We start from the raw sequence: 69017 nt of genomic DNA, 5'->3' as shown, positions 1-69017 counted from the left end.
AAACTGCACTTTGGCCACGCCTCCTTTTTTTTTCTTGTGCTGCAGGTTGTTGTAATTAGGACCTCAAAATACAGATGAAGATATTTTGTTGATTTCTACATTTAAAGTAAATCTACGAGGAGTGACGAGGTCAAACTCAAACTGTTTCAAACAGGCAAACGTGAGTCATGTGACTGAGATGGCCTCGTGGTTATGTTGTCCTCCATGTGGTCCTCAAAGTTAGTGACCCGGGTTCAAGTCTGACCAGTGGCTCAATTCCCCCCCCCCCCCCCCCTCTCCTGGTCTCATGCTCTATCCACTCTAAACAAAGGCAGAAATAAAACAAACCAAGAGAGACACAAATAAAACCGTCTTTAGGTTTTTAATCCCGTCTGAGTAAACGTTGCAGAGAAAACAGAAACAGGTGCAGTAGCAGCTTCCTGCTGAGACTTTCTGGACTTCAGTATTTCAGATAAACTGAGGTCTGATGGAAGAGGAAAGTCTTTGTTCTGCTGCAGATTCTGGTGAAACACCCACAGAGAGGAGGGGGGGGGACACACACCACATCTCCTAATGAGCGAACTCGCAGCAGCTCCTACGTCAGGCAGCGTCTCTGTGAATGGAGCGATGGTCATGTGGTCATGTGGTGTGACGAGGTTTCTGCACGGTTGGTCTGCAGCGACGCAGAATGACAGCGAGGAGGAGGAGTGAAGGCTTCTGGGGTCACGGGTTCATTCTGGTTCAGTCTCTGCAGATATTAAAGCTTCGTCCACTAGAGGCTGGCTGCAGTACCTGGAGTGTCCACTAGAGGCTGGCTGCAGTATCTGGAGTGTCCACTAGAGGCTGGCTGCAGCAGCACAGGAAGTCACATACACACCCATTCAAACAGCCTGTTTTTACAGCAGACATGAACATGTTTACAGCCTGCTTCAAAAAACCAAATAGGTGTGATTAGCTCATGTCTCCATCCACACACACTGTACGGGGGAATGTTTTGATGACTCAGCAGTTTAGATTGGATGAAGGCTACATGTGAGAAACTTTGAACACAGCATGCAAAACAAACTGACTCATTTCTTGATTTGGGTGAAAACAAAACAGAAATGTTTTTGGATGATTCAGAGTGTGATGACAGGAAGCGCTGGCAGCTGGTCAGGAAACACGTGAGCGCAGACACAACGGTCAGCTCACGTTTGATTGGACGACGCTGGCCGAGCGTCTTTCATTCTTCTGATCGTCCGTGAAATGTGAGCACGCTTCAGATGTTCTGCATGAGATGTGGCTGCACATTCATCTTCATCTTCTACAGAAACCTTTCAAGGACATTTGAAGGTTAAATACATGAATGCTTGTAAACTTTAAAACATAAATGTAAACTTTGAGCTCATTTACAGTGCCTTGCGAAAGTATTCGGCCCCCTTGAACTTTTCGACCTTTTGCCACATTTCAGGCATCAAACATAAAGATATAAAACTGTAATTTTTTGTGAAGAATCAACAACAAGTGGGACACAATCATGAAGTGGAACAAAATTTATTGGATACTTCAAACTGTATTAACAAATAAAGAACTGAAAATTGGGCGTGCAAAATTATTCAGCCCCTTTACTTTCAGTGCAGCAAACTCTCTCCAAAAGTTCAGTGAGGATCTCTGAATGATCCAATGTTGACCTAAAGGACTAATGATGATAAATAGAATCCACCTGTGTGTAATCAAGTCTCCGTATAAATGCACCTGCTCTGTGATAGTCTCAGAGGTCAGTTTGAAGCGCAGAGAGCATCATGAAGAACAAGGACCAGGCAGGTCTGAGATACTGTTGTGGAGAAGCTGAAAGCTGGATTTGGATACAAAAAGATTTCCCAAGCTTTAAACATCCCAAGGAGCAAGCGATAATATTGAAACGGAAGGAGCGTCACACCACTGCAAATCTACAAAGACCCGGCCGTCCCTCTAAACTTTCAGCTCATACAAGGAGAAAACTGATCAGAGATGCTGCCAAGAGGCCCATGATCACTCTGGATGAACTGCAGAAATGTACAGCTGCGGTGGGAGACTCTGTCCACAGGACAATAATCAGTCGTATACTGCACAACTCTGGCCTTTATGGAAGAGTGGCAAGAAGAAAGCCATTCCTTAAAGATATCCATAAAAAGTGTTGTTTAAAGTTTGCCACAAGCCACCTGGGACACAAACCAAACATGTGGAAGAAGGTGCTCTGGTCAGACGAAACCAAAAATGAACTTTTTGGCAACAATACAAAATGTTATGTTTGGCGTAAACGCAACACAGCTCATCACTATGAACACACCATCCCCACTGTCAAACATGGTGGTGGCAGCATCATGGTTTGGGCCTGCTTGTCTTCAGCAGGGTCAGGGAAACTGGTTAAAATTGATGGGAAGATGGATGGAGCCAAATACAGGACCATTCTGGAAGAAAACCTGATGGAGTCTGCAAAAGACCTGAGACGGGGACGGAGATTTGTCTTCCAACAAGACAATGATCCAAAACATAAAGCAAAATCTACAATGGAGTGGTTCACAAATAAACATATCCAGGTGTTAGAATGGCCAAGTCAAAGTCCAGACCTGAATCCTATCGAGAATCTGTGGAAACAACTGAAAACTGCTGTTCACAAACGCTGTCCATCCAACGTCACTGAGCTCGAGCTGTTTTGCGAGGAGGAATGGGCAAATATTCTCTCAATGTGCAAAACTGATAGAGACACCCCAAGCAACTTACAGCAGTAATCGCAGCTAAAGGTGGCGCTACAACGTATTAACTTAAGGGGGCTAAATAATTTTGCACGCCCAATTTTTCAGTTTTTTATTTGTTAAAAATGTTTGAAATATCCAATAAGTTTCGTTCCACTTCATGATTGTGTCCCACTTGTTGTTGATTCTTCACAAAAACAGAAAAAAAATTACAGTTTTAAATCTTTATGTTTGATGCCTGAAATGTCGCAAAAGGTCGAAAAGTTCAAGGGGGCCGAATACTTTTGCAAGGCACTGTAACTCAACACTTGATGCTGGTTATTTTTATTCATGGTGTTTCTGGTGTTGAAATCAGAATCCGGTTCCTTTAGTTGTGAAGCTGATAAAAGAACAATGAACAGTCCCACATCCTGATCGCACGCCGTCACGTCTCTATAAATACAGATGCTGAAGCGAAGGGTCAAAACGGCGTCTCTTTCAAATCCTGTTTTATTGGTCGCTCTTCCTCTCGCTGTAAACTCCCCCCTCTTCTTCCTCTTCCCCTTTTTCCTCGCCTCGTTGGTTCAGGACCCGAGGAGGGGGGGGGGAGGGGGGGGGGGGGGTCGACCTGCTCGGGTGTTTTCCCCTTCAAACGTCTCTTTCGAGTCTGGTGCAGAAAAACAGAAAACACCTGCTCACTTTCACTTTCAGTGCGTCTCCTTCATCCCACAGTGCGCAGCGTTTGGTAGCTCCTCCTCTTCTTCTGCGCCCTCAGCAGCGGCGTCTGCGTGTCCACGTCTCGAGACGAAACCCTCCGGCGGGCTCTGCAGAGCCGAGCTCGGGTCCAGCCGTACACCAGACTGTTAAAGAAACCCTGAGAGGCCGAGGTCATGGCCTGAGAGACACAACGAGATCGTTTGACATCCTGCAGTCTGAGTCAAAGAGAGGACATGTGTCTTCGTCTTCTAATATATCTGCTTGTAAAGTATGTAGGACAATCAAAGCCCCGTCTAAAGTGACCACAGAGCTCTTTAATCAAACAGAGAGATGAAGACTGTGAGAAGGACACAATGAACAACAGAGACGACAACAAGGTGCAACAACCACAGAGACAAACTCCACCCAAAGACAAAACAGGAAACTACAATGATACAAAATGAAACCTCGAGACAACTTTCAAAAACGAATCAGAACGGTGAGAAATGCAAAACAACCAGAGAGGAGCCAACCTGCTTCACACACATGAAGAACATCAAGACTTAAAGAGAGCAACGAAAAGTTCAGCAACAAGACAGACGAACAGATCCAAACACGAGAACGACAGAAAACAGATCCAAACACGAGAACGACAGAAAACAGATCCAAACACGAGAACGACAGAAAACAGATCCAAACACAAGAACAACAGAAAACAGATCCAAACACAAGAACGACAGAAAACAGATCCAAACACGAGAACGACAGAAAACAGATCCAAACACGAGAACGACAGAAAACAGATCCAAACACGAGAACGACAGAAAACAGATCCAAACACGAGAACGACAGAAAACAGATCCAAACACGAGAACGACAGAAAACAGATCCAAACACGAGAACGACAGAAAACAGATCCAAACACGAGAACGACAGAAAACAGATCCAAAGGAACAAAAGAACCCTGAGACGCAGAACAACGACGACAACAACGACGACAACGACATGCAACAGCACTGAGGAGACGCAGCGCCCACACAAAGGCAACAAGAGCTCTTGTGTTGTTGCTCACAACCGGAGAGCGAGCAACAACACGAGAGACGAGCAACAACACAGGAGACGAGCAACAACACAGGAGAGCGTGCAACAACACGAGAGCGAGCAACAACACAGGAGAGCGTGCAACAACACGAGAGACGAGCAACAACACGAGAGACGAGCAACAACACGAGAGACGAGCAACAACACGAGAGAAGAGCAACAACACGAGAGACGAGCAACAACACGAGAGACGAGCAACAACACGAGAGAAGAGCAACAACACGAGAGACGAGCAACAACACGAGAGACGAGCAACAACACGAGACGAGCAACAACACAGGAGACGAGCAACAACACGAGACGAGCAACAACACGAGACGAGCAACAACACAGGAGACGAGCAACAACACAGGAGACGAGCAACAACACGAGAGCGAGCAACAACACGAGAGCGAGCAACAACACAGGAGAGCGTGCAACAACACGAGAGACGAGCAACAACACGAGAGACGAGCAACAACACGAGAGACGAGCAACAACACGAGAGAAGAGCAACAACACGAGAGACGAGCAACAACACGAGAGACGAGCAACAACACGAGAGAAGAGCAACAACACGAGAGACGAGCAACAACACGAGAGACGAGCAACAACACGAGACGAGCAACAACACAGGAGACGAGCAACAACACGAGACGAGCAACAACACGAGACGAGCAACAACACAGGAGACGAGCAACAACACAGGAGACGAGCAACAACACGAGAGCGAGCAACAACACGAGAGCGAGCAACAACACGAGACGAGCAACAACACGAGACGAGCAACAACACAGGAGACGAGCAACAACACAGGAGACGAGCAACAACACGAGACGAGCAACAACACAGGAGACGAGCAACAACACGAGACGAGCAACAACACGAGAGACGAGCAACAACACGAGACGAGCAACAACACGAGACGAGCAACAACACAGGAGACGAGCAACAACACGAGAGCGTGCAACAACACGAGAGCGAGCAACAACACGAGAGACGAGCAACAACACGAGAGCGAGCAACAACACGAGAGACGAGCAACAACACGAGAGACGAGCAACAACACGAGAGACGAGCAACAACACGAGAGCGAGCAACAACACGAGAGACGAGCAACAACACGAGAGACGAGCAACAACACGAGAGACGAGCAACAACACGAGAGCGAGCAACAACACGAGAGACGAGCAACAACACGAGACGAGCAACACCACGCGGTGTTTCTCCAGGTGTATAAAGAACAGTCGGACTCACCTGGGAGATGTAGAAGACGACGCCCACCTCGCCCTGACCCGCTGACGGCCTCGCCAGCTGTAGAACTGCCAGAGTGACCGCTGAGAAAACACGACCCAGAAGGTTACCGCCAACGTGACGTCACGCCACAAACATCTGATCCGCTCACACCCGTCTGTAACCACGGCAACATGATGGGGAAAAAAAGCTACCTGGACCCCAACAGAAGACGAAGATCAGCGGGTACAGGATCACACGCCCGTCCATCACACGGAATGACGCCCGCTGCTGGTTGCCTAGGTAACCGCTTGATGTCACAACCCGCCTGTAAACATGGCGGGCTTTCACCAAGAGCACCTGACGCAGGAGAGGAGAGAGAGCAAACGGAAACAGCTTAACCCGGAGGACGCTGCAGACGTGCGTCCGAGTCGTGTGTTTTCTCAACGCGTCCACTCACGATGATGCCGAGGAGCGTGAGCAGGAAAGTGGCGAGGAAGATGGAGATGCGGTAAGTGTGCAGCAGCCGGCAGACTCTGATTGGCTGATACTCCTCTGGGGTGTAATACAGCGCTCCAGTGTGCAGCAGCAGACACCTAACAAACCAAAAGTAACCATGGAGATCAGCCAACATGGCGTCAGTGACCTCTGACCTTCAGGAGCCTCTTAAAAACACAAAGAGAATCATGTACTCACCTGTAGGGCTGGCTGAAGTTGGTCTGACATTGGCTGATGTTCTCCAGGATAGAGACGGGCATCATCAGCATCACGGGGATGACTCTTTAAAGGCAGGAGGAGCAGACGAGGTCGCACACATTAAAATCACCTCGACCTTCAAATCCTCTGTCAGAGCGCCGTCATCAAGAGTTTAACAGGAAACAAACATCTCACTCACCCTGAGAGCAGCGCGGTGATTTTGTTGGCGGTGCTCACTCTGTTGGAAAACTGCACAAAACATAAAAAAAGAGTTAAAGGTCATAAATTTATATATTTATATAAATATAAAATAAACTCTTCTCCTCCATGTTCCTCTAACATGTCTATAAACCCTCCAATGATGAGACAAGTCCATCCTCTCTGTCTTCTGCCTGCTCCACTGTTCAGAAAATGTGTGCTTTCCCTTCATGACATCACAAAGGGCAGTAGCCCCTCCCCTTCATGACATCACAAAGGGCAGTAGCCCCTCCCCCAGGTGGGTGACACTCCCACAGCTAGGTGTTTGTTCTGCCCTCTGAGTCTGCCTTCTCACCGTAAACAATAGGACATGGAGTCAGAAAGCAGCGAGTACACCCGAGCCCTTCCAGAGAGGGGGCGTGGCCAGACACAGCTCATTTACATATTTAAAGCTACAGACACAGCTCACACTCATAGACTCCCTGGTAAGTCCAGGCTGAAAACCGGAGGTGGTCCAGTCTTTTCTGCAGAGAGCCAATCCACATGAGTCAAACCTGAGACCCCCCCCCCTCTTTAAGCGGACTCGGGCATGGGGCCTGAGTACAGTACCAAAACCAGAACAGTACATTTGTGTTCACACATTTGGGGTCAGACATACTTGGAACCGGGTCCAGGTCCCGAGTCTAAAACCACCCTGGTTACTTGAGGGCAGCAGAGTTCATTGTTGCCATGGAAACAGCTCTCCACTCTTTTTTTGTAAGCGGGGATGAAACGAGAGCTCCCCACCCTGAGCGTGACATCATCGTGACATCATCAGGAGGAGGATGGCGGGCCGTGTGACTGATGGAGGCGTGCGGTGATTTACCTGCTGGGAGTATCCAGTGAGGCAGCTGGAGAGCTTCTCTCGGAGCGCCGTGAACAGGTTCCACATGAAGTTCAGCGTGTAGAAGAAGGAGGCCATGTAGAGGACCTGCACACACAACACACAGCCTTTAGCATGACTGGGACCTGGGAGCAGGACCGGGACCTGGGAGCAGGACCGGGACCTGGGAGCAGGACCGGGACCTGGGAGCAGGACCGGGACCTGGGAGCAGGACCGGGACCTGGGAGCAGGACCGGGACCTGGGAGCAGGACCAGGACCTGCAGCTGGTTCACGCTCGCAGGTCTTTGGCGTGAACATTCCTCGGTGCAGAGAGAAACAAACAAACAGCAGCGTGAGCGAGGCCCGATGGATCCCAACAAAGGATGTAGGTCAGGAATGTTGTTGTTCTTCTTCTGGTTTTCCATCTTCACGTCCAGTCTGTGGTCGGTCCTGCTGCTGCTGCTCTGACCCAGATCAGGATCCGTTCTGGACCGGGTCATCTGGGAACACCTAATGACTTTGTGTTTCTTAAAATGTTTATTTTTGCAGTTGACCTTCAGGGAGCAACAACATGACAGGTTGAGCACCATAGTTCCTCTGTGCGCCCACAGAGAGAGGAGGAGAGGACATCTACAAACATCCCTGATTAGATTTGTCTGAGAGAGGTGGAGTTTGTTTGCTCGTGTCGTGTTTGGGACACACTGCTGAATAAACGACATGTGTGTTTAAGTGTGTGTATTTGAAAAAGTGTTATTGATAAACTCAGTACAAACGTGGTGACGTTCTGATGATGATCATGTGATCTGTCCCTTTCACAGAAGCTCTAATTTTCACTTTTGTCATTTGTTGAATATATAATATTTGTATACAACCATCCGTTTGATAAACTCGATATGTTCAAGTGATGAATAAATCCAGCTGTGCTTAGTTCGACCTCAGGAACAACTGTTAGAGGCCCACGTTCCTCTGCTAACAAATATAAATGTTCTTATAATCCTTCTTGATTTCATTTTTCTTTCTTACATATTAAAAAACAAAGAAACGAGATGAACCTGCACGGCTCAGTGAAATATTAAATCTTTATTCTTTTATTCTACCTAATTTTGTCTTTTATTTTTACTAAGTTTTAGCAAAGTGAATGTTTTCTATGCTAATAAAGCTAACCTCTGAGCCACCAGCTTCCTCACACTTCAGTCCGTGTTTCACTTCACGTCACTCGGACTTTTATTTCACTGCTGTGGAATAAAAGAAACACTTTCTATTTCAGCCGCGTGTCTCAGGAGGAAGTCGTGATTTTCCAGCTGGAAGTGAAGCGCGAGCGTCAGGACGGTCCCGAGCAGCTTCCTGCTTCATTTTCAAACAAACATTTATTTATTTATTTATTTAGAGGGGAAGTAAAAATGTAAAAACACACGGGTGGAAAAGTCCCGGTGAGAGAAGATGGATGACCTGCAGGCTGACCTCGTGAGTGTTCACATCCATCATCTACTGTGTACGCTCAGCATGCACTGTGTGTGTGTGTGTGTGTGTGTGTGTGTGTGTGTGTGTGTGTGTGTGTATTACCTGCTCCACAGTGTGCAGGTGGAAACAGTGTCTGTTCAGGCGGCTGCAGCGTTGAGAGAAGAGAGCGGCTCCGATCAGCCAGCAGAGAGCGAGCAGCAGGTCAGCGACACTGAGCAGGAAGAGGGGCTGCAGCTACACACACACACACACACACACACACACACACACACACACACACACACACACACACACACACACACACACACACACACACACACACACACACACACACACACACACACACACACAAAAATGAGTTTTTAGAAATTAAAATGTGGCTTTTGTTCCGAGCTCAAGTTTAAAAGCTGGTTGGTCATTTTGTTTGAAATTGTCTTTAAGTCCTGACTGAAGTTAATAACTTCTGCTGTAAACACCATGCACACATTTTATTAACTAATCTGAAATCAGCTCCTGGACCAATGGCGCTAGTGCATGGAACTGAGGGGGCGTGGCCTTGGAGGGAGCATGGGGGGCGTGGCCTTAGAGGCAGCATGGGGCGTGGCCTTAGAGGGAGCATGGGGCGTGGCCTTAGAGGGAGCATGGGGGGCGTGGCCTTAGAGGGAGCATGGGGCGTGGCCTTAGAGGGAGCATGGGGGCGTGGGCTTAGAGGGAGTATGGGGCGTGGCCTTAGAGGGAGCATGGGAGGCGTGGCCTTAGAGGGAGCATGGGGCGTGGCCTTAGAGGGAGCATGGGGGGGCGTGGCCTTAGAGGGAGCATGGGACGTGGCCTTAGAGGGAGCATGGGGGGGCGTGGCCTTAGAGGGAGCATGGGGGGACGTGGCCTTAGAGGGAGCATGGGGCGTGGCCTTAGAGGGAGCATGGGGCGTGGCCTTAGAGGGAACATGGGGCGTGGCCTTAGAGGGAACACGGGGGGGCGTGGCCTAGAGGGAGCACGGAGAAAACTGCTAACCCTGCCTTTCAGTCGACTTTATTGAACAGCAGGTTTGAAAAGGTCGTCAGCTGAGCGAAGAGCTGAACAGACGAGGTCGAACACAGCGGATCAGAAACGAACGAGCTCACGGAGAAACAGCTCTGAACACAGTGACGCCATTGTTATTAAAGTGTGGTCACATGTTTACGATCAGACTGACCTCAGGGTTACGTCGGAGTCTCTGCAACAGGACAGACACGATGATGGAGCCTGACCCTGCCGCGCTGAACACACACACACACACACACACACACACACATATATAAATCTGTGTTAAACATAGTCGCTGTCATGGAAACGTTAACAACAGTGAAAGTGGAAATGTTTTTATTTTAGACTGCAGTACCCGTTTTAAACACCAGGGGTCAGACTGCTCCTTTAATCTTAATCTCTATTGTTGTTACAGAAAGCTGAATGTGATCTTAAGTTTCCTCGTGTGTGTGTGTGTGTGTGTGTGTGTGTGTGTGTGTGTGTGTGTGTGTGTGTGTGTGCACACATGCTGGGTCACTTCACTCACCTGAGCAGAGCCATGAGCAGCTGGATCCACCTGACGGCCTCGTACACCTGCAGACACACAGCAGAGCTCTGACGTCACACAGTCAGGCTCTCATTGACCGGAGAGCTGGACAGGCAGGTGACAAACACCTGAGGTGAGCTCGTGCTAGTGTAGCTTATCCACATCCTCATCCTCATTCTGAATACATTTACAACTGAAATGGGACCGACATGCTGAATGATTTCCTGTCCACAAAGTCACTTCATAAAACAAGTCCGACGCTCAGGGACTATTTTCAGCAGCGGATGAATACACATTTGATACGATAGAAGCACCTTACAGACCGCGGGATCTTCACGGACCTTTAGAGGAACTACGTGCACAGAGCCTGCAGGCTGCAGGACTTTCTAAAGGTCCAGTAAGGTTTGAGGGTGGGGGGGGGGGGGGGGGGGGGGGGAACCTGCGGTGCTGAACGTCGCTGATTGGTCAGATCTCCCAGCACGTGAAGCTCATCTCTGCTCGAGGTGCAGATGTTGGAGAGTGAAAGTTCAAAAAATAGAGAAGAAGGTAAAAGAGTCTGAGAGGAGAGACTGAAACCTGCAGCAGGTGAACCCCCCTCTGAACCCCCCCCCCACCTGACCTGTCTGTTCACACAACAGGAGACCGGAAGAGTTCTGAATCAATGAAAAATCAATCAAACTGAGAAAACCAATCAAATCATCGACTCTGATCTCCTGTTGTTTTGTATGATTTCAAATCTGGATTCATTTAGAACTCAACGCTGGAATAAATAACCTATAAAAACAGATGTTTACATATTTATATTATTATATCTGAACAGATTCAGTAACAGCTCATCATCCACATGTATTATTCATCATACTTTCCACTGTTTGTAATTATGTGTGTGTGTGTTATGTTTTAATGTTCAGACTAAACCAATCAAATCATGACGTGTCTGTCACTTCATCACAACAACAACAAATAAAAACAACAACTAAAAACAACAAACACCTGGAAGCCAACGTTTTCTCAAAGTTTATAAAAAGGATGAAATGTAATATCTTTGTAAAATACCACGTAGTCCATAATAACACGTGACACAGTAACCATGACAACGGACACACCTAAGGACCAGACAGCTCCGAGTCCAGGTCCAGAGCAGCAGCAGGATTTCCTATAAAGAGCCGGTGTGACAGTAAACGCTGCAGCTGCCACGCGCACCTCTCACGTGCACCTCTCACTTTGACTCAAGCGTCTGATCCAGATCCTGTCACAGCTCGGACTGATCCAGAACCCCCCCCACTCACCTGAGTCCAGTCCTGAGGGGACGTGGTGTTGCTCTCCGTGCCGTTGGTGAACACAGACATCTTCAGAGCCGAGGAGGATCAGGACTTCAGTCTGAACCTGAGACCGTCTGTGAGGACGATTTATCTGCAGACCTCACACAGGGGGCGGGGCCAACAAGACTAAGCCCCGCCCCCTGTGTGAGGTCTGCAGATAAACCAGGAGGAACTTCTCTAGCACCATCTTCAGGACTATAAAACCACTAAAGCCTCTAACTCCAGACTATGAACCGGGTCTCCCCCCCCCCCTCACAGAACTCCTACAGTCCTACCCCCCCAGCAGGACTCGGGACCCTGCTGAAGCACAGACCAGAGCACTCACACAAGTCTGAAGATCTGGACCGCTCAGGCCTGGTACAGACTGTGCGAGTGCTCCCTTAGGTCCTCTGATCCAGGTCTTCTGGTGGTTCCAGACTCCAGACTCCAGACCAAGAGAGACTCCCACACCTTGGACCTCCTTTGGGTCCAAGACCTGCAGCCGTGTAGATCAGTCTGGACTCTTCATGATTCGTCTTCTTTGCTTCAAACTGCGTCAGTGCGATGGCGCCCTCTGCTGGCGTTCAGGAGAACGTAACACAGCAAAAGACTCGATGAGCACGTCGCCCTCGAGCCAGGCAGCAGACCGCCGCCTTCATACGAACAGGAAGTGATGTCAGCACACTCACTGACCTTTGAGTCAAACCTTTATTCTTATCTTGTGTTTAAGCACCAATAACTTCACAGATTTGTTACTTTTCACGTACATGACTAAAATCTACTCCTGTGACATCACAGGTTACCTAGCAACGAGTGTGGCACGCCTGATTGGCTGCAGGGAAGCTCAAGGTGTCAGAGTCTGAGCTGCTCCGTCACGTGATGCGTTCAGGGACTCGTGTTTCTGCACGCCGTACGGCCAAACTCTGGACTCCGCAGACACAGTTGGACGCCACGTGAAATGAAACATAATCATGAACAAGGGTCCGAGCATCCAGGAAGCAGGCGCCGGGGCCTCGTGGTTCATCGCTGCGTCCTCCTCCCCCGACTTCCTGTCTGATCTCTGACTCCTTCCTGTCTCCACAATAAAGGCACAAAAATATATATATATACTGTAAATCTATATATATAAGAAATAAAAAAGAAAGATGTTCTAAATCACACGCTGGAGGGGAACGCCCGACTCGCTCGCTCGCACGCCGCCCGCACACAGTGACGTCATGACAACAACCACGACATGCAGCTTAACGGACGATGATGTCATAACTCTGTGTGTGAGTCCTGCTGGCGGTTGTTTACATGTTTACAGTTTTGTCCGCCGCTCGTCCTTCATGCTGCGTTCGCCAAAAGGAGGCGTGTCTCTGTGGGAGGGCGGAGGCTTCAGTAGGGAGGAGGCGTGGCCTGTTTTGGTTTCATGCTGGAGCTCGGGGGGGGTGGGGGGGGGGGGGGCATGATTATGATGATGTCGTTACTGTTCATGATAAGAAAGATAAAGTGTCTTCAGAGCAGCCAGGAACATGAATAAATAAATACAAGGAAGTGGGTGGAACAGATTCTGGTTGGTTTGTTCTTCCAGGCGAGCGTCCATCATCAGAGCGTCAAACGCCACCGACCGAAGGCTTTGAGCTGCAAAGCATGATGGGACAGACTGCTTGCACAGCAGCCATCAGCAGCGGTGCATTGTGGGATACAATGAGTGAGCTCTATATGAGGCGTGAACATGTGGACACCTTCAGGATCACGTGTCCGTGTCCTCACACGCCTAGTTGCAGATGTTGGGGAAGTACAGCTGGGTGTTGGCGTGCGTGTCCACGTGGTACGTGAGCTCCAGGGCGTCGCTGAAGCTCCGGGTGCACATGGGGCACTGGAAGCGGAGGCCGGCGTGCGTCAGCTGGTGGCTCCTGAGCGAGCTGAGGCGCCTGAAGGTTTTGGGGCAGACGGGGCAGCTGAAGGGCCGGGCGTCGGTGTGCAGCCGCTGGTGTCGGCGCAGGGCGCTGGAGAAGGTGAAGCTCTTGTTGCACTCGCTGCAGGTGTACGGCCGCTCGCCCGTGTGCGTCCTCTGGTGCTCCGTCATGTGCACCTGCTGCGTGAAGCTCTTCCTGCAGGTGGGGCACTGATAGGGACGCTCGCCCGAGTGGATCCTCAGGTGCTTCTGCAGCGCCGACGCCTTGTAGCAGTTTCGCCCGCACACGGGACAGCAGTGGTTCTTCCTCCCGTCGCCGCTGTCGTCTGGCGCCCGCGTCACCGAGCGGCCATCTTGTTCTGTGAATGTCATGAAGCAGATTAAAGGTGAGACAGAGTGTTTTTGTTCTCGACAGGCTCAGGTGGCTATTTGCACGGACAATTTCTAAATCGTCTGTGCACGCCGCCGCCGCCGCGCCCGTGAGCGCTGCAGCACGCTCCCACCCCCGCCCGGTGAAGGTCGACCACCTGCTCCTTGTCAGCTAATAAGAGACGTACCGATGAGCACCGGCCTCGGATCCTCCTGCTCTCCATCAGAGTTGATCAACCCGCCCACGCCGCCCTCCTCGTTTGCTCCTTCCTCCACCTTCAGCGGTAAGATGCCCCTGTCACCATGGTTACCAGGGAGAGGGGCGGGTTTAGTGAGGGGGGGCTTGGTCCTGGTAGAAAGGTCCTCTGGGACCTGCAGACCAAGCGGAGGAGGAAAACAGGGTCAGCGTTCAGGGTCCACCTCGGAGCTTTCATCAGGATTTATCTGAGCTGAATGTTTTACCTGCTGGTTCACACCTGACTCCTCCTCCTGCTGCTGCACCTCCTGCTGCTGCACCTCCTCCTCCTCCTCCGTCTTTACGTTCAGCCAGAACTCCTGAGATAGTAAACGTCACCTGTTTAGTTTACACACTGAAAAGAAGCTGATCGTCACCACGAGGACTCAAAAACAAACCATGAAACCATGGCAACAGAGACCTCCGTCCAGTCTACTGCCCCCTACAGGTGCAGTGAACCTCCGTGTGGTCTCACCTGGTCTGCGGGCTCCTGGATCAGTCCGTCCCTGACGTGGGTCCTCATGTGTTTCCGGAGGTGGCAGGGCTTCAGGAAGCTGCGCGCGCAGATGCTGCAGGGGTGGCGTTTCCTGTGGATCTTCTCGTGCGCCCTCAGGTCGACCACGCTGCCGAAGGTCTCCGTGCACTTGGAGCAGCGGTGCAGCGTCTGCTCCGAGGGCACCGCGTGGTTCTTAAAGTGCTCTTTGAGTCTGGACGGCCTGGAGAAGGTCTTCCCACACATGCAGCAGCTGTAGGGTTTCTTTGGTCCGTCAGGAAGGATTTCTGCACAACACAGGGTCAAAGTTCAGCGGGCTCACACTCGCTCACAGAATCAGACGTACGCTCTGCGATCTCACCGCTGTGGGAGGGCGCCACTTCCTCTTCCTCCTCTCCGTCACTCAGGATCTCCACTTTGATGTCGTGCAGCCCGTTCACGCTGCAGCCGAGCTCCGAGCCTGCCGCCGTGCTGCCTTCACTGACCCGCCCGTCCGCTTTCTGTTCCAAACATGAGCAGTGAGAGGAGGTTCTGACCTTTAACGATCTGCAGCAGCGTTTTTATAACTCTTACGCCTCACCTCCTCGTCTTCCTCCGACTGTGCCGATCCGTTCTCAGTCGTCATGGCGACGCCGTCTCCCCTCTTGTTGTGGATCTCCCGGTGCCTCCTCAGCGCTCTCTGCGCGGAGAACTGCTTCTCGCAGACCTCGCACTGGAAGGGTTTCTCCCCGCTGTGAGTCCTGGCGTGCTCCCTCAGCCGAGACTCTCTGCTGAAGCTGCGGCCGCACGCGTCGCACACAAACTGCAGCGCCATCTGGTGGAGCTCTTCGTGCTGCTGCAGCTTCTCGGGCGTGGGGAAGTCGCTGTGGCACTTGAGGCAGCGGTGAAGCGTTCCCTCCTGACGTTGGAGACAAAGAAGGAAAAGGCATAAAGTGAAGGTTAAAGGTCGGGTTTGAAAAGGAGCGCCTCTCGGACTCACGTTGTTTTGAGATCCTCGAGCTTTGGCCAGCTCCTGCTCGGCGGCGTGCCTCTGCAGGTGTTTCCTCAGCAGCCCCGGGCGGTTGAAGCTCTTGCTGCACAGCGAGCAGGGGTGGAGCTTCTCCCCCGTGTGGTTCCTCACGTGGTCTCTGAGGGACGACGGCGTGGAGAACGCCTTCCCGCAGAGCGAGCACAGGAGGTTTCTCTGCGTGTGGCTCTTCTGGTGTTCGCTGAAGCCGGCGTTGGAGGCGAAGCGTTTGGGGCACAGCGGGCAGGCGAAGGGTTTCTCTCCCGTGTGCGTCCGCTCGTGTTGCACCAGATGCCGCCGCTGGACGAAGCCCCGGCCGCAGAAGGTGCAGACGTGGGGTTTCTCCGCGGCGTGTCTGGGCAGGTGTCGCCGCAGGCAGCTCATCTGGGCGTAGCTGACGCCGCAGTGCGGACACGAGTACGGCTTCTCCCCCGTGTGGACCCGCAGGTGCGACGTCAGGTTGATCTTCTTTGCGAAGCGTTTCCCGCACACGGAGCAGCTGTGGCGTTTCTCTCCGGCGTGCGAGGCCAAGTGGTCGGCCAGCCGAGACGGACGGGAGAAGACTCGGCCGCACACGGTGCAGGGGTGCGTGGGGCGGCATTTCTTTAACGGCAGCCTCGCTGACGTCTGGATGGTCGGGACGGTTTCCTCTCCTGAAACGACGCAGAAGAAAATCTTTAGAGAATCTGAATCTCACATCAACACGAAGAGTTTAAATCTGATCCCGACCTTCAGAGGGAAACTGCTGAGAGTCGTCTGCTTCTTCTGTCACTCCGGTCATCTCGTCATGCTGTGCACGTCACCACACGTCAGCTGGCTCCTCCTCCTCCTCCGAGCGTCTGAGACAGAGACAGAGAGACTGAGCGTCCAGAACTCAACGCAGCGCTGATACAAACACACAGATTCTCATCATAGAGACGTATGGAGGACTCTGCTGCTGCGTCACGTGTCAACAAACAGACTGTGTGCAGCTTTATTTGATTTGCATGGTGAAGCTGTCAGAGTGCATGATATCCAGTTTGGGACACTTCCCAGTCTGCTATTTCATGAATCAGGCCACGCCCCCCCCCCCGAACATTAAAGGGGACATATTATGAAAAATCCATTTCTTCAGTGTTTTTGAACATTTGGGTAACCTGGGTGTCTACTGACCCACAGAATGTGAAATAAATCCATCCAGTCCTTTGTTTGAGGTCTGTGTGTGAGTCTGCGTTTTAAATCTGCTCCCCTTGTGATGTCACAGTGGGATTCTAGTTTCAAATAAACCCCTCCCCTGGTATCTTCCCCCCCCCCCATGAACTCCGCCTCCAGACTTGAGATAAACTTTTGTGCGGGGTTTATCGCTTGCAACGGAGTGATGTCTACGGGGGAAACTCAGGGGGCGGGGCTTATTGAATTTAAAGAGACACACACACCAAAACAGAGCGTTCAGAGAGAGCTGGTTTCTACAGGGTCACAAACCTCCTCTGCTGCTTGATTCATGTTATATTTGGACCAAAGCACAGACACACAGATGTTTCATTTAGAGCACAGAGGGGACTGTTTGAAAAGAGGGATAATATGTCCCCTTTAAAGGGGGCGTGGCCTAAAAACCGTGCAGTGTGTAGCCAGTATTAATGACTATCTTTGTCTTTAAATCATCCTCTTTTTCTCTGTATATATTCTCACAAAGAGAGGTCAAAGATAACATTTCAAACCTCTTAATTTCTATTCTTTTTCCCACGGCGTCTCGTGACCCCCCTCTCAGCGTCTCGCGACCCCCCAGGGTGACCCGACCCTGTACTGGTGTAACAGCGTTATAAAGGCTCACAGACGATGAGAGGGGACAGTTTTATAGAATCATCTCTTCTCTCAGGAGTCGATGATCAGACTTCACCGAGCGTTTCCGTCCGAACCGGATCCGTTAACGGAAACAGCCGAGCGCGAGCCGTCCGTGAAGAGTCAAGATCCAAATGAAAACATCTCAAAACCAAAGAAACCCGACAGAGAACCGTGGACTGACTCTGTCTGTTATCACAGCGTTAGCTTAGATGCTGCCTCGGGGGGTAAATTCTTCTTCTATTAAATATGGTGAACAAATACGTCGTTTCCGGGTTCAATCAGTCACGTGACGCACGTGACGCCTCAGCCGGCACGTCAGCAGAAGTACTGTCGATGTCAGGAGTCGATAAAGTAACTAAAACACACTTACTCCGAGGAAACACAAGAAGATAACAGCGAAGATGAAGCGCACGTCTTCTTCTGCGCTCAGCAGCTGATGAACAGCTCAGTGCTGCCGCCGCCGGCCGGAACATGAACTGCAGCAATAATCTCATAAGCATAAACACTTTATTAATACCCAGGGGGCAATATTACCAGAATTATAGCAGTAGAAATAGAAGAAATAGAGACATTACCAAAGATTGATTAAAAAAGGAATCAAATCAAGAGATAAATTACAAGTACGAGAAAGAGTGAAGAAATACAGCTAAAACAAAGAAAAGAAAAGCAACATATTTACAGAAGGGGTTGAAGTTTCTTCTGTCCAGTGTTTAAAATGAGTACTGCAGTCTAAACTCTAATCATCACAGAGAGCTGGCTCCGCCCCTCCTCTCACACAGCTCTGCATGTGGTGGGCACTGTAGCTTCAGTGTTTAGCCAGCTCTGCATGTGGTGGACACTGTAGCTTCAGTGTTTAGCCAGCTCTGCATGTGGTGGACTCTGTAGCTTCAGTGTTTAGCCAGCTCTGCATGTGGTGGACACTGTAGCTTCAATGTTTAGCCAGCTCTGCATGTGGTGGACACTGTAGCTTCAGTGTTTAGCCAGCTCTGCATGTGGTGGACACTGTAGCTTCAGTGTTTAGCCAGCTCTGCATGTGGTGGACACTGTAGCTTCAGTGTTTAGCCAGCTCTGCATGTGGTGGACACTATAGCTTCAGTGTTTAGCCAGCTCTGCATGTAGAGACACTGTAGCTTCAGTGTTTAGCCAGCTCTGCATGTGGTGGACACTGTAGCTTCAGTGTTTAGCCAGCTCTGCATGTGGTGGACACTGTAGCTTCAGTGTTTAGCCAGCTCTGCGTGTGGTGGACACTGTAGCTTCATTGTTTAGCCAGCTCAGCATGTGGTGGACACTGTAGCTTCAGTGTTTAGCCAGCTCTGCATGTGGTGGACACTGTAGCTTCAGTGTTTAGCCAGCTCTGCATGGGTCTGTAAAGCTTTCTGCGTTCTAACCTCTCTCCATGTTTCATCTCCAACATTGATCCTAGTTTGAGCAGCTTTCTGCTGCTGGAGCTTATTAGAAACATGCAGAGGCTTTTTAGCTCGGGTACAATCACTTCTATCTGAAGCAGTTCCACTGCCCGCTTCCATCGCTGCAACACCTGTTCACCTGATAACTGCTCTCATATCTGGCAAACCCAGGGGCGTTCAAAACATCATGTATCCAGAGTTTGATGGCACTAAAAAAAATCTAAAAAAAACTAGTTTTCACCACATGACCTCAGTTTGAAATAATGTTGACACAGAAGTAAGAATAACACACACATTTATTAAACACACACATCGTCGTCCTCTCAGTCTACTGCTTCTTCTTCACCACGTGGGCACAGTCATATTTCCCTCGCACCACTTTGAGTTTTACTCCGGGTAGATCCTGCGTCCTCCCGCCCTCCACCAGCACCACGTTGTGCTCCTGCAGGTTGTGTCCCTCGCCGGGGATGAACGCCACTGCCTCCTTCCCGTTAGACAGACGAACTCGAGCGCACTTCCTGTTCGCAGAGTTGGGCTTCTTGGGTTTCCGGATCATGGTCTTCAGGACAACCGCCTTCAGCTGGGGGCGTCCGAACGTGGCGCCGAGGGATTGAGGGGGCTGTTTGGGCTTCCCCTGCCGGTGCATCTGGTTCAGGGTGGCCATCGTCCGGGAGAGGAGCGGGGCCGACCAGGCTGATGCATGCTGGGAGGCTGCAGAGAGGAAAACATTGTTGTTTATTTAAATAAATGGAACATCTCGATCACTACAGATTAAAGAATCGCCATAAATACTACATTACCCATCAGCCCCAGCTGCTGCTGGCTGGAGACGAGTTTAGCAAGAGATATTAAACGAGAATCAAAATGTAAAATTCTGGTATCACGACGACCCTCGAGCACATACGACACAACGACCTCAACCCGACCGCTCTGCACATGCTCAGTGACGTGTGACCATGAGGCGGGCGTTCAAACTGACCTTGGAAGAGAGACGTCAGCGCCGGTCTCAGGATCCACAAAGAAGACATTTCTAAAACACAACACAGGAGAAACAGTGAACAACACTCAAAAGGAAATCTGAGGTTCAACTTTTGTTTGATAAGACACCAAAATACAACAATATAAAGATGAAATATGACATTATTGATTCCCATGGTGGAAATTCAGGTATTGCAACAAGAACACAGAAATCAAAACCCAAATAAAATATTAATATAAATACACAATGAAGAAGTGATGTGCAGTGAATGGCAGGTTAAAGTGACCTGTGTGTGTTCAGAGACAGCGAGTCATGTAAACAGCAGGTTGACAGTTATAAAGAATAATATAATATAGTGCAACAGACACAATATTCAGTTATATACTGAAGTGCAATATACAGAATATAAATATAACATAATAAATGTATAACTAACAACTACTGGAGATTAAAAACTACAGAAATGAAACAGACAAATGCTTGATGAAGTTAACTTTCAGTGTCTAGATAATGATGGTTAAAACAGATAATGTTATATATATATATATATATATATATATATATATATATATATATATATATATATATCATATATTTATATATAGTTATGATGGTTAAAACAGACGTAATGTTGTCAGGATTTAAAAGACTACCTCAAGAACAGTATAACAATCATAAAGTCTTAAAGTCCTCTTGTCCTTCTGATGAGACAAAATCACTAACTTTTAGATTTGGTGACTGGAGTTTTGTTTGTTATTGATTCAAATCGTTCCGATGGGATTAAATCTACACAGTGATCTTAGTGTTGTTACACATGACGAATTAAAAAGAGATCCCCAAAGTTTATTTTAAATTATTTTAGTTTCTTTAATTGGTCACAGAAAATGTTCCTTTGAGACATGAACTCTAAATGACAGATTCTGCTCTTTCGTTGGTTCAGATAATATAAAATACTAAACAAATAATGTAGCTGTTATTAAAGTTATTATAATTAAACATTGAGTTTAAATATCCTCTAGTCAAAGTCAACATGGCTAAGCTAACGTTAGCTTCCTGACGGTGTACTGGTGTAAAACGTGACCGTGTTAAGTGGTGACAATTACCGGAAAGAGTCAGAGGTTGTCGTAGATACAACACATGTTAAAGACCAAAGGGTAATAACATCTCTCTTATGGTAATGTCATTAAAAGCAGCAACATTCATTCAGAACACAGACTGCAAATATTAACTCTCCGTCTTTAATAGTCACGACAACCACATAAATTCACCACTTAACACGGTCACGGTTTAGTCGGTAACACCGGTGTAAGAAACACAGAGGTTATCAGGTGTTGTCGTTTCTCTACGTACCGGATCAAAGAGCCGCGGTCAGATTAACTCTCCGTGTAGATACAGAACGATCTGTAAATTAGATATTAGAATCTGTTTTTATCGCATACTGATTAATAAAAACCACCCAAGGTCTCCACAGGGCAGCGCGAGCGACGTAAAGGCGTGTGCCTTCTTCTTCGTTGGTATGGAAGCAGTTAGCAACCAGCTCGGAGGCATTTTACCGCCACCTACTGGACTGGCAGAAAAAGACACCACAGCCAGTGAGATTATTTTACAGTTGATCAAAAATGTTTAAATGGTAGATAATTTAAGATTTAATTGTTCTTTTTAATTTCTGATTAATCAAAGCTGTTTTACACCGCAGGTCACACCTACACATTCACACACTGATGGTAGAGGCTGCTGCAGAGTCCATCAGTATTAACTCATCCATTCATACACATTCACACACTGATGGTAGAGGCTGCTGCAGAGTAAAGAGTCCATCAGTATGAACTCATCCATTCATACACATTCACACACTGATGGTAGAGGCTGCAGCAGAGTGAAGAGTCCATCAGTATTAACTCATCCATTCATACACATTCACACACTGATGGTAGAGGCTGCAGCAGAGTGAAGAGTCCATCAGTATTAACTCATCCATTCATACACATTCACACACTGATGGTAGAGGCTGCAGCAGAGTGAAGAGTCCATCAGTATTAACTCATCCATTCATACACATTCACACATTGGTCGTAAATTTTCTGATTGGCTGCTCGCAAAAATGCTTCCTGATGCGATCTGATAGTAATAACACAATGGAGGACTTTAGTGCGTCCGTCTTTGAGACTTTGTAAACCATCATCGGCGCGTCCACAACATTCACACAGACTATAACAAGCTTAAACTCTCTGTGGCTTCTGTTCGCCTCCATAGACACGTCGCATGATAACAGATCTGCTGAAACAGGTTTTCATAGTTACTTAGCTCTGGTGATTCTCTCCTTATCTTTAGCTCCATGTTGGAACATTTGGTCTCAATCATGCATTCGGTTTTATTAGCGTCATTATGTTACAGTCAGATTAACTGGCAGCTCTGCAATCAAACCTTAAAATAAGAAGACAGATAAACACAGGAAAGAGTTAGAAGCTTGTTTCCATCTGTAGTCAAAGGCCAGGCCATAGTCAACCTACCACAGTATATTACGTGCACCAAACAGACAGGACAACAACCACAGCCTGAGTGATGTCCCCCGTTCCTGCAGGGGGTGCTGGAGTCCCCCGTGTGTCCCTGCAGGGGGGCGCTGGAGTCCCTGTGTGTTCCTGCAGGGGGCGCTGGAGTCCCCTGTGTGTTCCAGCAGGGGGCGCTAGAGTCCCCCTCAGGCTAACTTTGAGTCAAGCTAACGACAGGCTGAGAGCTGAGGCGGGTTTTAAGCCTCCTGACAAACCGTTACACGGCGCCCACCTGTCAATCAGCTCAGCTACACGCCTTATTGTGAATAACTCTGATCCTTCATCCAATCAAAACTGCTGAGTCATCAAAACATTCCCCCCGTACAGTGTGTGTGGATGGAGACATGAGCTAATCACACCTGTTTGGTTTTTTGAAGCAGGCTGTAAACATGTTCATGTCTGCTGTAAAAACAGGCTGTTTGAATGGGTGTGTATGTGACTTCCTGTGCTGCTGCAGCCAGCCTCTAGTGGACACTCCAGGTACTGCAGCCAGCCTCTAGTGGACACTCCAGGTACTGCAGCCAGCCTCTAGTGGACACTCCAGGTACTGCAGCCAGCCTCTAGTGGACACTCCAGGTACTGCAGCCAGCCTCTAGTGGACACTCCAGGAACTGCAGCCAGCCTCTAGTGGACACTCCAGGAACTGCAGCCAGCCTCTAGTGGACACTCCAGGAACTGCAGCCAGCCTCTAGTGGACACTCCAGGTACTGCAGCCAGCCTCTAGTGGACACTCCAGGAACTGCAGCCAGCCTCTAGTGGACACTCCAGGTACTGCAGCCAGCCTCTAGTGGACACTCCAGGTACTGCAGCCAGCCTCTAGTGGACACTCCAGGTACTGCAGGAGTTTACACTTCAGCATCAGCTTCATTTTTCAACTGAGGTTGCCGCTTTTGTGAGGCAACGTATGAAACAGATACACACCCCAATAGACAACTAAAGCAAGCAACAGCAACAACTAGCATAGGACAAATTCACAGACAGCCACAAGGGGGCAGCAGCAGCAAGGGGGAGCAGGTTTTAGTGCTGATAGATTTGGTTACTAATGAGCTACTGATCCAAATGAGAACTAAACGAGTGTGTGTTCAGCTCTCTGAGTGTTTGGATGTTGAAATACTGTTGGAACATCTGCGATGTTGATATGTTTGGATAAGAGCACGTGATTCTTTAGGGTCAAGTCACGACAGCAGACGTGTTTTATAAGGATGAGGGGATGTGACGGATCTGTCAAAATGATGTATTGAAAGCTCTCTGTGGACTTCAAACTAAGCTCAGTCTGTGAAGTGACGTGTGAAAAACATGCAGCAGATGTATTTATTGACTGTCAGCTTTATTATCGTGACTTCAGAACCACTATCAGTTGGTCCGCTGATAATCGATGCTGATCAGTGAAATCCCCTCTGATAAGGACGCATCAGAGTCGAAGGTTTCGTCCTTCACCCGCACGCAGCTGATCTCAATCAGAGAAACAAAGTTACACATTAAACCGGAAAGCAGCCGCAGGTGTGCAGACAGGTGAGCTGCAGCCAGTCCGTCAGTCTGAGGCGAAGATGAAGATGAAGCCGGAGCTGCTCCTGGTCGTCACTGCGGTGATCAGCGCCGCCGCCATGCCTCTAAACGAGACGTCAACGAGGAACAAACTGCTGCTCATCTCCTTCGACGGCTTCAGGTGGGACTATGACCAGGACGTGGACACGCCGCACCTGGACCAGCTGGCACTGGATGGAGTCAAGGCCAAGTACATAACCCCGCCGATGCTGACCATGACCTCCCCGTCCCACTTCACCACCATCACAGGTACTGTTCAGGGTTTTTTTGAGTCACCTTGTGCGTGTTGGTTTTCTTAGAGAAGGGAGAGAAGAGACTCAGGTTCAAACTGAACAAACCAGAAAGTTTAATAAAGCGAGGAGATACAACGCAGATACCGAGGGCGTTGTCTCAGCTGAGGGTCGACCTCACTGACTCGCACGTCAGCTACCAAAACCAGAGAGTAGACCCCGAGTGTCAGAAATCACAGGATCATACACAGTAGTAAGTTGCCTCCTCTAACATGTTGGTGTGCTGTGTCAGCAGAAGGTTTAGCAGAGATGATGTTCGTGTGTTAGCTTCTGATAAAGTGTCCTTGAGGTGTTGCACCTGGGGAAGACAATAGAGAGTCTGTGCTGCAAGTTTAGAGCAAAAGGAAGAGGCCCATATAAGGACATATGGAAGAGGCACATTGGCCTAACAGTACAGTTATTTGTTAAATGGTTATATAGTAGCAACATTATATTATCTTTAATCGTGAAGTTTTTATAGGTTTTAATAACTGAAATTTCCCGTGGCAAACACAGAGAAGTGGACCAGCTGTTCGGGGTCGTAACCATCATCTCTGTAGGGATCCTTTCTGTGATGTGGTCACACATGGTCTGACATGGCGCCTGTCTTTGGGGTCGGGGGGACACTTTTAGTTGATACGCTCTGATTGGGTTTCCTCTTGTTTCCCGTCCCGTTAGGCAGATGGGTAGAGGATCACGAAGTCGTCCACAACATGATGTTCAACCAGAAGACGAACCTAAAGGTTCCCCACAAAGAGACGCTGAAGCGATCGGAGTGGTGGGACAATGGGGTTCTGCCGTTATGGATCACAGCTCAGAACCAGGTGAGTCTATGATAAGGCTTCATTTTAATGGAGGGAAAGACTTGTTTAAGGTTTAGTTGGGTTTAAAATTTAAATTCATGGGTTCGTAATGACTCAAAGTTTAAAGAACAGAACAGGATTAATAAAGATTCTTTGCACTGAGTTGATGGAAACTTAGGCTGGGAACACATTACACGATTTTTAGGACCAATTCTCAGACCCCCTAAAACTGGGATAAGACTCATAACTATAATTAAGGGGGCGGCTGTGGCTCAGTTGGTAGAGTCGTTGTCTCTCAAAATCTGAAGGTCGATGGTTCGATCCCCAGCTCCTGCAAGCAACATGTCCGATGTGTCCATGGGCAAGACCTCCAACCCCCAATTGGCCCCCCCCCCCCCCCCCCGCTGCATCAGGGCTGTACTCGGGCGTCTGCTCTTGTAGTCGACCGGTTGGTGCTTCTTTGTGCCTTTGAATTCCCCCACAGGGATAAATACAGTTTAAAGAAAGTTACCTCTTGCTGGCCATGTATGAAGTCAATTGCAAAACCAAATTTAAGTTTAGGTGCTAAAGAATGGTAAAAGAGTAGAAGAGAAATAGTAAGAATTCAGATTTAAGGCATTTGTGTTTTGTTTCATTTTTTAAATATTAGGTTAATAAACTACTTATTAAGCTAACGTTTAGCTAGCTTGTCAAATCCGCTGATTAGATCGATGAAGCACAACGGTCGTGAGGTCAAAATCAACCGACCGCGGTGTGGTTAGCTTGTAGCATAACGTTAGCTTTTTACTTCTCTGGGCTGCATTAACTCTTCAAACTTCATATAAATGATGTTCATCTGTAAAGATTATCAGCTGAACTAAACAGCATCAGAAACGTGTGTTTGACACACAGATTATTTTCTGCAATGATCCAAAATCCAAAAATCCCAGAGGAGAATTCTCCTTTATGGTGACGCTACTTCCAGGTTGGCCTACAAAAATGCGTCATCACTTTGTCTATAGTGAAGCATTTCGATGCGTAGGGTCAGTTCTTCCTCCCGGGTTGAGGATGAGACCAAAAACAAGTTAAATGAGAATAAATACAGCAGGACAAAAATTATGATTCTTCCGATTTTTATGTAAAACTGTAAATTATTTCTCTCTGCCTCTTGTTGCCTTCAGGGACTGAAAACTGGCTCCTTCTACTTCCCAGGAGGCGGAGCGACCTACGGCGGCCAGGCGGTCTACAGGTCGCGGTTAACGGAGTCGGGCCACCCAGACGACAACGAGACCGAGTGGCAACAGAACATCGACGAGGTGATGAGCTGGTTCTCTGAGGAGGACTTCAACCTGGTGACGCTGTACTACGGCGAGCCGGACAACGTGGGACACGCCAAGGGGCCGGACCACCCCGACAGGAAGAAGATCATCATGCAGATTGACCGCACCATCGGCTACCTCAGGGAGGCGATCAGTCGCCATCACCTGAGCGACAGTCTGAATGTCATCATCACCTCCGACCACGGCATGACCACCGTCAAGAAGCGACCACAGGTGGACGAGATTATCCTCAACAAATACCTCAATTTGATCCAGCACGCCAGCTTCGAGATCCTTGACTACGGGGGTTTCGGTATCTTGACGCCGCGGCCGGGGAAGGAGCAGGTGGTGTTTGACGCCCTGTCCAAAGCGCCCAATCTGACAGTGTGGAAAAAGGACGAGTTTCCTGAGAGCTTCCATCTCGGAAAAAGTAAACGGCTGCCTCCCATCGTGATCGTCGCAGATCTGGGCTTCAACCTGAACTCCGTGAGTACTTTTGTGATCGTAGGCCAAATCCTTACCGGTCTTTGGAACACTTTTTGAATGTCTCGGAATCTGAAGCTTTTTTTGCTCGGTCACACACTGGGTGGATTCTGGATTTTAAATCAGGACCACCACTGATTGGCTAGTTTCTACTGTGATGAGAAGGAAATCGTCTCTCTTTAAAAGAACAAATTACTTAAATTCATTCAGAATTCGATGTTTATCCGCCGGTCACGGACACAATCTTCCCGCTGTTACGGCGGTGTCAGTGACACGCCTCCTGCACACAAATGAAGATTTTTCTGTGATATTTATTATCTTGGTCCAGTCTTGTTCTCACCCTGCCTGGATCCTGGTCTTGCCTGGGTCTCAGAACACTCTAGACTCGGGTTTGTCTTGGTCTTGAATTATACTCTACAGGATCAACCGTTAAGCCGTGCGTGCGGTTTAGAGTCCCACCACTCAGATCCTGTGATCATCATCAATCAGCCCTGATTGGTTGGCTTTGCCACTGAAACCACCTGACTTCCTAAATCTCCATCTTTGTTTTTTTTCTTCCTTCAGAGATTCATCGTCTACGTGAATAAGGGAGATCACGGCTATCATAACGCAGAGATGGACATGAAGACCATCTTCAGGGCCTTCGGTCCGGACTTCGACAAGAACGTGGTGACGGAACCGTTCGACAGCGTCCACATTTACCCTCTGATGTGCAAACTGCTGCAGATCCAACCTGAACCACACAACGGGTCGCTGACCCTCATCGAGGACCTGCTCAGCGGTGAGTCTTTGTTTCATCTTCTCACTCTGTAAGGAGCGACGTGATCAGACATGAAACTTTAGATTCTGGTCCCGAGTGGTCTGGATTTGTTTGGACCAGAGAAGGTAGGCGGGGCTTTGAAGCCCCCCCCCTCCTCCACACGGATGTTTTGGACGCCCCTCGGTTTGCCAGGTCTGAGAGCAGCCGTGTAATAACAGTCTGTCAGAGCGCTTTATGCTAACGTTACGTGTTTTTGTTTCCAGGTGGACCACCGAGAGCTCGTCTGTCCGCCGCCCTGCTGCTGCTGTCGACGCTGCTCGCCATGTTCTCGCCGCTCTAACGGAGCCGCCATCACATCTCAAATATGAACTGAAAGCTCGTCTTTTATCTTTGGTGTTTTTAGACATTTTATCTTTGTGAACTTTGAGTAATATTTAAACAAAGAACCAATTTATGACTTTTGTTTTTATTTGATTAAAGGTAATTTATTGGTTTGTGCTGAAGCGTCTGTTTGTACGGCGGATAATCATTGGACGCCATCGGCTCCAATAAAGGAAACATCTTCCCCTTTACAAAGTGGTGTTTATGTTCTGTTCAGCACCTGAAGATGACTCGGTGTGTTTGTAACATGTGAGCAGGTTTAATCTGAGCGATGAGCCGACACATCTGAAGCCTCTCTCTGATTAAAGCATAGATCCAGGGCAGGTAGAATAATGGTGTCTATAACTTTAATATCCATGTAATAAATATGAGTGACCTCAGAAACACTTAAATACACAAGATCAGTCTCGTTGTTTTCTCCTGTTTTGTGGTTGATTTTATTATTTCACATTTTGTAACGACAGATTTTGTGTTTTAAACTCATCTGAAGTGAAAACTACAATAAAATCTATTTTAAATTAGATCTATTTTTTTTTCACATCATGTGAAAAGATTCGTTGAAGTCTCGGAAGAAATCCGGCCCCCTCTCACACACTCACACACACACACACACACACTAAAGTGTTCCACAGATTCTTTTTCGTTGTCATCAAACTGATTTTTATTCAAAACTTGAAGAACTGAGGAGGCACGACTTTCAGTCTGCCGCTGCAGGCAACCAGGTGAGGCACAACAGTGATCACACACACACACACATACAAAAGGGCACACACACTGACGCACACACACACATATAAAACTTAAATCAGCATGATGGATTAAATAAAAACTTGTGTGCTTCCTGAAAGCAGAAACATTTAAAATGATAAAATTAAACTTCAGGTGGTTTTTTTTCTTCGTCATCAGTCTGAAAAATCTGGCGTCCAGCCAATCACAGCACAGCAGCAGACCACCTGATTAAAACGTAACCAAAGAAACCTGAGGAAGTCGATTCCGAACGTGGCGGCCATTTTGGCTCTGAGAGGAGGAGTTTCATCATAAAACGATGAGGAAATAAAATTTCCGCCTGAGGAAAACGTGACGGCGTGAAAGGTGAAGCCCGATTGGCCCTCCCACGACTTGTCACCTCAGTTGAGAGAAGATGGAGGACGAAGGAGTCCCAGCAGTCACAGCAGCATCACCCTCCTCTTCCTGAAATGGCGCCGCCTGGTGGTGGAGAGCGGCGGTGCATCATAGAAACGTCTCCGCGTCGACAGCTCTCCGCTCAACCTCAGTCTCCACGTTAATGTGGACGCTCGGCAGCTTCCCTGAGCTGGAGGACCAAACGACAGGCGTCAGATATTAACCAATCACAGAGAGCCTCAGCTGATGATGTCATCAAGCACAAGGTGGGTTTACCAGTTGCTGCGCTTCAGAGGTTTGTTGCTGTCAGAGTTCATCGCCACTGACTTCCAAATGCCGCTTTTCGCCATTTCATCCGAGATGTTCACCTCTGAGGGGTCCACTCTGCGCACACACACACACACACACACACACACACACACACACACACACACACACACACACACACACACACACACACACACACACACACACACACACACACACACACACACACACACACACACACACACACACAGTCACATGACTGCGGGGAGGTCACGGGGACCACAGAGGTCACGTGACTCTGACTCACCGTCCCTTCAGGTTCTTGATGGGGAAGTTGATGATGTTTCCTCGGTCGTACGGCTGATCGACCTCCTCCAACCTCCGCCGAGCGTCCTGAAGAAAAACAATGACCTGGATCACACACTGAGCGAGTTTAACGCCTCCATCACATCTCAGAGGGACGACGAAGGAACGCTTCAAGGCCACGAGTAACTGTTAAACTCTCAGCAGAAACAAAAACTACAAAGAGCAGATGGAACATCGTCTCTCCTGCAGTGAAGCTGGAGGAATAGTTCCCGCCTCGTTTAAACATCGGCTCAATCCGACTCCCTGCAGGAAACGTCACGACTCCCTGCAGGAAACGTCACGACTCCCTGCAGGAAACGTCACGACTTCCTGCTGGAAACGTCACGACTTCCTGCGGGAAACGTCACGACTTCCTGCGGGAAACGTCACGACTTCCTGTAGGAAACGTCACGACTTCCTGCGGGAAACGTCACGACTTCCTGTAGGAAACGTCACGACTTCCTGTGGGAAACGTCACGACTCCCTGCGGGAAACGTCACGACTTCCTGCGGGAAACGTCACGACTTCCTGTGGGAAACGTCACGACTTCCTGTAGGAAACGTCACGACTCCCTGTAGGAAACGTCACGACTCCCTGTAGGAAACGTCACGACTTCCTGTAGGAAACGTCACGACTCCCTGTAGGAAACGTCACGACTCCCTGTAGGAAACGTCACGACTTCCTGTAGGAAACGTCACGACTTCCTGTAGGAAACGTCACGACTCCCTGTAGGAAACGTCACGACTCCCTGTAGGAAACGTCACGACTCCCTGCAGGAAACGTCACGACTCACTGCAGGAAACGTCACGACTTCCTGCAGGAAACGTCACGACTTCCTGCAGGAAACGTCACGACTTCCTGCAGGAAACGTCACGACTTCCTGCAGGAAACGTCACGACTTCCTGCAGGAAACGTCACGACTTCCTGCAGGAAACGTCACGACACGGCTGCAGGAAACGTCACGACACGGCTGCAGGAAACGTCACGACTTCCTGCAGGAAACGTCACGACTTCCTGCAGGAAACGTCACGACTTCCTGCAGGAAACGTCACGACTTCCTGCAGGAAACGTCACGACACGGCTGCAGGAAACGTCACGACTTCCTGCAGGAAACGTCACGACTTCAAGCGGGAAACGTCACGACTCCCTGTAGGAAACGTCACGACTTCAAGCGGGAAACGTCACGACTCCCTGTAGGAAACGTCACGACTTCAAGCGGGAAACGTCACGACTCCCTGCAGGAAACGTCACGACTTCCTGCAGGAAACGTCACAACTTCCTGCAGGAAACGTCACGACTCCCTGTAGGAAACGTCACGACTTCAAGCGGGAAACGTCACGACTCCCTGCAGGAAACGTCACAACTTCCTGCAGGAAACGTCACGACTCCCTGTAGGAAACGTCACGACTTCAAGCGGGAAACGTCACGACTCCCTGTAGGAAACGTCACGACTCCCTGTAGGAAACGTCACGACTTCCTGCAGGAAACGTCACGACTCCCTGTAGGAAACGTCACGACTCCCTGTAGGAAACGTCACGACTTCAAGCGGGAAACGTCACGACTCCCTGCGGGAAACGTCACGACTTCAAGCGGGAAACGTCACGACTCCCTGCGGGAAACGTCACGACTCCCTGCGGGAAACGTCACGACTTCCTGTAGGAAACGTCACGACTTCCTGCAGGAAACGTCACGACTTCCTGCAGGAAACGTCACGACTTCCTGCAGGAAACGTCACGACACGGCTGCAGGAAACGTCACGACTTCCTGTAGGAAACGTCACGACTTCCTGTAGGAAACGTCACGACTTCTTGCAGGAAACGTCACGACGCGGCTGCAGGAAACGTCACGACTTCCTGTAGGAAACGTCACGACTTCCTGTAGGAAACGTCACGACTTCTTGCAGGAAACGTCACGACGCGGCTGCAGGAAACGTCACGACGCGGCTGCAGGAAACGTCACGACTTCCTGCAGGAAACGTCACGACTTCCTGCAGGAAACGTCACGACTTCCTGCAGGAAACGTCACGACACGGCTGCAGGAAACGTCACGACTTCCTGCAGGAAACGTCACGACTTCAAGCGGGAAACGTCACGACTCCCTGTAGGAAACGTCACGACTTCAAGCGGGAAACGTCACGACTCCCTGCAGGAAACGTCACGACTTCCTGCAGGAAACGTCACGACTTCCTGCAGGAAACGTCACGACTCCCTGTAGGAAACGTCACGACTTCAAGCGGGAAACGTCACGACTCCCTGTAGGAAACGTCACGACTCCCTGTAGGAAACGTCACGACTTCCTGCAGGAAACGTCACGACTCCCTGTAGGAAACGTCACGACTTCAAGCGGGAAACGTCACGACTCCCTGTAGGAAACGTCACGACTTCAAGCGGGAAACGTCACGACTCCCTGCGGGAAACGTCACGACTTCAAGCGGGAAACGTCACGACTCCCTGCGGGAAACGTCACGACTCCCTGCGGGAAACGTCACGACTTCCTGTAGGAAACGTCACGACTTCCTGCAGGAAACGTCACGACTTCCTGTAGGAAACGTCACGACTTCCTGTAGGAAACGTCACGACTCCCTGTAGGAAACGTCACGACTTCCTGCGGGAAACGTCACGACTTCCTGCGGGAAACGTCACGACTTCCTGCGGGAAACGTCACGACTCCCTGCGGGAAACGTCACGACTTCCTGCAGGAAACGTCACGACTCCCTGCAGGAAACGTCACGACTTCCTGTAGGAAACGTCACGACTTCCTGCAGGAAACGTCACGACTCCCTGCAGGAAACGTCACGACTCCCTGCAGGAAACGTCACGACTTCCTGCAGGAAACGTCACGACTCCCTGTAGGAAACGTCACGACTTCAAGCGGGAAACGTCACGACTCCCTGTAGGAAACGTCACGACTCCCTGTAGGAAACGTCACGACTTCCTGCAGGAAACGTCACGACTCCCTGTAGGAAACGTCACGACTCCCTGTAGGAAACGTCACGACTTCAAGCGGGAAACGTCACGACTCCCTGCGGGAAACGTCACGACTTCAAGCGGGAAACGTCACGACTCCCTGCGGGAAACGTCACGACTCCCTGCGGGAAACGTCACGACTTCCTGTAGGAAACGTCACGACTTCCTGCAGGAAACGTCACGACTTCCTGCAGGAAACGTCACGACTTCCTGCAGGAAACGTCACGACACGGCTGCAGGAAACGTCACGACTTCCTGTAGGAAACGTCACGACTTCCTGTAGGAAACGTCACGACTTCTTGCAGGAAACGTCACGACGCGGCTGCAGGAAACGTCACGACTTCCTGTAGGAAACGTCACGACTTCCTGTAGGAAACGTCACGACTTCTTGCAGGAAACGTCACGACGCGGCTGCAGGAAACGTCACGACGCGGCTGCAGGAAACGTCACGACTTCCTGCAGGAAACGTCACGACTTCCTGCAGGAAACGTCACGACTTCCTGCAGGAAACGTCACGACACGGCTGCAGGAAACGTCACGACTTCCTGCAGGAAACGTCACGACTTCAAGCGGGAAACGTCACGACTCCCTGTAGGAAACGTCACGACTTCAAGCGGGAAACGTCACGACTCCCTGCAGGAAACGTCACGACTTCCTGCAGGAAACGTCACGACTTCCTGCAGGAAACGTCACGACTCCCTGTAGGAAACGTCACGACTTCAAGCGGGAAACGTCACGACTCCCTGTAGGAAACGTCACGACTCCCTGTAGGAAACGTCACGACTTCCTGCAGGAAACGTCACGACTCCCTGTAGGAAACGTCACGACTTCAAGCGGGAAACGTCACGACTCCCTGTAGGAAACGTCACGACTTCAAGCGGGAAACGTCACGACTCCCTGCGGGAAACGTCACGACTTCAAGCGGGAAACGTCACGACTCCCTGCGGGAAACGTCACGACTCCCTGCGGGAAACGTCACGACTTCCTGTAGGAAACGTCACGACTTCCTGCAGGAAACGTCACGACTTCCTGTAGGAAACGTCACGACTTCCTGTAGGAAACGTCACGACTCCCTGTAGGAAACGTCACGACTTCCTGCGGGAAACGTCACGACTTCCTGCGGGAAACGTCACGACTTCCTGCGGGAAACGTCACGACTCCCTGCGGGAAACGTCACGACTTCCTGCAGGAAACGTCACGACTCCCTGCAGGAAACGTCACGACTTCCTGTAGGAAACGTCACGACTTCCTGCAGGAAACGTCACGACTCCCTGCAGGAAACGTCACGACTCCCTGCAGGAAACGTCACGACTTCCTGCAGGAAACGTCACGACTCCCTGCGGGAAACGTCACGACTTCCTGCAGGAAACGTCACGACTCCCTGCAGGAAACGTCACGACTTCCTGCAGGAAACGTCACGACTTCCTGTAGGAAACGTCACGACTTCTTGCAGGAAACGTCACGACTCCCTGTAGGAAACGTCACGACTTCCTGTAGGAAACGTCACGACTTCTTGCAGGAAACGTCACGACGCGGCTGCAGGAAACGTCACGACTTCCTGTAGGAAACGTCACGACTTCCTGTAGGAAACGTCACGACTTCTTGCAGGAAACGTCACGACGCGGCTGCAGGAAACGTCACGACGCGGCTGCAGGAAACGTCACGACTTCAAGCGGGAAACGTCACGACTCCCTGTAGGAAACGTCACGACTCCCTGTAGGAAACGTCACGACTTCCTGCAGGAAACGTCACGACTTCCTGTAGGAAACGTCACGACTTCCTGTAGGAAACGTCACGACTTCTTGCAGGAAACGTCACGACGCGGCTGCAGGAAACGTCACGACGCGGCTGCAGGAAACGTCACGACTTCCTGTAGGAAACGTCACGACTCCCTGTAGGAAACGTCACGACTCCCTGTAGGAAACGTCACGACTCCCTGTAGGAAACGTCACGACTTCAAGCGGGAAACGTCACGACTCCCTGCGGGAAACGTCACGACTTCCTGCGGGAAACGTCACGACACGGCTGCAGGAAACGTCACGACTTCCTGCAGGAAACGTCACGACTTCAAGCGGGAAACGTCACGACTTCCTGCGGGAAACGTCACGACACGGCTGCAGGAAACGTCACGACTTCCTGTAGGAAACGTCACGACTTCCTGTAGGAAACGTCACGACTTCTTGCAGGAAACGTCACGACGCGGCTGCAGGAAACGTCACGACGCGGCTGCAGGAAACGTCACGACTTCCTGTAGGAAACGTCACGACTTCCTGCAGGAAACGTCACGACTTCCTGCAGGAAACGTCACGACTTCCTGCAGGAAACGTCACGACACGGCTGCAGGAAACGTCACGACTTCCTGCAGGAAACGTCACGACTTCAAGCGGGAAACGTCACGACTCCCTGTAGGAAACGTCACGACTTCAAGCGGGAAACGTCACGACTCCCTGCGGGAAACGTCACGACTCCCTGCGGGAAACGTCACGACTTCCTGCGGGAAACGTCACGACACGGCTGCAGGAAACGTCACGACTTCCTGCAGGAAACGTCACGACTTCAAGCGGGAAACGTCACGACTCCCTGCGGGAAACGTCACGACTTCCTGCGGGAAACGTCACGACACGGCTGCAGGAAACGTCACGACTTCCTGTAGGAAACGTCACGACTTCCTGTAGGAAACGTCACGACTTCTTGCAGGAAACGTCACGACGCGGCTGCAGGAAACATCACGACTTCCTGTAGGAAACGTCACGACTTCCTGTAGGAAACGTCACGACTTCTTGCAGGAAACGTCACGACGCGGCTGCGGGAAACGTCACGACGCGGCTGCGGGAAACGTCACGACTCCCTGTGGGAAACGTCACGACTCCCTGTGGGAAACGTCACGACTCCCTGTGGGAAACGTCACGACTCCCTGTGGGAAACGTCACGACTCCCTGCGGGAAACGTCACGACTCCCTGCGGGAAACGTCACGACTCCCTGCGGGAAACGTCACGACTCCCTGCGGGAAACGTCACGACTCCCTGCGGGAAACGTCACGACTCCCTGCGGGAAACGTCACGACTTCCTGTAGGAAACGTCACGACTTCCTGCAGGAAACGTCACGACTCCCTGCAGGAAACGTCACGACTCCCTGCAGGAAACGTCACGACTCCCTGCGGGAAACGTCACGACTTCCTGCGGGAAACGTCACGACTCCCTGCGGGAAACGTCACGACTTCCTGCAGGAAACGTCACGACTCCCTGCAGGAAACGTCACGACTTCCTGCAGGAAACGTCACGACACGGCTGCAGGAAACGTCACGACTTCCTGTAGGAAACGTCACGACTTCCTGTAGGAAACGTCACGACTTCTTGCAGGAAACGTCACGACTCCCTGCAGGAAACGTCACGACTCCCTGCAGGAAACGTCACGACTTCCTGTAGGAAACGTCACGACTTCCTGTAGGAAACGTCACGACTCCCTGTAGGAAACGTCACGACTTCCTGTAGGAAACGTCACGACTTCTTGCAGGAAACGTCACGACGCGGCTGCAGGAAACGTCACGACGCGGCTGTAGGAAACGTCACGACTTCCTGCAGGAAACGTCACGACTTCAAGCGGGAAACGTCACGACTCCCTGTAGGAAACGTCACGACTTCCTGCGGGAAACGTCACGACTTCCTGCAGGAAACGTCACGACTCCCTGTAGGAAACGTCACGACTTCAAGCGGGAAACGTCACGACTTCCTGCAGGAAACGTCACAACTCCCTGCAGGAAACGTCACGACTCCCTGTAGGAAACGTCACGACTTCCTGCGGGAAACGTCACGACTCACTGCGGGAAACGTCACGACTCCCTGTAGGAAACGTCACGACTTCCTGCAGGAAACGTCACGACTCCCTGTAGGAAACGTCACGACTTCAAGCGGGAAACGTCACGACTTCCTGCAGGAAACGTCACAACTCCCTGTAGGAAACGTCACGACTCCCTGTAGGAAACGTCACGACTTCCTGCAGGAAACGTCACGACTCCCTGTAGGAAACGTCACGACTTCCTGCAGGAAACGTCACGACTTCCTGCAGGAAACGTCACAACTCCCTGTAGGAAACGTCACGACTCCCTGTAGGAAACGTCACGACTTCCTGCAGGAAACGTCACGACTCCCTGTAGGAAACGTCACGACTTCCTGCAGGAAACGTCACGACTTCCTGCAGGAAACGTCACAACTCCCTGTAGGAAACGTCACGACTCCCTGTAGGAAACGTCACGACTTCCTGCAGGAAACGTCACGACTCCCTGCAGGAAACGTCACGACTCCCTGTAGGAAACGTCACGACTTCCTGTAGGAAACGTCACGACTCCCTGTAGGAAACGTCACGACTTCCTGTAGGAAACGTCACGACTCCCTGTAGGAAACGTCACGACTCCCTGTAGGAAACGTCACGACTCCCTGTAGGAAACGTCACGACTTCCTGTGGGAAACGTCACGACTTCAAGCGGGAAACGTCACGACTCCCTGCGGGAAACGTCACGACTTCAAGCGGGAAACGTCACGACTCCCTGCGGGAAACGTCACGACTCCCTGCGGGAAACGTCACGACTTCCTGCGGGAAACGTCACGACTTCCTGCAGGAAACGTCACGACTTCCTGCAGGAAACGTCACGACTTCCTGCAGGAAACGTCACGACTTCCTGCAGGAAACGTCACGACACGGCTGCAGGAAACGTCACGACACGGCTGCAGGAAACGTCACGACACGGCTGCAGGAAACGTCACGACACGGCTGCAGGATACGTCACGACTTCCTGCAGGAAACGTCACGACTTCCTGCAGGAAACGTCACGACTTCCTGCGGGAAACGTCACGACTTCCTGCGGGAAACGTCACGACACGGCTGCAGGAAACGTCACGACTTCCTGTAGGAAACGTCACGACTCCCTGCGGGAAACGTCACGACTCCCTGCGGGAAACGTCACGACTCCCTGCGGGAAACGTCACGACTCCCTGCGGGAAACGTCACAACTTCCTGTGGGAAACGTCACGACTCCCTGCGGGAAACGTCACGACTCCCTGTAGGAAACGTCACGACTCCCCGCGGGAAACGTCACAACTTCCTGTGGGAAACGTCACGACTCACTGCGGGAAACGTCACGACTCCCTGCGGGAAACGTCACGACTCCCTGCGGGAAACGTCACGACTCCCTGCTGGAAACGTCACGGCGCGGCTGCAGGAAACGTCACGACTTCCTGTGGGAAACGTCACGACTTCCTGTAGGAAACGTAACGACTTCCTGTAGGAAACGTAACGACTTCCTGCAGGAAACGTCACGACTCCCTGCGGGAAACGTCACGACTTCCTGTAGGAAACGTAACGACTTCCTGTAGGAAACGTCACGACTTCCTGTAGGAAACGTCACGACTTCCTGCGGGAAACGTAACGACTTCCTGCAGGAAACGTAACGACTTCCTGTAGGAAACGTCACGACTTCCTGCAGGAAACGTCACGACTTCCTGTAGGAAACGTCACGACTTCCTGTAGGAAACGTCACGACTTCCTGTAGGAAACGTCACGACTCCCTGTAGGAAACGTCACGACTTCCTGTGGGAAACGTCACGACTTCTTGCAGGAAACGTCACGACGCGGCTGCAGGAAACGTCACGACTTCCTGTAGGAAACGTCACGACTTCCTGTAGGAAACGTCACGACTTCCTGTAGGAAACGTCACGACTTCCTGTAGGAAACGTCACGACTTCTTGCAGGAAACGTCACGACTTCCTGTAGGAAACGTCACGACTTCCTGTAGGAAACGTCACGACTTCCTGTAGGAAACGTCACGACTTCCTGTAGGAAACGTCACGACTTCTTGCAGGAAACGTCACGACGCGGCTGCAGGAAACGTCTTCTGCTTCCTGTCCATAGGGGGAAGACAGAGACAGGAAGTGGACGCTGGCCGTCACAGAGGACAGTGTTTGATGTGAGCAGCTGACCTCCTTCTCTCTCTTCTTCTTGTCGTCCTCCTTCTTCTTCTTGCTCTCTGGTATCAGGTCGTCCAGCCAGCTCAGCTCTCTCTTTGTGAAGAAGAAATCCAGAAGCTTCCGGATGAACACCAGAGCCAGGACCTGCAGACAGGAAGTGTTACTGCACGTCCATCAGAGGCAAGTCGTCTCCACCGGCGGGGGGGACTCGCTCACCATCATGGGGAAGACGACGGCGGCGGACGACGCCTTGATGGTCCACAGGATGATGAGACAGGTCATCTGGACCACGGTGAAGACGTGGACCTTCCACAGAGGGACGTAGCGCAGATAGATCAGGTCGGGCTGATGTTTGGCCGGCATGCCGAACAGCTTGATCCGGTCGAACAGCTGCAGGACGGACAGAGGGACAGACGGACACAGAGACATCAGAGACATTTAGACAAAGACTGATGAAGCTGCAGGACGGACAGACGGACACAGAGACATTTAGACACAGACTGATGAAGCTGCAGGACGGACAGAGGGACACAGAGACATTTAGACACAGACTGATGAAGCTGCAGGACGGACAGACGGACACAGAGACATCAGAGACACAGACTGATGAAGCTGCAGGACGGACAGAGGGACACAGAGACATTTAGACGCAGACTGATGAAGCTGCAGGACGGACAGACGGACACAGAGACATTTAGACGCAGACTGATGAAGCTGCAGGACGGACAGACGGACACAGAGACATCAGAGACACAGACTGATGACGCTGCAGGACGGACAGATGGACACAGAGACATCAGAGACATTTAGACACTGAATGATGACGCTGCAGGACGGACAGACGGACACAGAGACATCAGAGACACAGACTGATGACGCTGCAGGACGGACAGACGGACACAGAGACATCAGAGACACAGACTGATGACGCTGCAGGACGGACAGACGGACACAGAGACATCAGAGACACAGACTGATGACGCTGCAGGACGGACAGACGGACACAGAGACACAGACTGATGACGCTGCAGGACGGACAGACGGACGCAGAGACATCAGAGACATTTAGACACAGACTGATGACGCTGCAGGACGGACAGACGGACGGACGCAGAGACGGACCTGGATGCCTTTGAGCGAGGACACGCCCATGTAGAGGAAGACTCCGTAGAGGACGGGCATGGGGATGAACTGGAAGACAAAAACTTTATTTATAAGGTCTGTATGTGACAAACACGTTGATGTTTCTGTCTCTGTGAGGACCACAGGCGTGGCGCCGACCTTGAGGGCGGAGGTCATGAAGACGGAGCAGCCCATCAGGAAGAAGATCATGAAGCCCGTCACTCTCTGCTCTCTGATGCCGAGGAACTTGGGCTGCTCGCCGGGCGCCGCGCACTCCGACTCCAGCTTCAGACTGTTGACGTGAGAGATGGAGAGCACGGTCGCCGCCACGAACCACGGCAGGCCCATGATGGAGCAGACGCCCAGCATCACCGCCACCACCAGCAGGTCCAGGTGATAGCCACAGCCTTTCTACACACACACACACACACACACACGGGTCATCACGGAGCCGCTCCATCAGAGACGACCCTTCAAAGAGGCGGCGGCGGCGGCGGTCCTCACCTTCAGCTTGTTCTCCTTCCTGTTGACGATGACGGCGGTGATCTGCTGATCCATGAAGATCAGGATGGTGCAGAGGAGGGCGGGGACGGCCGCCGCCAGCAGCGTCCACCAGGGGTTTGTCCCGAGCGGGGAAATCAGCCAACCACGAGTGTTGGACGTGGGCTGATGGAGGACACAGAACAAAGACAGTATAACCACGTCAGGGGGACAGACTCGTAAGACGCAGGACGACGAGACGAGACAGTGTCGTCAGTGTCTTCATGTTGGTCCCTGCTGTAAGAGAGGAGACTGACCTTTGACCTGTGATGTAACGATCCAACATACACGCTGACGACAGAAAACAAACAAGCTGAAGCTGCGGGAGGTTAATCTTTCACGTCAGCTGACCCAGACGTCTTACTCTGCATGTTTGAGTTTGTTCAGTCCGTCTGTTTGTGTGCGAGTGAGAGCTCTGTCCGTCTGAGGATCTTTGATCACGTGTGGATCTTTGTGAAGTGAAATGTATTTGTTATGATTTTAAAGAGAGACACATTCACCCCATGTTAATACTACACTTTGTTTAAAGGAGCAGTCTGCCCCCTAGTGTTTAAAATGTGTACTGCAGTCCAGACTCTAACACACACACACACACACACACACACACACACACACACACACACACACACACACACACACACACACACACACACACACACACACACACACACACACACACACACACACACACACACACACACACACACACACACACACACACACACACACACACACACACACACACGTTACCTCGAAGCGGTCGGGGACGTTGAGTTTGGGTGAAGGGACTCCGACCAGATAATCCAGCAGCACCATGATCATGATGGTCAGGAAGACGGCGAAGTCGCTGATGGTCGACCGAAGCTGCAACAACAACAATCAGTTTATACTCTCCTCCGACTCAGAGCGGTCCTCCCCCCCGCCCGCCCCCCCTCCAGGACTCAGAGCGGTCCTCCCCCCCGCCCGCCCCCCCTCCAGGACTCAGAGCGGTCCTCCCCCCCGCCCGCCCCCCCTCCAGGACTCAGAGCGGTCCTCCCCCCCGCCCGCCCCCCCTCCAGGACTCAGACCTTGGTGGGGAAGTATCTCTTGGTCTTGAACTGCTTGAGGAAGGAGGAGAGGAAGAAGGTGGTGAAGAAGAGGATGACGGACCAGAAGAGGACGTCGGGGACGAAGGGACCCTTCGAGCTGCAGGCCCCGCCCACAAACACGCCTTGAAGGTCCACACACTCCTGAACACACACACACACACACACACACACAGAAGACAGAACAGCAGGTCAGAGCCGCACTTCCTCCTACGACCACAAGAGGCCGCCGTGTTCCACGCTGACGGAAACCATGGTCACACGGTGTCAGATTACACGCCATTCACTTGACCAATCATGCGCGACGTGGCCTCGATCGTCAGACGTGATATGACAGGTAAATAACCTTCACGCTCAGCTGCTCCCACTCGATGTTCTCCGACGTCAGGTTACTTCTGCTCCAGATCTTGAGCGCTTCAGACGAGGCGTTGGCCGGCGGAGAACACTGACACCTGAAACAGGAAGTAGAAGGTGAGTCAGGGACACAAACAAAGAGAGACCAGTCTGCTGCTGGTTCTGCAGGTCGGGCCTCACCTGTAGAAGGTCAGGTTGTCCAGGTGGTTGTCCATGTTGACGGGGTAAACCTCCCCCAGGTGCACCAGCTTCTCCAGAGCCTCGTAGATGAAGATGATGCAGATGAGGGCGGCGAAGGCCTCCTCGGTGAAACGGGTGATGTAGCAGACCAGAGAGCTGGCGTCCGTGGCGACCAGCAGCAGGCACAGGAAGGCGGTCCAGAGTCCGATACTGGTCCTCAGGGACAGGTACGACAGACCGTAGTCACTGAGGACGGACAGGAGACGAGTCATGTGACTTAGAGAACAGAGAGAAAATCATTTGGATGACTTTTCAGACATTCACCTGTTCTGTTCTCACCTGTTCTGTTCTCACCTGTTCTGTTCTGTTCACACCTGTTCTGTTCTCACCTGTTCTGTTCTGTTCACACCTGTTCTCACCTGTTCTGTTCTCACCTGTTCTGTTCTGTTCTCACCTGTTCTGTTCTCACCTGTTCTGTTCTCACCTGTTCTGTTCTCACCTGTTCTGTTCTGTTCTCACCTGTTCTGTTCTGTTCTCACCTGTTCTGTTCTGTTCACACCTGTTCTGTTCACACCTGTTCTGTTCACACCTGTTCTGTTCACACCTGTTCTGTTCTCACCTGTTCTGTTCACACCTGTTCTGTTCTCACCTGTTCTGTTCACACCTGTTCTGTTCTGTTCTCACCTGTTCTGTTCTGTTCTCACCTGTTCTGTTCTCACCTGTTCTGTTCTCACCTGTTCTGTTCTCACCTGTTCTGTTCTCACCTGTTCTCGCCTGTTCTGTTCACACCTGTTCTGTTCTCACCTGTTCTGTTCTCACCTGTTCTGTTCACACCTGTTCTGTTCTGTTCACACCTGTTCTGTTCACACCTGTTCTGTTCACACCTGTTCTGTTCTGTTCTCACCTGTTCTGTTCTCACCTGTTCTGTTCTCACCTGTTCTCACCTGTTCTGTTCTCACCTGTTCTGTTCTCACCTGTTCTGTTCACACCTGTTCTGTTCTGTTCTCACCTGTTCTGTTCTGTTCTCACCTGTTCTGTTCTCACCTGTTCTGTTCTCACCTGTTCTGTTCACACCTGTTCTGTTCACACCTGTTCTGTTCACACCTGTTCTGTTCTCACCTGTTCTGTTCTCACCTGTTCTGTTCACACCTGTTCTGTTCACACCTGTTCTGTTCTGTTCTCACCTGTTCTGTTCTGTTCTCACCTGTTCTGTTCTCACCTGTTCTGTTCTCACCTGTTCTGTTCTCGCCTGTTCTGTTCTCGCCTGTTCTGTTCTCACCTGTTCTGTTCTCACCTGTTCTGTTCACACCTGTTCTACCAGGAGTGCATGAGGGGAAAGTGCTAGCCAGATCAGTAGGGAGGAGAGTGGGCGGAGCTACCTTGAATTGAAAGGTCAGTGTTGTGATTTTAATGTTTAAAGTTGAGCTGCATTAAAGACTCTGTGAGGAAATTTTCCAATAAGAACTTTTTGCAATCAAAAGTTTTGCAAAATGAATTAAAATAAAAGATAAAACCCTAAAAAAAGCCAGAACAAACCCAGAAGTTTAAAGGAACCATCACTTCTACCCGACAGTCCAAACAGCAGACTCTGACACTGAGCAAACAGAAAGATCAACCACACAGCCAGAGTTCACTTCAGACTGCAGATAAGACGAGCTGACCTCGGAAACAACCAATCAGAGAGCAGAATGATCAGTGATTGGACACTGACCTGATCAATAAGTCCACCAATCAGTAACTACAGTCAGAGCAGGTTAGAGGAGGGTGGATGGTCTGCAGCTCAGACGTCACAGGAGTCAAACAGTCCCCTCAATGTAAACTCATCGTTACCCGTTTGATCCCGACGCACCGTTTGATTGGATATCGTCAAAAGTTTGTTTAAACCATCAAGAGCTCCTTGGTGAAGAACGTCTCCACAAATGTTTCCAATTTTATTGTGCAACTTAGACAAGTGCAGTTTGCCTGGTCACCATTTTCCCTGCAGGGGGCGCTGGAGTCCCCCCGTGTCCCTGCAGGGGGCGCTGGAGTCCCCCGTGTGTCCCTGCAGGGGGCGCTGGAGTCCCCCGTGTGTCCCTGCAGGGGGCGCTGGAGTCCCCCGTGTCCCTGCAGGGGGCGCTGGAGTCCCCCGTGTGTCCCTGCAGGGGGGGCTGGAGTCCCCCGTGTGTCCCTGCAGGGGGCGCTGGAGTCCCCCGTGTGTCCCTGCAGGGGGCGCTGGAGTCCCCCGTGTGTCCCTGCAGGTGGAGCTGGAGTCCCCCGTGTGTCCCTGCAGGGGGCGCTGGAGTCCCCCGTGTGTTCCTGCAGGGGGCGCTGGAGTCCCTCCTGTGTTCCTGCAGGGGGCGCTGGAGTCCCCCGTGTGTCCCTGCAGGGGGCGCTGGAGTCCCCCGTGTGTCCCTGCAGGGGGTGCTGGAGTCCCCCGTGTGTCCCTGCAGGGGGCGCTGGAGTCCCCCGTGTGTCCCTGCAGGTGGAGCTGGAGTCCCCCGTGTGTCCCTGCAGGGGGCGCTGGAGTCCCCCGTGTGTTCCTGCAGGGGGCGCTGGAGTCCCTCCTGTGTTCCTGCAGGGGGCGCTGGAGTCCCCCGTGTGTCCCTGCAGGGGGCGCTGGAGTCCCCCGTGTGTCCCTGCAGGGGGCGCTGGAGTCCCCCGTGTGTCCCTGCAGGTGGAGCTGGAGTCCCCCGTGTGTCCCTGCAGGGGGCGCTGGAGTCCCCCGTGTGTTCCTGCAGGGGGCGCTGGAGTCCCTCCTGTGTTCCTGCAGGGGGCGCTGGAGTCCCCCGTGTGTCCCTGCAGGGGGCGCTGGAGTCCCCCGTGTGTCCCTGCAGGGGGTGCTGGAGTCCCCCGTGTGTCCCTGCAGGGGGCGCTGGAGTCCCCCGTGTGTCCCTGCAGGGGGCGCTGGAGTCCCCCGTGTGTTCCTGCAGGGGGCGCTGGAGTCCCCCGTGTGTTCCTGCAGGGGGCGCTGGAGTCCCATGGATGGCGGTCTCCGTGCTGGAAATGCTGTCTCAGGCTAACTTTGAGTCAAGCTAACGACAGGCTGAGAGCTGAGGCGGGTTTTAAGCCTCCTGACAAACCGTTACACGGCGCCCACCAAGTCAGCTACATGCAGCGAGCCTCTAGTGGACACTCCAGGAACTGCAGGAGTTTACATTTCAGCATTTGCTTCATTTTTCAACAACATGAGGTTGGCGCTCTCGGTCGTGCGTCTGCACACGCTGACAGACAGCATCCTGTCGGGGGTTCAATCTATGAAGCCAAATAAATTCCTGTGTAGAGTTCGACTTTTGTGACCTTTGACCTGGTTGAGTTGCTATCAGGTCTAAAGTTTGTGTTTGTAGCGGTGTGCAAACACTGACTCAGGACTGTTGGACTGAGGGCTCATCGTCCTCACGCCGTCTCTCTCTATAAAGAGCAGCGCCTCCGTCCTCCGCTCCGTCTCTCCTCATCATCATGTCTCGCTCTCTGCCCATCCTGCTGCTGCTGGCGCTGGCCTGCCTGGCCCGGCTGAGCGCCGCACAGCCCATCGACCTGACGGCCCAGCTGAAGAAGATGCAGGTCACCATGGAGGAGATGAAGGCCGAGAGACGAGGTGAGAGACGGACTTGTGTTTATTTACGGATTTGTATAAAGTCTTTAGATCAAAGTCATTGATGCACGGGGGGGTCAGAGGTCAGCTCTGTCCTCCTCTCAGTGAGGAGGTTGCTGGTTTGAATCCCCGTCTGTCAGGAGCCTCTCTGTGTGGAGTCTGCATGGCGTGGCTTCTCTCCGACTCCTCCCACAGTCCAATCACACGCTGCTTACCCGCTGACTCTGAAATACACCCGTTGGTGTGAATGTGGGCGTGGCTGGTTGTCAGCTCTGTGATTGGCTGGTGAACAGTCAGTGTTTATGTGCTGAGAATAAAAGCGCTTCGCGTGCGTCTTGTCTCTATGACAACAGTCTGAACAGCCGCTGTGCGCCTGATGTGCTGTAGTGTAGTGTTTTTTCTAGTCTTTTAGTTTACTTTATTTTTAATGTCAATTTTTTTTAAAAATTCCTGCAGAGCTGATTGGCCGTCTGGAAGCGTCTGAGAAAGAACTGAGGGAGGTCAAAGGTGAGAAAAATCAAAGTGGAACGAGTGAATAAAAAAAGTCTGCTGGACGCGTTCGTCTTCATATTTCATGTTCACTGAATAATAAAAGTTGATTCTCTCACAGAAACACCCAAAGTCGCCTTCGCCGCCTCGCTCGGAGGAAACGGCCTCGTGAAGACGACGACAGGAAACAGAAATCTTATTTACAGGGACGTCCTGACCAACGTGGGCGGAGCTTACAACGCTGAGACAGGTGACACATGAGAGCCACACGAGTCGCTGTAAAGGTTTGGGCCCGTGCCTTGGTAAAGCTTCGCAATGGATTGTGGGATGCGTAGTTCCATCTCCGTCTTTTACTCGTTTCTTTATGGCGTTTTGGCGCTGTATCTAATTATATCTCCTGATTTTGTTAAACGCCAGCGGAAGATTTGAGGAATTTACTTTTAGTACTCGAGCTGCTGAAATCCGTTGAGCTTTACAGGAGCAACGTTCACCCTGTTGCTCGTTTCAGGGTCGATTTAAGGTCGTCAACATTTTTCAAACGCACTTAAAATTATACAATCCGTTTTTTTGATGATTCTTTTATTTAATCGTTACGACAGAATTAAAAGTATAAAAGTTGTGAAATGATTTTGTGCAATTTACTGACCATGCGTCGGGATTTGCTCGCAAATTTTGTAAAAATTAAAAACAAAAAATTAGCAAACATTTGGTGATTTCTTTTTCTGTTGCTGTTTTATAAAACCATGCATATATTGTGCTAATGCTGTTGGAAATTTAAAGTCTGAACATCAGTTTTAATTTGAAAATCCTCTTAAATCCTCATCATTTCCTCCAGGTGTGTTCACAGCCCCGATTCGTGGCGTCTACTACGTCCGCTTCACAGCCAACAGTCCCACCGACTTCCCCATGAGCGCCGTGCTCTACAAAAACAACTTCCAGGTCCAGCTGATCGCCCACGAGCAGCAATCCGGCGCTGGAAGCGACACGGCGTCCAACGGCGCCCCCTTGATGCTGGAGAAGGGCGACACGTTAAAGATGGTGCTGTGGCGCAACACGCAGATCTGGGACAACAGCAACCACCACAGCACCTTCAGCGGCTTCCTGCTGTTCCCCCTGTGAGCGCCACGCAATGACCTTTTCAAACAAGTCACAAAGCAGCAATGTGATTCGCTGAAGAAGTTCAAAGGGTTAAAATCGACCACTCACTGCGCTGTGGTCGCTCCGGTGCAGTTTGTTCAATTGAAAATAAATCGTCCCTCTTAAAACCCAATCAGCCCCATTTAAAAAAGCATTCACAAACTCCAGCGTGAACAGAGCGAGTGAATGTGACCTTCTGCGGCGAGTTGGCGGTAACTGCGCCGTGAATTTAAACAGCTTCCTGTAGCCGTTAACGTGAACGACCCCTTCCCTTTGTGTGACTCATATTGATAACAGACTTCTTCCTGTGTGTTGAAGGGTGGATGAAGCTCCGACAGAGTTTAACATTGAAACTGAGATGAAGAGTCTTCAGGCTTCGATTGCACAGATTCAGACAGAAAACCAAGGTAAGACCCAGCGTGCATCGCTTCCTGCGTCCCTGACCCCGTTCAGACTGTTCACGCCCCTGTGAAGTCTCAGCTTCAGTCTTAACGTCATGGAGACAAAGAGACCCCCCCCCCCCCTCGTAAAGCCTCTGTTACTACCTGCTAAAACAGCACAGAGTAGAGACAGGATCAGCTGAGCCAGCAGGGGAGCGCAGCGTGATTTCACAGACTGGGACACAAACCCTTCATGATGTTAAGCCATGCATGTGTTGCATTAGGTTAGGAGGTGAACATGCAGTGTGAGTGCAGGCCAGCAGGGGGGGTGGTTGAGCTTCAGAGGCAACTTTGCCAGGAGTGAGTGAGACCTTAAACCAAAAGGATTTAGGTTACAGACCTCGCCGAGTGATTCACACAACCCTGGATCGCTTCACATTTTAATTCGATGATCTGATCTGATCAAACGAACGAGAGGATTCCTTGAGATGTTGATGGTTTTGTGCTTCTGTGTTTTCAGGTTTCAAAGAGAGACTCACGTCCACAGCCAACGAGCTGAAGGCCATGAGAGGTCAGTAAATACTCAATCTGTGTTTCTCTGCATAACTTTCTAAAATCAAAAAGTGCTTTCACACTTTCACAAAAATCAGGTTATAACGATCTATATTTAAAAGGTCACATGACCTCCTCCTCTTCAGGTGAAATCAGTGTCCTCGCTCCTCTCTATTTCAGCCCTGCTCAGAACAGGCTGTTTCTGTGTCTGTAGCTTTAAATATGTAAATGAGCTGTGTCTGACCACGCCCCCTCTCTGGAAGGGCTCGGGTGTACTCACTGCTTTCTGGCTCCATGTCCTATTGTTTACGGTGAGAAGGCAGACTCAGAGGGCAGAACAAACACCTAGCTGTGGGAGTGTCACCCACCTGGGGCTACTGCCCTTTGTGATGTCATGAAGGGGAGGGGCTACTGCCCTTTGTGATGTCATGAAGGGAACATCTCCAAACGGCCTGTTTGAGCACACATTTTCTGAAAAGTGGAGCAGGCAGAAGACAGAGAGGATGGACTTTTCTCATCATTGGAGGGTTTGTAGACTAGAGACCCATGTTAGAGGAACATGGAGGAGAGGATTGTGGGTAATATGTGACCTTTAAAGATCAGTTAAAATACGTCTCTAACAAAACGGCTTCTTTCGATCTTCAAAAGTTGTAAACGATCGTCATCACAAAAACCCTGACGGTCTTTTTAACGTGTTTTTCTCCAGACGTAACGAAGGTGGCGTTCGCAGCGTCTCTGGGAGGAGACGGTCTGCAGAAGACGACGTCAGGAAGCAAAAAACTCATCTTTAAAGAAGTGCTGACCAACATCGGACAGGCGTACAACTCTGAGACGGGTCAGTGACATCACACACACACACACTCTCACACACACACACACACACACACACACACACGTCTGAAAACGTCTCTTTGTTGACCCCTCCCCCTCCAGGCGTGTTCACAGCCCCGACTCGTGGCGTCTACTACATCCGCTTCACAGCCAACGCCCCCACCAACTTCCCCATGAGCGCCGTGCTCTACAAAAACGACTTCCAGGTCCAGCTGATCGCCCACGAGCAGCAATCCGGCGCTGGGAGCGACACGGCGTCCAACGGCGCCGCCCTGCTGCTGGAGCAAGGCGACACGCTCTCCATGCAGCTGTGGGACAACACGCAGATCTGGGACAACAGCAACCACCACAGCACCTTCAGCGGCTTCCTGCTGTTTCCCCTGGCAACCGAGGCGTAGACAGCCAATCAGCAGCGAGAACAGCTTCAAACATCATTAAAAGCTTCTGAACGGCTGCACACACGCTTCAATAAAGTCTTTTTCTTCTTTGTTGAATTTATTAGCGGTGTACAACGTGTTGCGTTGCTATAGAGCACGGGCGGCTGTGGAAACAGAACCAAAGCGGACTGATCCGGACGCTCGGTGGAAACGGCGCTGCAGACGTCGTGTGAATGTTGCTTCAGGTTACCCGCACCATGTGCACCAACGCAGCGCCATTCAAGGCAGCCGCTTTAACAGAAGGATCGTATCAATCAGGGGGGTCCAAAGTGCGGCCCGGGGGCCATTTGTGGCCCTCGACTTCAAATCGAAGAATCAGAAGATTTTGGCCCCATCAGATCGCATATTTCATTCTTTGTTTCTTTTTCATGTTAGCGAGTTAGCGAGTTAGCGAGTTAGCGCCTGACTATTCTTTCCAAAAAAATTAGGACACAACAGTTTCCCACTGCAGTTAGTTATTGTGTATTTACATTATTTTTTGAAGAGGTCAAAATATAAAAAGTTCCTTCCAATATTTAAAAAAAAAAAAAAAAAAAAGGTCAGCGATTCTAACGCCACAATTTTGGCCCGCGAGAAAAAAAGTTTGGACACCTCTGATCTAAATCATAAAGATCTAAAAACAGCTCCAGTGTTCGTCCCGGCAGACGACGGATCGCTGGTTGTGATTGAAGACGGCGTGGAAGAAGAGCAGTGAAGACGTGTTACATCATGGAAGGTGTTTCCTGTTTGTCACTGAGGGAAGAACGCCGGCGGCGGTGACGCCTCGCTGACGTGTTTTCGGGGAAACATCGGAGATCATAAATGTGGAACAAACCGGAGTATGAGATAATCCAGAGGGAAGTGGAGCAGGTTGAATAACACTGATTTGATGAAATGTTACAAAACAATCACACAAAGCTTTTTGTTTTTAATCCCAGACAATGAAAACCTCTCGCAGCTCTGAGGTAACAAACCAAATCTGTCCGCAGCCAATCACAGAGCTGATCCTCAGACGCAGAAATAATCTGAGATCATCGGTCCTGTTCGCCTCTTAGTCTCACACAGCGTTCACTCCTGATGGGCGTGTCCTGCAGGGGGCGCCACACTCTGACGCTTCAGACAGTCCTGGACTGTTTACTCTGAACACACTGAATCAGGTGCTGCTAGGAATTATGGGTAATGAGCTCCCAACACAGAGTCCTCACAGACAAGAGGAGGCCGGGGGGGGGGGGGGCGGCGGAGTCTGACTGACCTGCAGAACTGGAAGAGGATCTTCTCAAAGACCAGAACCGGACCTGTGCTGCCCAGGATGGTGAGAGGCTGACCGGCGAATAAGGAGTAGGCCACGCCCGTCAGAGACGCCCCGAACAGGGACTCTATGGCACTCTGAGAGAGAGAGAGAGAGAGAGAGAGAGAGAGAGAGAGAGAGAGAGGGGCGAGAGAGAGAGAGAGAGGGGCGAGAGAGAGAGAGAGAGAGACAGAGAGAGAGAGGGGCGAGAGAGAGAGAGAGAGAGAGAGAGAGACAGAGGGGCGAGAGAGAGAGAGGGGGGGCGAGAGAGAGAGAGAGGGGCGAGAGAGAGAGAGACAGAGAGAGAGAGGGGGGCGAGAGAGAGAGAGAAGGGCGAGAGAGAGAGAGAGACAGAGAGGGGGGGCGAGAGAGAGAGAGAGAGGGGCGAGAGAGAGAGAGAGAGGGGCGAGAGAGAGAGAGGGGGGGCGAGAGAGAGAGAGAGGGGCGAGAGAGAGAGAGGGGGGCGAGAGAGAGAGAGAGAGAGAGAGGGGGGCGAGAGAGAGAGAGAGGGGGGCGAGAGAGAGAGGGGGGCGAGAGAGAGAGAGAGAGGGGGGCGAGAGAGAGAGAGAGAGGGGGGCGAGAGAGAGAGAGAGAGAGAGAGAGAGAGAGGGGCGAGAGACAGAGACAGAGAGAGCTTATTGAGTCTTCTGTAAAGGAGTGCCATGAGACAACGTTGGTAACCTAGCAACAGTAAGCGGTGTGAGATGCGAGTGCGGGTGAATGTTGCACTGTCCCTTTAAGAGGAAAGCGCTCCATCCTGGTTCTTACTATGTTTCCTTTGGTGGCTTCGCCCAGCAGACCGCCGAACGTGATGACGGGCGACATGCAGGCGCAGTACAGGAAGAGGACGGACGCCAAACACTGCAGGCTGAAGGCGTCTTTGACGTCGCTCCAGAGGAACGGCGTTTTCCTCCGAACGTCGTTCACCAGACCGCCAAAGATCCTGACAGAAGAAGACGACGTCTCACTCCGGAGGAAGCTCTCCATCACACAGATCAAACAACACGGTGCACACTGACCTTCCTGTTCTCTGCAGCTCCGGCCCCGTCTGATGCTCCGCCTCCTTTATCGTGTCACAGCCGTGGGTGGAGCCATTGGGGGTGGACGCCATCTTCCTCTTCTCCTGCAGAAAGAGGACCAAGACAGAGAAGATCTCAGGACTGAGAGAACACAGACGTGTCAGAGATCTTCTCCTCTGACAGGATGCACATCAGAGATCTTCTCCTCTGACAGGATGCACGTCAGAGATCTTCTCCTCTGACAGGATGCACGTCAGAGATCTTCTCCTCTGACAGGATGCACATCAGAGATCTTCTCCTCTGACAGGATGCACATCAGAGATCTTCTCTCACCTGAGACGGGACACTCTTCGGGGGTTCGATGCGGATCGTGGGGTCCCACTCGCCTGGAGGGAGCACAGTGACCTGATCCAGGAACTCATCGATCCCTGACAGCAGGTCGTTCCGATCCTTCGCCTTGTATGCGACATCGTGGAAAATCTGAGAGAGAGTGAGAGAGGGAAGAAGTCTGTGATCAACGCACCTTTAATTCCAAACCTTTGGAATCGGTCTGATTCTCACCTCGTCGGTCATCAGAGTGGCCATGGAGCGTCCGATCTCGTGGTACTGAGGACCTTTTCCAAACGGGCCGAGCAGCAGGAAGAGAAACCTGAACGCACAGCGAGACACGCCGATGAGTCATCGACAACGTCCAGCGTCACGCCGAGAAGAACGTCTGCACCCTGTGTGTGTGTGTGTGTGTGTGTGTGTGTGTGTGTGTGTGTGTGTGTGTGTGTTTCACCTGGTGGGCACGGGGACCTCCGTGAGGCCGGTCAGCAGCATGGCGGGGGAGAGACGAACGAAGGCGATGATTGGTCGGTTCAGGAAGTCGACTTCACCCACCAGCACGTTGGAGGCCTCGGCACCGTGAGGAATCTTCTTCATGAAGTTCATGTCCACCTGACACACACACACACACACACACACACACACACACACACACACACTTTATAGCTGCACAGGGATGCCTGCAGGGGGCAGCAGAGGGTCATTTCTCAGGAAGTTGACCGATGTTGATGAGGACAGATCAAACACAGCTGATGTCACTGAACGACCACGACGACATGATGTCACTGAACGACCACGACGACATGATGTCACTGAACGACCACGACGACATGCAGCACCGACAACAACCACAGCACAGAGAGAGCTCTCTGATTGGTCGACGGCCGGTGATTGACAGGTGAACAGACTTACAGCGGGCTTTCTGCCGGCCGCCGGCATCAAACAAACACAGTGGCAGTCCTGCTGAAAACAACACAAACACAAACACGCCGTCTGATTGGCTCCCGTCAACGTCACATGACTACAACACATTTCTACTTTCTCTTTGATCTTCCTGTGAGCTGACTCGACATCAGAGGCTGCAGTGAGCAGCTCTCACCAGCAGGGGGCCGCAGGCAAGAATAAAAAGACCTGTAGGGACTTGGGTTGGGGACTGGTGGGGTGCTGGTTCGAGTCCTGCTGCGGATATATGGAAGTTGGTCTGGTGGCTGAAGAGGTGCCAGGGCACTTCCTGAGTACTGCCAAGGTGCCCTTGAGCAAGGCACTGAACCCCTGTTTAACAGCCTCACTCTGTCCATGCGAGTCTCATCCAGAGACACGTTCAAACCTGGAGTCGGATGTGTGTGTGTGTGTGTTTCTGAGGCGTGCTCAGTGCCGCCTGTAGCTCCGCCTCCTTCCTGACTCCTTGATGCTCAGCGTCTGCAGCCCCCCCCCCCACAGTGGTTGTGTCTCCACGCTGCAGACGCTGAGCGGCGCTCACCTTGCTGAAGTCCACCGTGCTGTTCTCTCGGCTGCCTCCGTTCAGACGACTCTCGCTGCTCTTGTTGTTGTCCAGGTTTCCAGGAGCCGAGTGCGGGGACGCCAGCAGACCTGCAGAGACAGGAAGTGAAGTTACAGCGGGAACAGGAGGAGAGAGGGGAGGAGTTAGGGGCGGGGCTACCCGAGCTGCTAACGACCACAGAGACTCAGTGATGCGTCTCGTACGGTCACGTCACATCTGAAGCGTCACGGCGTGAAAGAAACCTTCACCGGGTTGATGTCACGCCGTCTCTCCCCGAGGAGAGAAGAGTCTGAGGGGTTCAGTGACCTGGCACCGGACCGACCTCCAGACTTCAACTAGCAACCTTCCTGTTCCCGACCCAAAGACAACAAACTCATCTGTACGTTACACTCTAATGAAGGAAGCAGCATCGTCAGCACGCCGCTCGGCATCGTCAGCACGCCGCTCTGCCCCGTTAGCCGTCACGCTCTCTGACTCCTTCCTGTTGGCTCGCTCTTTAGACCTTTAAACTCGCCACCTTCAGCACATTCAAACGCTCACGTTACGGATCGGTGATCGTTTAACCATCCTGAGAATAGGAACTCGCCTGCACGATGAGGAGACATCACGCACCGATCCCATGTCGTGTCTGAGCGCACACACACACACACGCGTGTTATCAGAGCACTTCCTGTCTCCATGGTCACATCAGCAGGATGTTAAAACGCCGACTCGTCACTCGCTGTGAGCTGCTCATTAAACCGCTTTGTCCGTTAATATTTGTGTAAACATTCAAACGTGGCCCCTCCTCCTCCAGAAGCCCCGCCCCCCTGCAGGATGCAGCATGTACGATTATAGCTTGTAGCTACACTGCAAGCTAACGCACGCTAACTCAAGCTAACCGCGGGCGTTAGCCGCCTGCGTGTGTGGAAGCAGACGGCGTGCAGGTCGTAGGTCGTGAGCGTGTTTGAGCTGCACCTGAAGGCAGCACCGAGGAGCAGAGGGTCATGTGACCACGTCACGTGTGTGTGTGTGTGTGTGTGTGTGTGTGTGTGTGTGTGTGTGTGTGTGTGTGTGTGTGTGTGTGTGCATGGTGCAGAAGTTAGCGTGCGTGACTCACCGTTGCGTTCCAGCAGATGAGGGTCCGAGTGCTTCTTGCCGATGTCGGCGAAGGAGCGGACCAGCGGGATCCGGTTGCTCAGCTTCTTCTCGTTCTGATGGTGATGGCGCCTCAACATGGCCTCCCTCACCTTCTCTCGCCCGTCCTCCTCCAGCTGACCCGACACCAGCATGCTGTCGATCACCATGTCTGCAGGGACGAGAGGCGGAGCCTGGACTTTAACAGGAGAGCGCCGACAGAAACGGCGAAGTGTGAGCGTGCAAACGGCGAGCGTGTGGACCTGCGATCTCGTCGATGGTGTTGGCTCGCATGTCGAGCAGCACGGTGCCGTTCAGGATGCACGAGCGCAGCTCGAACAGGCTGTGCAGGGACAGCGTGGCCACGTACGGTTTACTCCACCGCTCGCCGCCGTCCTCCACGTCCTCCTCGAACTTCAGCCACCTGAGAGAGAGAGACACACACACACACACACACACACACACACACACACACACACACACACACACACACACACACACACACACACACACACACACACACACACACACACACACACACACACACACACACACACACACACACACACACACACACACACACACACACACACACACACACACACACACACACACACACACACACACACACACACACACACAATTATTTCATAATAAAGATCTCTTTGGTTCGCTCAGCAGGACGAGGAGTTTCAAAATAAAAGCATGGTTTCTTCTTCCTGCTGGGATCAGTTTGAGTCCTGAACAAACAGAGGAGAGAGAAACACAGCGTGGCGTTCGATCCTCAACAAATCAGAGTCAAGGTCATAAAGAGGGCGTGGTCACCTGGCCGTCTCCCTCCACTCCTGGAAGTCTCCGTCTCGGAAGGCGAGCTCGTCCAGCTCGGTGAAGAGGTCGTGGGGGACGTGCTCCTCGTCTCCGTCCTCCGTCCCCAGGATGAACTGGACTCTCTGAGACGGCGTGTCTGCAGGGGACACGACCACACGCTCCGCCGTCACATCACAACCTCTTTGTGTGTGTGTGTGTGTGTGTGTGTGTGTGTGTGTGTGTGTGTGTGTGTGTGTGTGTGTGTGTGTGTGTGTGTGTGTGTGTGTGGCTGTCTTTGAGGTCTCCTGACACGTTAGCAAACTCAACTCTTTAGAATATTTGACATTCTTTTGGTTGGGCGGCGTCATATTTATTTTAGGATTTTTTTTATTTATTTTTTTTACAATTTTTTATTCAAAATGTTATTTAAAAATAAACCTGTTGATTCTGCACTTAAGAGAAAACAAATGTAAATAAAAAAGCTTCTGTGTTTGTTCTCTCTGTGAAAACGAGACTAAAGGTCGTTCTGAGGATGGAGGTGATGGGAGCGCCTCATGTGAGAGGGATTAAGTCCTCGCTCGCTCTCCGGAGAGAACCCACGCCACGCAGACTCCACACGGAGACTCTCCTGTCAGACGGGGATTCAAACCAGCAACCTCCTCGCTGTGAGGGCGCTAACCACTCAGCGCTGCGTTCAGTCCGAACACTGAAGATACACTGCTCTGTCAGACAAACCGTATGTGGGCGACTCTCGTCCGTCCTCCCGGTCCGTGCGGTCCCTCCGTTTCCGGTGATGTCGGTGTCCTCGGTGACGGTGGCGCCTCCGACTCTCTCGACCCAGAGGGACGTGAACGCCCACGTACACGGCTCTGTGACCTGGAGGGAAGCGAAGGCGTAAAGACGATAGTTAGAATCCGGGTTTCTCGACATGTGAAACGCTTCTCGGTGTTTTGATGACAAACTGAATCAAACATCATACGATGGTTTTTCTCTTTGAACAAACGACCTTCGATGAAAATGATGAAGGTCATGTGAACACACTCACTCTCCAGTTCCTCCGTCTCAAAGTTGGTGTGGAGGGTGGAGCTGGTCTTCCCCTGGTCCAGCACGGCCTCCTCATCGTTGCCCTGCAGAACAAACAGAACTCGTTAGAAGGCTTCTGATTGGACAGGAAGCTCGTCCACTCGACCACGTTAACTCTCTCTCTCCTGTTACAACGTTGCAGCTGCCGCTCTCTGGCCCCGCCCACAGTTGATGTAAACAGGAAGTGCTCTGCCAGCTGGAGCAGACGGACAGAACAACAAATAATATGATCTCAGTGTGTACGGTACACGCACACACATACAGGAGGCGATGTTTGTGTGTGTGAAACAGGAAGTGATGCTTCATGCTGGTTGGTTGTTACTCTGCTGACACACACACACACACACACACACACACACACACACACACACACAGGAAGTGGAGATATGAGGCCTTTGCTGATTCCGCTTCATTTCCTTTTTTCGACAGTGGTCAGCGGTCGTGGTGGGAACGCTTCAGAAACAGATTACCCACAATCCACCTCACTCCTTCAGGTTCTGACCCGGGCAGAACTGAACCTGACCCTTCAGCAGGAGCAGGTCGACGCTGAACCCAAACCAGACAGCTGAGCATCTTCTCACTAAGCGCAGACCGCCATGACTCCGCCCCCTCCTCTCACACAGCTCTGCATGTGGTGGACACTGTAGCTTCAGTGTTTAGCCAGCTCTGCATGTGGTGGACACTGTAGCTTCAGTGTTTAGCCAGCTCAGCATGTGGTGGACACTGTAGCTTCAGTGTTTAGCCAGCTCTGCATGTGGTGGACACTGTAGCTTCAGTGTTTAGCCAGCTCTACATGTGGTGGACACTGTAGCTTCAGTGTTTAGCCAGCTCTACATGTGGTGGACACTGTAGCTTCAGTGTTTAGCCAGCTCTGCATGTAGAGACACTGTAGCTTCAGTGTTTAGCCAGCTCTGCATGTGGTGGACACTGTAGCTTCAGTATTTAGCCAGCTCTGCATGTAGAGACACTGTAGCTTCAGTGTTTAGCCAGCTCTGCATGTGGTGGACACTGTAGCTTCAGTGTTTAGCCAGCTCTGCATGTGGTGGACACTGTAGCTTCAGTGTTTAGCCAGCTCCCGCATGTGGTGCACACTGTAGCTTCAGTGTTTAGCCAGCTCTGCATGTGGTGGACACTGTAGCTTCAGTATTTAGCCAGCTCTGCATGTGGTGGACACTGTAGCTTCAGTGTTTAGCCAGCTCTGCATGTGGTGGACACTGTAGCTTCAGTGTTTAGCCAGCTCTGCATGTGGTGCACACTGTAGCTTCAGTGTTTAGCCAGCTCTGCATGTGGTGGACACTGTAGCTTCAGTGTTTAGCCAGCTCTGCATGGGTCTGTAAAGCTCTCTCTCTTGTTCCCCTGACCTTCAGTGTGACACGCCCTGCACTGACTCATGTTCACTTCTCTAAAGTTGCATGTTCTCCCCCCTCACACATTACAGACAACACTTTCTCTGTCTGGGTGAAAAAAGTTTCAGAAGAGTTGTCAACAGAATTATTAAAAATGTGACTGAAGATCTGCAGGTTTGTTAAAGCGTTGGTACTTTTTGATTCCATCGACCATAATAATAATAATCATAATAATAATAATGATAATAATGAAAATAATGATAATGATAATAATGATAATGATAGGTCAGGTCAAAGTTGGTGCGTTGGCCTCATGTCCAAAGGTCAGCCTATCGAAGCAGGCTAACCCGGGTTCTGCTGTTGCAGCGGCTGGGTTCCAATCCAACCTCAGCTCTTTGCTGCGTATCGCACCCCCCCCCCCCCCCCCCACACACACACACACAGACACACACTCTCTCCTCCCACCATTTCCTGTATCTCTTCACCATCACAGTATCATATCAGAAAGTTGCCAACATATCAGTTTGAGTTCCTCCTATAACAACACGAATAAAGAGACTCCAGGGTCTCAGTCATGTGGTGTTCACACTCAGAATGTGTGTGTGTCTCAGTGTGTGTGTCTCAGTGTGTGTGTCTCAGTGTGTGTCTCAGTGTGTGTCTCAGTGTGTGTCTCAGTGTGTGTGTCTCAGTGTGTGTCTCAGTGTGTGTCTCAGTGTGTGTCTCAGTGTGTGTGCGCCTGATGTACAAACAGCAGATACGTACCAGTGACATGGCTCTGGCTACTCTCAGACTGGCAATATCTCCCCAAAAGTCTCCCATGGCTGCTTGTTCCAGAACACGAGTCAAACACGCTCTCGTCTGAAACACTCGGCAGGAGAGAAAACAAAGAGAGCCCTCAGGCTGAGACCTCCTCGCACTCTGAAGATCCAGCAGCTGTGACACGAAGCGAGTGCGAGCAGCAGCGGCGCCTGGACCTGCGAGTCGTCCACATGAGAATGTAAATACAGCTGTAGACACTCGGCAAAGACTTGTGTATTTATAGCAGAGAGAGAGAGAGAGAGAGAGAGAGAGAGAGAGAGAGGGAGAGAGAGAGAGAGAGAGCTGCTTCAGTGAGCCTGAAGTCTGCAAACACAGCAGGAAAACACACACACACACACAAAGGGGGCGGGGCTTCACAGAACAAGTCACAAAGCAGGAAAAAAAAAGAAAAAAAGAAGTGAGACGACCATGAAGTACTTTCACAATGACTCTCCAAACCAACGAGTCCTAAAACATGTCACAAGTCCAAACCATCATGTCTGCCGAGCAAGACCAAGCATCAAGTCAGAGACCAAGTCCCAAGTCCGTCTAAAGAAGTCCCAAGTCAAACCCCATCACGTGAGGCTTTAAGACTATACCAACATGTCAACAGCATCAAGTCAGAAGCCAAGTCCCAAGTCCGTCTAAAGAAGTCCCAAGTCAAACCCCATCACGTGAGGCTTTAAGACTATACCAACATGTCAACAGCATCAAGTCAGAAGCCAAGTCCCAAGTCCGTCCAATCAAGTCCTATTTAAAGTCCCAAGTCAAGACTAGGAGTTCTAAGACAAGACACGACTCAAGACAGTCGACTAAAAAGATGAGCCTTTAAAAAACCAACAAGTCAACAGCTAAAGTTCAAAAGTCCCAAGTCAAGATCAACAGGTCTGCACGTCAAGACCAACATCAGGTTCCAAATAAAAACACTAAAGACGGCCTCACAATCCAAGACCTTCAAGTCTCACGTCAAGTCCCAAGTCATGACCAAGAAGTCTAAGTTTATATACCCAACTCAGACAACAGGTCTACAAGTCCATCTTCAAGACAAGTCAAGTCAAGTCTCAAGTCCAAGTCTAGTCCCAGGTCAAGTCCTTTACGTTTGAAGTCAAGTATCAAGTACAAGTCCAGTCCCAAGTCAAGTCCTTTACGACTGAAGTAAAATCACAAGTCCAAGTCTAGTCCCAGGTCAAGACCTTTACGTCTGAAGTCAAGTCTCAAGTCAAGTCTCAGGTCAAGACCTTTACGTCTGAAGTCAAATATCAAGTCCAAGTCTAGTCCCAAGTCAAGTCCTTTACATCTGAAGTCCAATAGTCCCAGGTCCAGGTCAACAGAAGAGCCTGACACAGGTCTTTCTTTCCTCTCTCACGTTTCTCTACATGTGATATTTTGGTTTTGTGTGTTTTGCATCTGTGAACAATAAAGTGTTCTTGTTTCACAGCAGCAGCAGCAGGACTCTGTAGACCCTGGTCCCTCCCCCTGTGAGCCTCACAGGTAGCGTCAGCCCGGTTTCACTCTGCTCAGGAATTCTAATAAGAAACCAGAACAAGCTTCAACACGAGCACAGAGCGTACATACACGACATCAAACAAGGAGCCAGCTCCACTCAGGCTGACAACAGGAACACGTCAGACACTACTTCCTGTCTCATCAGAACACGTCAGACACTACTTCCTGTCTCATCAGAACACGTCAGACACTGCTTCCTGTCTCATCAGAACACGTCAGACACTGCTTCCTGTCTCATCAGAACACGTCAGACACTACTTCCTGTCTCAACAGGAACACGTCAGACACTACTTCCTGTCTCATCAGAACACGTCAGACACTACTTCCTGTCTCATCAGAACACGTCAGACACTGCTTCCTGTCTCATCAGAACACGTCAGACACTACTTCCTGTCTCAACAGGAACACGTCAGACACTACTTCCTGTCTCATCAGAACACGTCAGACACTACTTCCTGTCTCATCAGAACACGTCAGACACTACTTCCTGTCTCATCAGAACACGTCAGACACTGCTTCCTGTCTCATCAGAACACGTCAGACACTACTTCCTGTCTCATCAGAACACGTCAGAGACCACTTCCCGTCTCATCAGAACACGTCAGACACTACTTCCCGTTTCATCAGAACACGTCAGAGACTACTTCCTGTCTCATCAGAACATGTCAGACACTACTTCCTGTCTCATCAGAACATGTCAGACACTACTTCCTGTCTCATCAGAACATGTCAGACACTACTTCCTGTCTCATCAGAACACGTCAGACACTACTTCCCGTCTCATCAGAACACATCAGACACTACTTCCTATCTCATCAGAACACATCAGACACTACTTCCTGTCTCATCAGAACACGTCAGACACTACTTCCTGTCTCATCAGAACACGTCAGACACTACTTCCTGTCTCATCAGAACATGTCAGACACTACTTCCTGTCTCATCAGAACATGTCAGACACTACTTCCTGTCTCATCAGAACACGTCACAGACTACTTCCTGTCTCATCAGAACACGTCAGACACTACTTCCCGTCTCATCAGAACACGTCAGAGACTACTTCCTGTCTCATCAGAACACGTCAGACACTACTTCCCGTCTCATCAGAACACGTCAGACACTACTTCCCGTCTCATCAGAACACGTCAGAGACTACTTCCTGTCTCATCTTGTCTCCGGCAAGACGCCATTGAAGACAAAGAAGTCAAACGTAAACAATGCAAGTCATTTATTTTCTACTGAAATGTGTGTGAATTATTTAATAATCACAAAATCATTGATCAGATATTGACTGTGATTAGAATAAAGATCCCAGATTTAATAGGCGAGCATATTTATCGTAAATGTTTAATTAACTCTGATATTGATTTGAGGTGATGTCGCCCCGCTCTACATTAAAACTGGCGGGGAATCATGGGAGTGATTCTCTCTGGTATCAGTCCATAAGTCATGGTTCAGTTCAGTCTGATGGACACGAGACAAACCTGGAAGTGAAAGACGGACCTGAAACAACGAACACTTCCAGAGGAAGCAGAGGTGGTTGTCAAGGCAACGATAATGAAGGCACAGCCATCACTTCTTTATCAGCATGCAGGTTTCAGGCTCGTCTTCGAGTGCGTCAGATCTTCACCAACACGCTTCACGTGAGATGAAAGCTGCGGATCATTAACCCTGAGGACAATCACGCCATTCATCAGAGGAGGGAAACAGGAAGCAGTGCATGCTGGGTCCACATCCGCCTGTTTGAAGACGACAGACTCTCCCGTTCATCTACAGACCGAAGACAGCTGACCCCGAGTTTCCACCAGAGACGAGCGCCCGCTCCTCCCAGTGCGGCGAGGAGAGGCGCCAACGGACAGCTGACCACACGACACCAACCTGCAGCGCGGTATCCAACCGGACAAACACAACATGAGGTCATCGCTGTGAACCGTCAGAACGGAGCGCCTCAGTCAGTGAGACGCGGCGGAGACACGGCGCAGTGGAGCCGGTGGTCAGATACACGCCTGATCAGGCAGATGTACGGCGTCGGGACCCGGAGGACGGAGCTGCAGCGTGCGGCCGTCTGCGGCGCCGTCGCATTACCGTCTTCAGTTACTGAGGTTAAGACTGCACGCCGTGGTGGAGTTACAGTGAGAGCGCCCTCTGCTGGAGGCAGATGTCAAACCTTCAGGCGGCGTGTTTTTAACTTGAAAGGCTCCTGACCTGTCGAACGTGAACTTTTCTCCCCGGGTTCGAATGGATGATCAAACTTAGAATAAATAAAGTGTGTGTGTGTGTGTGTGTGTGTGTGTGTGTGTGTGTGTGTGTGTGTGTGTGTGTGTGTGTGTGTGTGTGTGTGTGTGTGTGTGACCCTCCTCTGGCAGAATAAAGAGCGTACAGTGTGTTTAATGTGGATCAGATGTAGCAGGAGAGCACGCCGCTCCTTCCTTTATGGAAAAACACGCCAACAGCCAAGACAGAAAGAATCTCATAAAAAGCAGACCCACTGTGTTAGAGCTGCTGAAAGGCATTCTGGGTAATGTAGGAAATCACTTTCTATCAGTGTTTGAGCTCATATTCACACACACACACACACACACACACACACAAACACACACACAGGCGTGTGGAACCTGTGTGAGCGTCCACACAGGAGGAGGGACAGTTCTCTGGACTGTTTAAAGTTTAGACTGCAGTACCCACTTTAAACACTAGGTGCTCCTTAGAGTGGAGACATGGAGCTGCGTGCGTCCTGCTCTGACCTGGACGTGACATCAAACTGTCCTCCGTGCTTCTCCTCTTTATCTCACCTGCACACATTTGCATTTCTCTGTTTTTACACACACACACACACACACACACACACACACACACACAGGTATCTAAATGTGCCACCTGTACACACACACCTGACCAGGAAGTGTTCAGTTCAACAGGCCGCAGGTATGAATGACATCATCACTGTGAATGTGTGCGCTTGTCGGCCTTGATAGCACGGTTTGACCTCGGCCGTGCAAATATCTACATTTAATAGACGCGTTTACTACACGGGTTTCTATACGGAGCGCTAAATATCTGATTAGGCTACATGCTAATACTGCCAAAGAATATGTTTGCTGAATACCGGTACTGAAAAACTTAAACCTGATCCTGTTTACGTTTCTACAGCCACCCGTGTCCTGTTTGGTAGACGCCGTGTCAGCCAGATGACGATAGCCGCTGTGTAAATAGCGTCATATGATAGCAGCTAACAGCTAACCGCTAACTAATAAATTCAACAAAGGAGAAAAACGCTACACAAACAAAACCAACGAAGAAGACATCCAGCAGGTCATCTCCTCTGTCACTGTCATGTGACTCTTTATTACAAGAACTCAATCAAGCTTTGTTTCAGAGAAGGCTGTGTGCGGCGAGGACAAATACACACGGAAACAATCAATGCTTTAAACACGCCCACCACCTAACACAGGAAGTGACCATTCTGTCAACCAATCAGTAGCGGGCCAACAAAGGGGTTAGACAACATGAACCAGGTGAGTGACAGTCAGATGATGAAGGTGTGTGTCAGACAGGCTGAACAGTAACTCAACATTATGAAGCTTTGGAAAACTAACATGTGTAACACTGCATCTTATTGAACAGAATGCACCAGTTAGACTAAACCAGTGTGTTAGGGAGCACGTGACCTCCGCTCCGCCACGCCGCGAGTGACACTGGAAAACATTTGCACCCCCTGTTTTCCCATTTCTGCCTAAATCACTGGCGAGGGGTCAACCAAAGGTCACACTGAGGGGAGGGGAGAATCCCACTGTGACATCACAAGGAGCGCACATTTGAAACAGAGCGTTCCTGTCAGACTCGCAGACAGGACGGAGTCGTGTCACATGATGTGGGTCAGCTGACTGAAGTTACATAAACAAACCTTCACAAACACTTGTGATAGGTCCCCTTTAATGTGTGTGTGTGTGTGTGTGTGTGTGTGTGACTAACCTGTCCCTTTAATGTGTGTGTGTGTGTGTGTGTGTGTGTGTGTGATTAACCCGTCCCTTTAATGTGTGTGTGTGTGTGACTAACCTGTCCCTTTAATGTGTGTGTGTGTGTGTGTGTGTGTGTGTGTGTGTGTGTGTGTGACTAACCCGTCCCTTTAATGTGTGTGTGTGTGTGTGTGTGTGTGTGTGTGTGTGTGTGTGTGTGTGTGTGTGACTAACCTGTCCCTTTAATGTGTGTGTGTGTGTGTGTGTGTGTGACTAACCCGTCCTGGAGAGAAGCTGCTGATAGATCAGAAGAGAAACACGCTAACATCCTGGAGTCTTCCTCCCCGGGTCTCCCTGCGGACCAGGTCTACCTGCAGACCGGGTCTACCTGCAGACCGGGTCTACCTGCAGACAGGGTCTCCCTGCAGACAGGGTCTCCCTGCAGACCGGGTCTCCCTGCAGACCGGGTCTCCCTGCAGACCGGGTCTCCCTGCAGACCGGGTCTCCCTGCAGACCGGGACTCCGCCCTGAAGCACTCTAACGGCCCACCTGAGGACGAGTCTGCTGACGTCAACCCGAGTCACTCGGGACGACTCGCCGACACCGACCTGAACGCCCCGTCACTGAGACTGGAGTTTAACGCTTCAGTCTCCATGTTTGCTTCTGTCCCTGCAGAGGCCGCCTGTCAATCAAACTCTGAAGGGGGCGGGGTCAAACACACATCACATAGAGACCAATAAAATGTATTTCATCTCTTCATGCTCGCACGACAAGATATCAAATAAATGACCCGTCACTCTACGGGACGTTACTGAGGTCAGCGTGCTGGGCAGAGGAACGCCACCTCACGTGACCTCACGTGACCTCACGCCACCTCACGTGACCTCACGCCACCTCACGTGACCTCACGCCACCTCACGTGACCTCACGTGACCTCACGCCACCTCACGTGACCTCACATGACCTCACGCCACCTCACGTAGACGACAGGTACATTTGTGATTTTCATTCTTTGCAGAGAAGGAAAACAATGAGTGTGGTCTTCAGTGAGAGCGAGCAGGGTGACAGCTCCCTGCAGCGGCCATCTTTGACCTCACGCTGCCGCCCCGGATCAAAGGATCCAATAAATGTTGTTTCATCGTTGAGCTGAAACCTTCAGAGAGTCGACACTTCCGCCTCCGTCGACGGCCAAACAATAACCTGCAGCGTGTGAGCCGCTCAGACGCTCTGCTGCACGGCTTCACACGCTCTCATTGTTCACAGCCGAGCGCGAGTGAAAAGCTTCACCTCCGTTTCCATGGAGCGCCTACAGACAGGAAGCCACACACACACACACACACACACACACACACACACAGTTTAACATGTCAAAGCTGCTCTAAATCTCTTCTTCTGTTGCAGTTTCATTAAACTCAGCTGTTTCCAAGGCGACCAGTCGGCTGCAGGTTCAATCAGCTTCACCTATAAGAGGTGTGTGTGTTCCACATACTGTACCAAGAGGATCAGCTGCACACACACACACACACACACACACACACACACACACACACACACCTTTAAAGACGGACGGTGAATAAAGTCAGAGACACGTGTGGATTCAAACCCGCACACACTGACCACTGCACACCGGCACCCCCATAGACTTCACCTACTTAAAAAAAAAACACAACACCCTGATGAGTCCCCGTCTCCATGGCAACAGCAGCATTACACCTGAACCTGATGATAAAGTCCGTCAGCATCATTTCATCAGGACACTCCGGACTGGACCTAATGGAGCTGCAGCCAATCAGGGCTGCACAATGCTGCCATTCAAAGATGATGATGATGATGATGATGCACTTCCTCCCGTCACAACACACACTCATCAGCACGTGCTCACACCGGAGATGGGCTGCCCATCTCTGGGGCACTTCAAAGAGGTGACATTAAAGAGCAGATCAGCTGAAACACAAGTCTTTAAAACACTTCAGTAGAGACACAAGTCAGACTGCCAAACCGGCACCGAACTCCATTAGATAAATCACACATTTACATGACATGTACTCCCAGGCACACTTGTGCTCCGTTTACAACAACTTAGATCACTTCTTGTGTTCAACTATAGGTTGATCTCGAGTTCGGCATAGTTTAATCCATATTCAAGTCAAAATAAGACTCGTGATTTAACTTTGACAAGTGGTCAAACAAATAAACGCCAGCGTCCCGGAGCGCGTGTTTCAGCGGAGGAGAGCGGCGGGACGGGAGGCAAAACCAACCAATAAAGCTGAAAAACACTAATAAAAACAACTTCTGAATAGATGTAATTAACGCCGAATACTGATTTAATAACCGTTATGTCTGATTCTGCTTTTTATTTTATTACAGGGGCACTACAGATGGGGCAAAAGTAAGAAGAACACAAATTAACACGTTTTCTAAATGGAGTACGCTCGCGTTGTTTCTTCACTTCCTGGCACGCGCGTGGTCCCATCAGAACAAAATCACTGGGTTTCCAGATGAGTTTAAAAAGTGATCCGTTCCCAAACAGAGACTTGAACCCACACGGTACACACACACCATCTGAACCCAGAGTCTCCGGTTCCCCCGGTCTGTGTCCCGCGGAGCAGCCGCTAGCCTCCGCCGGCTAACAGCTACACTGGAGATGGAAGTGATAACTTACAGATGTGAGGAGGGGTCTCATCTGCTCGCTGTTCTCTTCCTCCATCTTCCCAAAGCGTCGTGAGAACTCCTCTTCCTCCTTCTCTCCTCGGGGAGGTGATGATTCACCCGAGTTAGCAAAGCGCCGGCTTCCCTTTCTTCTCTCAACTTCCCCCCACTTCTTTCAACTCCACTGGAATATATTAACTCCAGCTGCAGAGCCCGCCTCCTTTTCTGATTGACAGCTCAGTCGTCCTTTGGAGTGCTTGGGAGTTTTTCACTCCACCAATCACCGCGTCGGTAGGACTAATGGGCGGGGCTTTGTCGGTAACCATCGATCCAGGCACCAAGGTGGTTGTCACATTTTTTTTCAGACATAATTATTTAAAAATTAAAACCATAATAACTGGTTTTATTCCCCGATTCTATTTGTCTTTATTCTACGGAAGAGGATGAGGGCCAAACATGATAAATAAAGTATGAAGAGAAGGTTTTTTCCGCAAAAGTAAAAATGTCAGACATAAAAGTCTAAATTTTTTTTTTTTTAAAAGGTTTTTTTATTTTTATTTTTTTACTTTTTCCCGATCTTTTGTCTTTTTCCCCCCAATTTATTCTATAAATGATATATTTTTTAACTTTATTCTTGACACAAACAAGGCAGAATTTTAGGAATTAAAGTCGAATTTACCAAAATTCAATTTTCTGCTTTTTTCTCCTGACTTTTTCTCTGAAAGTGCATTTTAAGAGAGTCAAGTTGGTTTTGGATGAAGCTTTGAGTTAAAAACAGAAAGATTTTTAGAGATATTTATGGACTTGGTCTCAGTCTCGTAGGTCTCTGGTCTCAGGTTTGTCTTGGTCTCAGTTAGTCTGGTTTTGTCTCTTTAATAAAAACATTACAAACCTTCAGAAAAGCTTTATGAGGAACAAGGGAAAGCAAGAAGTGAGACCGACAAAGACGAGGCAACTTGAAAGAAAATCAAAGAAAACTGATTTTGAATTTTTCTTTTGAAGTCAGGATTTGAAAACAGGAAAATCATTTTTCCCATTCTGCTAGACGGGCCTTGAATGTACCACATGCCCACCTACCGTGGGAAACACTGAGCGACTTCTCAACTGTCGATGGAAACCAAAGTATAATAGTTCAAATCAGACTTCATTATTTCACTGGAGCCACAATGAAAGCAGCTTTGCCTCAAACTTCACAGTAAAATGACCTTTTGAACTGCTTATCTGCGATTAGCAGCTTGGTGTTGATTTAGACTTTCCCTCCCTCGTCTCCTGTAGGCCGCTGTAATCCTGACAGATTATTTCATTACACTCAAGTCATTGTTGTTCCCACAAAGCAGCGGCTCAGGGACTCAGGACCCTCTCAAGTCTTTAACTTAAAGTTGTTCAGCAGAAATAAAGAACACATAAGACGGATAACAAATGTCACAGGAAAGTAATCCATGAAATGATGAATTTAGATTTTTGTTAAATGTGACATCACAGGGACCACCTGTCTTTACTGGGTCAGTCCCAGTCCCAGTCCCAGTCCCAGTCCCACACCTGCTGACAGAGCTGAAGTTAGAGACTCCTCCCAGCGCTGTGCTTTTAATAAGGGAGCAGATTAAAACTGTGTGCTGGAGACGAGACCCCGCAGCTTTCTAATGAACATTTCAGACAACCCTTTGACCTGCTGCGTGTTACAAAACATCATACACGGCTCAGTCCTCAGTGTTTGTCTCAATAACAATAAAAATCAAAACCGCATCGACAACTTTTTTATGCCCCGGCAACAAAAACCGAAGTCTCAGACGCTGATTATTGTGTCATTAGATGTTTTTCCATTATTTAAACTTCTGTACCGCGTCAGAATAAAATAAAAACGTTGTCAAGACAGCTCTCTGTAACGTCTAACTGCAGTACCCATTTTAAACACCAGGGGGACAGAGTGACAGACTGCTCCTTTAAGGGGATGTGACTTCGCCATGCTAAGGACTCACAGATTACAAAATGCTTTAATTCTTTGCACATTATTGTGAAAAATGTGAAAGAAAAAAATATATATAGAAAATAAAAGTTTTTTATATAATAATTTTTATTTTTATCAACAAGTAATAATTTCGTTATTTATTAATTTAATTCTGACATGACAATAATCAGCAGTAAAAGTGACAGTGAACATTTTAATATACTTCCTCTCTTTATGTCCATTTATTACGTTTCTTTGTCTTTATTTTGTTCTGATTTATCCATTTTATCTCTTATTATTAATATTCTTCA

At 50.4% G+C, this 69017-nt stretch overlaps 6 protein-coding genes across 8 annotated transcripts; 2 read left to right on the top strand and 4 right to left on the bottom strand.

Annotated features, from left to right (window-relative positions):
- Positions 1 to 3164: 3164 nt before the first annotated feature.
- Positions 3165 to 11875, bottom strand: tmem116 (transmembrane protein 116). Its single transcript, XM_079343422.1, has 11 exons — positions 11738 to 11875; positions 10449 to 10495; positions 10092 to 10155; positions 9002 to 9133; positions 7441 to 7545; positions 6577 to 6626; positions 6378 to 6461; positions 6142 to 6277; positions 5897 to 6041; positions 5706 to 5785; positions 3165 to 3567 (listed from the first exon to the last, which is right to left on the bottom strand). The coding sequence occupies exons 1-11, from the start codon at positions 11795 to 11797 to the stop codon at positions 3394 to 3396; spliced, it is 1077 nt and encodes a 358-aa protein (XP_079199548.1). The 5' UTR covers positions 11798 to 11875; the 3' UTR covers positions 3165 to 3393.
- Positions 11876 to 12138: 263 nt separating this feature from the next.
- Positions 12139 to 18058, bottom strand: LOC306823835 (uncharacterized protein). 2 transcript variants are annotated; one of them, XM_079343695.1, is made up of 9 exons: positions 17944 to 18058; positions 16482 to 16591; positions 15726 to 16405; positions 15327 to 15644; positions 15108 to 15246; positions 14729 to 15033; positions 14481 to 14573; positions 14207 to 14390; positions 12139 to 14008 (listed from the first exon to the last, which is right to left on the bottom strand). In XM_079343695.1, exons 2-9 carry the CDS (start codon positions 16531 to 16533, stop codon positions 13509 to 13511), a joined length of 2271 nt encoding a protein of 756 aa, XP_079199821.1. In that variant the 5' UTR covers positions 16534 to 16591; positions 17944 to 18058; the 3' UTR covers positions 12139 to 13508. The 2 variants fall into 2 exon arrangements, with proteins under 2 accessions (XP_079199821.1, XP_079199822.1); XM_079343696.1 differs by lacking the exon at positions 17944 to 18058 and adding an exon at positions 17450 to 17935.
- A 1201-nt stretch (positions 18059 to 19259) lies between these two features.
- On the bottom strand, positions 19260 to 21500 carry mrps12 (mitochondrial ribosomal protein S12). Its single transcript, XM_079343772.1, has 3 exons — positions 21309 to 21500; positions 19959 to 20009; positions 19260 to 19690 (listed from the first exon to the last, which is right to left on the bottom strand). The coding sequence occupies exons 2-3, from the start codon at positions 20005 to 20007 to the stop codon at positions 19308 to 19310; spliced, it is 432 nt and encodes a 143-aa protein (XP_079199898.1). The 5' UTR covers positions 20008 to 20009; positions 21309 to 21500; the 3' UTR covers positions 19260 to 19307.
- Positions 21501 to 24043: 2543 nt separating this feature from the next.
- On the top strand, positions 24044 to 28567 carry LOC306824063 (ectonucleotide pyrophosphatase/phosphodiesterase family member 7). The gene is made up of 5 exons (XM_079344022.1): positions 24044 to 24301; positions 25000 to 25145; positions 26285 to 26908; positions 27470 to 27686; positions 27929 to 28567. Exons 1-5 carry the CDS (start codon positions 24055 to 24057, stop codon positions 28003 to 28005), a joined length of 1311 nt encoding a protein of 436 aa, XP_079200148.1. The 5' UTR covers positions 24044 to 24054; the 3' UTR covers positions 28006 to 28567.
- A 112-nt stretch (positions 28568 to 28679) lies between these two features.
- On the bottom strand, positions 28680 to 66970 carry LOC306823876 (sodium bicarbonate cotransporter 3-like). Of its 2 annotated transcripts, XM_079343766.1 has the most exons (26): positions 66775 to 66970; positions 58615 to 58673; positions 56469 to 56550; positions 56159 to 56299; positions 55442 to 55580; positions 54880 to 55040; positions 54600 to 54788; positions 53480 to 53589; positions 52454 to 52611; positions 52234 to 52321; positions 52006 to 52152; positions 51673 to 51776; positions 51422 to 51596; positions 50618 to 50751; positions 41990 to 42235; positions 41802 to 41907; positions 41438 to 41599; positions 41121 to 41234; positions 40335 to 40496; positions 39990 to 40241; positions 39831 to 39899; positions 38925 to 39098; positions 38721 to 38852; positions 29743 to 29828; positions 29445 to 29552; positions 28680 to 29358 (listed from the first exon to the last, which is right to left on the bottom strand). In XM_079343766.1, the coding sequence occupies exons 2-26, from the start codon at positions 58669 to 58671 to the stop codon at positions 29277 to 29279; spliced, it is 3378 nt and encodes a 1125-aa protein (XP_079199892.1). In that variant the 5' UTR covers positions 58672 to 58673; positions 66775 to 66970; the 3' UTR covers positions 28680 to 29276. The 2 variants fall into 2 exon arrangements, with proteins under 2 accessions (XP_079199892.1, XP_079199893.1); XM_079343767.1 differs by lacking the exon at positions 58615 to 58673.
- Positions 45410 to 49383, top strand: LOC306823878 (complement C1q tumor necrosis factor-related protein 4-like). Its single transcript, XM_079343769.1, has 8 exons — positions 45410 to 45563; positions 46017 to 46067; positions 46171 to 46299; positions 46885 to 47164; positions 47505 to 47593; positions 48087 to 48137; positions 48825 to 48953; positions 49052 to 49383. The coding sequence occupies exons 1-8, from the start codon at positions 45425 to 45427 to the stop codon at positions 49345 to 49347; spliced, it is 1164 nt and encodes a 387-aa protein (XP_079199895.1). The 5' UTR covers positions 45410 to 45424; the 3' UTR covers positions 49348 to 49383.
- Positions 66971 to 69017: the final 2047 nt, after the last annotated feature.

The sequence above is a fragment of the Symphodus melops genome (genome assembly GCF_947650265.1).
Source record: "Symphodus melops genome assembly, chromosome: 5".
Taxonomy (NCBI): Eukaryota; Metazoa; Chordata; class Actinopteri; order Labriformes; family Labridae; genus Symphodus; species Symphodus melops.
The sequence above is the reverse complement of the archived record's forward strand: the minus strand, read 5'-3'. Positions and strand labels throughout refer to the sequence as shown.

Coding starts and splice junctions, on each gene's coding strand:
- tmem116 (XM_079343422.1), bottom strand. CDS start 11,797: ATGTCTGTGTTCACCAACGGCACGGAGAGCAACACCACGTCCCCTCAG. Junction 10,496..11,737: donor CCCCTCAGGACTGGACTCAG/GTGAGTGGGGGG, acceptor GTGTGTCTGCAG/GTGTACGAGGCCGTCAGGTG. Junction 6,278..6,377: donor AACTTCAGCCAGCCCTACAG/GTGAGTACATGA, acceptor TTGGTTTGTTAG/GTGTCTGCTGCTGCACACTG.
- LOC306823835 (XM_079343695.1), bottom strand. CDS start 16,533: ATGACCGGAGTGACAGAAGAAGCAGACGACTCTCAGCAGTTTCCCTCT. Junction 16,406..16,481: donor TCAGCAGTTTCCCTCTGAAG/GTCGGGATCAGA, acceptor GCGTCGTTTCAG/GAGAGGAAACCGTCCCGACC. Junction 15,034..15,107: donor AGTGGCGCCCTCCCACAGCG/GTGAGATCGCAG, acceptor TGTGTTGTGCAG/AAATCCTTCCTGACGGACCA.
- LOC306823878 (XM_079343769.1), top strand. CDS start 45,425: ATGTCTCGCTCTCTGCCCATCCTGCTGCTGCTGGCGCTGGCCTGCCTG. Junction 46,068..46,170: donor AGAACTGAGGGAGGTCAAAG/GTGAGAAAAATC, acceptor ATTCTCTCACAG/AAACACCCAAAGTCGCCTTC. Junction 48,138..48,824: donor CGAGCTGAAGGCCATGAGAG/GTCAGTAAATAC, acceptor GTTTTTCTCCAG/ACGTAACGAAGGTGGCGTTC.
- LOC306824063 (XM_079344022.1), top strand. CDS start 24,055: ATGAAGATGAAGCCGGAGCTGCTCCTGGTCGTCACTGCGGTGATCAGC. Junction 25,146..26,284: donor GGATCACAGCTCAGAACCAG/GTGAGTCTATGA, acceptor TGTTGCCTTCAG/GGACTGAAAACTGGCTCCTT. Junction 26,909..27,469: donor TGGGCTTCAACCTGAACTCC/GTGAGTACTTTT, acceptor TTCTTCCTTCAG/AGATTCATCGTCTACGTGAA.
- LOC306823876 (XM_079343766.1), bottom strand. CDS start 58,671: ATGGGAGACTTTTGGGGAGATATTGCCAGTCTGAGAGTAGCCAGAGCC. Junction 41,908..41,989: donor GACAACCTGACCTTCTACAG/GTGAGGCCCGAC, acceptor TTCCTGTTTCAG/GTGTCAGTGTTCTCCGCCGG. Junction 40,497..41,120: donor ACGTCCCCGACCGCTTCGAG/GTAACGTGTGTG, acceptor GTCCTCCATCAG/CCCACGTCCAACACTCGTGG.
- mrps12 (XM_079343772.1), bottom strand. CDS start 20,007: ATGTCTTCTTTGTGGATCCTGAGACCGGCGCTGACGTCTCTCTTCCAA. Junction 19,691..19,958: donor GCTGACGTCTCTCTTCCAAG/GTCAGTTTGAAC, acceptor TCCTCTCTGCAG/CCTCCCAGCATGCATCAGCC.